The 72,089-nt window shown below is 38.7% G+C and overlaps 1 protein-coding gene across 2 annotated transcripts; it reads right to left on the bottom strand.

The window, feature by feature from the left end:
- Positions 1–13,673: 13,673 nt before the first annotated feature.
- CXADR (CXADR Ig-like cell adhesion molecule) lies at positions 13,674–46,403 on the bottom strand. Of its 2 annotated transcripts, XM_063305475.1 has the most exons (8): positions 46,191–46,403; positions 32,536–32,693; positions 28,504–28,702; positions 26,358–26,513; positions 24,529–24,651; positions 24,273–24,411; positions 20,075–20,261; positions 13,674–14,236 (listed from the first exon to the last, which is right to left on the bottom strand). In XM_063305475.1, the coding sequence occupies exons 1-8, from the start codon at positions 46,237–46,239 to the stop codon at positions 14,195–14,197; spliced, it is 1,053 nt and encodes a 350-aa protein (XP_063161545.1). In that variant the 5' UTR covers positions 46,240–46,403; the 3' UTR covers positions 13,674–14,194. The 2 variants fall into 2 exon arrangements, with proteins under 2 accessions (XP_063161545.1, XP_063161544.1); XM_063305474.1 differs by lacking the exon at positions 13,674–14,236 and having other exon boundaries at positions 18,522–20,261; positions 46,191–46,402.
- Positions 46,404–72,089: the final 25,686 nt, after the last annotated feature.

The following is a 72,089-nucleotide window of genomic DNA, read 5'->3' on the forward strand; positions in this document are numbered from 1 at the left end:
TCTTACTGTTGCTACTTGGTCGTTATACAGATTTCTCAGGAGGCAGACAAGATGACTTGGTATCCCCATACCACTAAGAACTTGCCACAATTTGTTATGGTCCACACAGTCAAAGGCTTTAGAATAGTCAATAAAACAGAAATAGATGTTTTTCTGAAACTCCCTGGCTTTTTCCATTATCCAGCGGATATTGGCAATTTCGTCCCTAGTTCCTCTGCCTTTTCTAAAGCCAGCTTGCACATCTGGCAATTCTCGCTCCATGAATTGCTGAAGTCTACCTTGCAGGATCTTGAGCATTACCTTATTGGCATGTGAAATGAGTGCCACTGTTCGATAGTTTGAACATTCTTTAGTGTTTCCCTTTTTTTGGTATGGGGATATAAGTTGATTTTTTCCAATCTGATGGCCATTCTTGTGTTTTCCAAATTTGCTGGCATATAGCATGCATTACCTTGACAGCATCATCTTGCAAGATTTTGAACAGTTCAGCTGGGATGCCGTCGTCTCCTGCTGCCTTGTTATTAGCAATGCTTCTTAAGGCCCATTCAACCTCACTCTTCAGGATGTCTGGCTCTAGCTCACTGACCACACTGTCAAAGCTATCCCTGATATCGTTATCCTTCCTATACAGGTCTTCTGTATATTCTTGCCACCTTTTCTTGATCTCTTCTTCTTCTGTTAGGTCCTTGCCATCTTTGTTTTTGATCATACCCATTTTTGCCTGGAATTTACCTTCGATGTTTCTAATTTTCTGGAAGAGGTCTCTTGTCCTTCCTATTCTATTGTCTTCTTCCACTTCCACGTATTGCTTGTTTAAAAATAATTCCTTATCTCTTCTGGCTAACCTCTGGGATTTTGCATTTAATTGGGCATATCTCCCCCTATCACTGTTGCCTTTTGCTTTCCTTCTTTCTTGGGCTACTTCTAGTGTCTCAGCCATTTTGCCTTCTTGGTTTTCTCTTTCTTTGGGATGTATTTTGTTGCCGCCTCCTGAGCAATGTTGCGAACTTCTGTCCATAGTTCTTCCGGGACCCTATCTACTAAGTCCAGTCCCTTAAATCTATTCTTCACCTCCACTGCATATTCCTTAGGAATATTAGTGAGCTCTTATCTAGCTGATCTGTGGGTCCTCCCTAATCAATTTAGTCTGATCCTAAATTGTGCAATAAGAAGTTTGTGATTGGAACTACAGTCAACTCCAGGTCTTGTTTTTACCGACTGTATAGATGTCCGCCACCTTTGGCTGCAAAGGATGTAGTCAATCTGGTTTCGGTGTTGTCCATCTGGGGAAGTCCATGTATAAAGCCATCTCTTAGGTTGTTGGAAGAGGGTGTTTGTTATGCAGAGTGAGTTGTCTTGGCAAAATTCTATCAGCCTATGTCCTGCCTCGTTTTGTTCTCCCAGGCCATGCTTACCTGTAATTCCAGGTGTCATTTGACTGCCCACCTTAGCATTCCAGTCTCCTGTGATGAAAATAACATCTCTTTTAGGCGTGTTGTCCGGTAGGTGCTGCAGTTCCTCATAGAACTGCTGTACTTCAGCTTCTTCAGCATCAGTGGTTGGGGAGTGTATTTGGATCACTGTGATGCTAGATGGCTTGCCCTGAATTCAAATTGAGATCATTCTGTCATTTTTTGGATTGTATCCAAGCACTGCTTTAGCCACTTTACTATTAATTATGAAGGCTACTCCATTTGTTCTGTGGTCCTCTTGTCCACAATAGTAGATCTGGTGGTCATTTGATGTGAAGTGGCCCATTCCAGTCCATTTCAGTTCACTGATGCCAAAATTGTCAGGGATGTTATTTCCATGGCAAAGCAGTCTGGGAAATGTAATAATGCGAGGCAGAGAAAAAGTGCTGTCTAATGGTCTGATGCAATGTCCAGCAATGTCCAGTGCAAAGTCCAGCAATGTCTGCTGCAATGTCCAGCACAAGACAGTCACAAGACAATGACAGAGCAGGCTGATGCAAATTGACATTTGATTGGCTAGCAGCCACATAAATATGGAAGCAAAGCATAGGCATTCTCTCTCGCATTTGTGAAAAGTCTTCCTGTTACTCTGCCGGTTTGTTTGACAATTTAACTGCTGTATTTGGATATTGGATTTACTGTACACTGGACTATGTTTATTGGATTATGGACGTTGGTTTCTCTATGGAATTTGTATCCTTTATATACCAACAACTTCTAGAGTGCTATGCGTGTTATTGTTCTTTGCACATTTTTCTTTAAATAAATGGGTAAATAGTGCACCACAAAGACTGATATTTTTTTAACCCCAGGGACATGACGCTTAGTGAAATTCACTCCCCAACAGGTTATGGGCCCAGAACATGTATTTTGTCTGGGTTAATATAACTTATTCCGTGGCTAATATTTTTTTGTGGTGTACGATTTGTTTTTCTTTTTTGAGCATGTTGCACGGATTTGTGTGGTCACTGTCAACATGCAGTTTTTTTCTACCACATCCAGTTCTTTCCTGCTCACCTGTTTGAATCACACCAATTATCTTGTCTGGTGTGTTAAAACTGAGATGTTTCTCCACAAAGAAAATCTATGGCAAATAGTGTGCGCTTGTCATGAGTAAGGATGGCGAGCAGGGGGCTCCCATCCAGACTGTCAAGCGCATGCGTAGCACTGATGAATTGTTCAGCCATTCAAAGAGACACAGATCGTGACCGCGTTAACCCTTGGGGTTTATATGTCTGGGTTTTCCCCACGCTTCTTCAGTTTGTTAGGATTCCTGTTAAGTACTAGCAATAAATATTAGAGACCAGTTCCATGTCTCAGTGTGTTTCCTGGTTGTTAGGACAGCGCTCCCCCCAAGGACATGAACGATGAACAAATGCTGGCAGATGAAAAGGCGCTTTCCAACATCATACTCGCACTGGAAGATGATCAGTTAATGCATGTCCGGGGGTTACAGACATCGGCGGAATACTGGGACGCTTTATGCCGAGTGTATGTTCGAGATACAGTGGGCAGCAAAGTTATGCTGACGCGGCAACTATATTGTGTGCGGCTTCAGGCAGATGAGTCCGCGGAGGAGCACCTCCAGGTGATGGGCAAGCTATTTGTCGCCTTGGAGGAAAGAGGCATGTGGTTTCCCGAAGCACATAAGGTCTACATAATATTGTCTTCATTGGATGAATCCTGGGACATATTTGTGGCGAGTCTCAAGGCTTTAAACGAATGAGACCTTGCCATTTCATATTTGGCTGGCTGCTTATTCGAGGTGGAGCAGAAACGGGTGGAGAGAGCGCGTGAGCAGCAGCGTATCCCTGTGCAGATGGGCTAGAGGCAGCACAGCAGCGTTAGCAGCCGGTGACGGACAGTGCGAATACCGTAAAGCGCTGCTATATTTGTGGATCGGCACAGCATTTGCAGCAGGAGTGTCTGAGGAAGTGCCAGGACGGAAGCACCAGGACAGAGCTGGACGGCGTAGGGTGGGTCCAAGGCAGCGGACGGCAAGATATCGGTAGTAAAAGCTAGTCACACAGACGATGATGCTGTTTGGCTTGTAGACAGCGGGGCGAGTGAACACATTGTCAACGATGTAAAGCTGTTTACTTCAATGACCCCGGCCAACAGAAAATTTGTAAGTTTGGCAAATGGCCAACAGGCGTTAGTAGCAGGGCAAGGCTCTGTTGTAGTACCTGGCACTAAGTTCTCTTTCCATAATGTATTATGCATGCCAGAATTGGAGCAGAACCTAACTAGTGTGGCCTGTCTTGATGAAGAGGGCTATAATATCAATTTTAACCGTGGTATATGTAATATTGTAAAAGAGAGTAAGGTGTATGCAAAAGGTTGAAAGCACAACAATCTCTACATATTAGAAATGGAAAGGCAGGAGGACACAGCCCACAATTTACCAATAGACCAGAACATGAGTGCATACATATGCTCCATCAACGTCTAGGGGATGTACATTTCAAAGCACTCCAGAGGATGCCAGAGCTCGCGAAGGGGATAAAATTGAAAGCATGCAGCACATTTCTTGATTGTGCTATTTGTAAAGAAGCTAAGTCACACGTATTCCCTGCTTGTAAGAAAGGTGACAGAATATCCACTGAACCATTTCAGCTCGTACATGCAGACCTAATTGGACCTCTGGCGCCCTCTATGGGAGGGGCTCAGTATATCATGGTCATTATAGATGACTATTCTCAATTTAGCTTCTGCTATCTGTTAAAGAACAAATCTGAAGCATTCATGACATTTAAACAGTGGGTCACGTTCGTAGAGCGGAAGCATACACATAAAGTAAAGGCTGTACAGAAGGGCTCAGAATTTATGGCGAACTATTTTCAAAACTGGCTAAGGCATAAAGGCATTGCGCACAGGAGCACATCGCCATTCTCGCCAGCCGAAAATGGTGGGGCGGAGAGGAGGATGTTTACAGACCATTATGCGCTCCCTGTTGACTGATGCAGGCATGAGCAAAGCCTATTGGGGAGAAGCAATACTCACTGCCAATTATCTTATTAATAGAATCTGGAATTCAGCGATTAATGAGACACTTTATTTCATGTTATATCACAAGCAGCCAGCACTGGCACATTTGCGTGTCTTTGGCAGCTATGCTTGGGTTCACGTACCAAAAGCTATGAGGCGTAAGGGACAACCAAGGGCCAAGAAACTGAGATTCATTGGTTATGAGGCAGGGTCCAAGGCATACCGTTTTTCAGATGGCAGTAAACATGTAACTATATCACAATCTGCCACGTTCACAGAACATAGCAATTGGCATAGAGTGCATGCCAACTCAGAAGTATATTTGCCTGAAACAACTCCTTAGCAGCCTAGGGACATAAAACATGAAATAAAACAGGAGACAGAGGCACCTGAGTACAGCAGCGAAGGCATAGAGGAGGAAAGACCACAGCGCAGAAGGTCTGAGAGGACTAACAAGGGTATTCCTCCTGATCGGTATAAAGCTAGTAGACCAACAGCTTGCCACGTTTATATTGAGCCACAGTCCTATCAAGAGGTAATGCAATTGCCAGTGGTTGAACAGAAAAAATGGATACAGGCTATGGACAGAGAAATGTCCTCTTTAAATGAGCACAGAGTTTTCACGAAGGTACAAGTACCACACGATAAGAAAGTGATAGGATGCAGATGGGTATATAGGAGAAAGATCCTGAAAAATGGAGAATTATATAAAGCGAGGCTGGTAGCCCAGGACTTTACTCAGAGAAAACACGAACAATTTGAGGAAGTGTTTGCACCAACAGTAAAAAGCGAAACCATCCGATTGGCATTGACTCCAAGAACATGCATAATTTTAAGTGTGTGTGGTGGCGGGGGGGGGGGAGGGAGAAGGTCGCCTAATGTAGATATGAAATTTGAGGTGATAATGGTGAATACAGACCTGGTAAGAGAAGATTTACCTGCCCCAAACATCACATTCTCATTATACCATTTGTTTTTGATCTCTCTTTACTCTTTCTCCTTGTCATTTTTCTGTAGATCAAATGCACAAGGACAAGGTTTTAATCTTTTTTTTTTAATTGATATGAGCTGTTTTGGAAAAGAACAGTGATCAGAAAAGTAGGATAAACATGTTTTAGTGACTAATTTATTTAAAAGAACACTTCCTTAACAGCCATCTGTACTTCTTAAAGAATCTTTAGAAGATGCCTAAACAGGGAATAAATTATTAAATCAGGTAATCATTTCAATGCATTTTAAACATAGATTGAATGTAAAACTAGTGCATGAAAACTGCTTCATGTTCAGAACATGTTATCAGTTAAAATTATCCAACTATATTTTCTAATAACTTCAGTTATTCTTGTGATACCTTCTTGCTAGCTTCCTTGTCTTGTTCACCTATGTATGTGTTATATACAGTGATATATGGTTATATGTTATATTGTAATATATGGTTCATTACAGATAAATTATTCAGCCTCCAAATGATGTTGTAGCAGTGATATAGCTATAAAAATACATTCCACAGAGTCACTTGAACCCTTAATGACAAAAAAACATTCCCTTCCTAAGCTACATACTTGGTCCTTCAATGAAGATTTGCCTCCCTCTTGAATCCAACTGTTTGGTATTAATGAGCAAGGCTTTTACAGTTCCTTTTTCTAGTCTAGTCTAGCTTAAGCCTCAGTTTTTTAAATCATTATCTAGACCTTTATCAAAGCCATGCAGTAATTTAACACACCCATACCGGAGTTCAAAGAGAAGCAAAACAATTAAATGTTATCAGCAGTCACAATAAAGACTTCTGAGTAAACTCTCCCAGTGGTTTCTTGTAGGTTAAACAGCATGGGAGCTTTGATAGAACTATACAGAAGGAAAGGTGTCAGATGGTTGATCAAAGCTTCCCCACCATTACATTCTGGAAATAAAGTACATGGGGAACAACTGTAAACAGCTTCCTCTCACAGATTTCTAGAAGGTTCCCATGGCTTATCTACTGAAACATCAAAAAGGATCAACAGGATTACGTTGTCCTGTTGGATAATCTCTATCCAACAGGGTGATTAAGGATGCAGCTACATTCCAATTTAAATGAACTTTGAAATGAGTATCTAATATAATCTGCACCTAGTCATCTACCATTTGTTTCAGCACACAGCATTTTTCTCTTAGGTCCTACACATACATACAAACACACACACCTACTTATATTGCTGTATCTTTCAAGGAACCCAGCATTGTTTCCTCTTTTAAAGAGGAACTATGTCCTGGTCCCAGCCAACTGCCTGATGTTCTCCAGAACAATTCAGCCACAAAGCACAAGAATTAAGAAAATATCCAGTTACAAACACAATAGATAAAAGTTCACAAAAAATAGGAATAAAGTTTTTGTTTTGTGCCTTTGAGTCAGTTTTTGACTCCTGCTGACTGCCTGGACAAGTCCCTGCAGTTTTCTTGGCAAGATTTTGGAAGTGATTTGCCATTGCCCGATTCTTAGGGCTGAGGGAGAGTGACTGGCCCAAGGCCATCCAGCTGGCTTTGTGCCTAAGGCAGGACTAGAAGTCACAGTCTCCTGGTTTCTAGCCTGGTGCTTTAACCACTGTACCAAACTGGCTCTAGAAAAGTTACAAACCATCAAAAAGTTGCCAAAAAAGGCATATTATAAAGGAAATGTATTTTACACATGTTGGTGTTTGATTTTTTGTTTCAAACCATCTAGGTTGCTGATACCAATAGATTACTTGCTCTGGTCAGTAAAATAGAGCTCTAATTCCTTTGGTACATTTTTTAAAATATATTCCATAGCTTCTCTAGCAAACATCATACCACCTTGGATAACTAATATTTTCTTTTAAATATGATCCCTACACTTAAGTATTATATATTCATTTGTCTGTACTAACTTTCTACAGGATTTTAATTGGAAGTGGTGGTGGTATTGGAAGTGGTGGTGGTATTGGGAATCAGTATTATCCTTTAAAATAATAAATAATACATCACAAGATGTGTTGCATCACAAGAGAGAAGCATGGAGCAGGGTATTTACATATAATTCATACACCTGACTTCTGCCATCTGTCAATCTATTAAAGAATCAACTATGAATAATCCCACTGTTGTCATTGTTCCTATTAAATAACAGAATGTCACTATACACACACAAACACATATACCTACCTACCTACATTTCAAAATCTGAAATACAATTTTAAAGTTTTGTATAAATCAAAAATCAAAACTATCTTGAATTGTTTAAGTTTCATGAACATGTTAGTCAATTTTTTCAGCAAAAGTTTCATTTTTTGAAAAAAAATACTTTTTTGCTAAAGCATTTATACATTTATTGAAAGTTATTATCAACAAATACAATCAGTGTCACAATATGTACAATTCAAGCTAAAACACTATAAAAATGGAGATGGAATGTACAATGAGATGTTTTCATAATAGAGGAGGAAAAAGACAAGATCGTGCTCAAAAATGTTGTAAATAAGCCTTATTAATCTCAGTTAATCATTTTGAGTCACTTTGCTACTGGGGCTTTGACAGGGAAAGGGCCACGTCTAAGATATATCCAGTATTTACTGATATGGAAAAGTCTCACTGATTGAGTTATGACAATGCTGCATGGATGTGTGTTTTTCTTTCTCAAACCAGGATTGGAGTTCTATTTGGTCCTGATTGGAAGGAACTCACTCTTCTACTAAGGCTCTAGAAAATCCTAATTTTAATTTCCAATAAAAATTAAGGTTCCCCGAAGCAGATTCAGTGGTTTTACTATGAACTGATTGCCAAATTACGCTATCTTGGTGGGCACCTATTAAAATAAATGTTCTTTTTATATTAGCAGCTTACATCTCATTTAGTTTGGATAGCAAGTGGTTCAAAAGTTGTGATGCAGTGTTTTTAGAATCACATTTTACTTTCTGCCCACAGATATTTCTTCACATTCTGTGCTGGAGTAACAAAGCTGAATGACTAAAGGCTAACTTTGTAACTTTGTAATTAGTTTGAAATGAAGTGCACATTTTGATAAAACTTGTTTATTCTTGATACAGAATTATAGGTCTTCAAAGCAGCAATTTATATTTTCAGTAATGTTGCTTTTAATTACTCCAACTTAAAACACCACCTTGAAATTGATCTCTCTTGAATCAAATTGCTACAAGGAATGAGAAAACAAATGCAAGCTCTTCCCAAGGGTATATTAGAATGCATACACTCACTATTCCTACTTAATGGATGTCAAATAAAATATTCTATGCTCTATAAAATGCAAAAAAATAAGAATATTCTTGAGTCAAGCTCAATTCCTCATTAGTCCATTTATGCAGATTACAGTACTTGGCTCAATTCCTCATTATTGAATTTATAACTTCTCAGGCTGTAAAGGAGACAGCAGAAGATCTGTACTTTCAGACTTACAATATTCTGTTAATGTAGTTTTACAATAAAGTAGAATTAGCTCATCTGATCGTCTTTCCTGTCTGGTCTACCTGGGAAGGCTAATACAAAACTCATGACTCTTGGTTGCTAACAGTAGCTAAAAACTATACAAAAATAATAAAAAAATAAAAAAGACAAAAATAATCCACAGCTGAAACTTAAAAAAAACACCAGTAACAATTAATACAACAGCTATTCAGGTTCTTCCACATAGCCAGATCCCCAAGGCCGGGTGACAAATCCTGGGTCAGGGCCAATCTAATTGAAACCAATCTTACTAGGGCTCAGCTGAAGCCTGTTCCCCATTCACACTCCCACAGCCTCCACAGCATCACTTGGAGAGCCAGGGGTGGGGATATAAAGTTGGGTATCAACATCATACTCATTGGTACTTCAACCCATCCCATCAGATGACTTCACCCTGCAGCTTCATGTACATATTAAACACAAGCAGCGTGGGGAAGGAAAGCCTTGCAGTTGTACCCTCAAGAGTCATTTTCAGATAAGAAATTTAATTACTGCATATATTAAATTCTGCTGATTCCTCTTGTAAGAAAACCCATTCTTTAACAAGTATCTATAGTTGATGTTAAAACAATAGGACAAAGTAGGAAGCAGGTGATTGTACCAAGACCTACAATTAAAAAAAAGGGCTGAAGGATGCAAAACAGGTAGGCCATACACTGCATGCACAATTATTAGGCAAGTTGTATTTTTGAGGACAAATTTCATTATTGAACAACTACAGTGCTCTCGGTCAATCCAAAATGTTAATAAACCTCAAACCTGAATATTTAAGAAAGTAAAAGTGAGGTTTTGGCTTTCTTAGGAGCATATCTATGTTTGCACAATTATTGGGCAACTATTAGCGTGCAGAATTATTATGCAACTAAATGAAAAACAAAAATTTCCCCATCTCACTCATTTATTTTCATCTGTTAAAGTGAGAATAAACAACTCAAAATTTACAAATAAATATTTCTGACATTTCAAACAAAAAATCAGTGACCAATATAGCCACCCTTCTTTGCAGTAACAGTCATAAGCCTTCCATTCATGGAGTCTGTCAGTTTCTTGATCTGTTGACGACCAACGTTTTGTGCAGCATCAACCACAGCCTCCCAGACACTGTTCAGAGAGGTGTACTGTTTTCCTTCACTGTACATCTCCCGTTTGAGAAGGGCCCACAAGTTCTCAATAGGCTTAGGTCAGGTGAGGAAAGGGGCCATGTCATTATTCTTTCATCTTTGAGGCCTTTACTGGCTAGCCACGCAGTGGAGTACTTCGATGCACGCAATGGAGCATTGTCCTGCATAAACATCATGATCTTCTTGAAAGATGCAGACTCTTTCCTGTACCACTGCTTGAAGAAAGTGTCTTCTAAAAACTGGCAGTAGGTTTGGGAGTTGATTTTGAGTCCATCTTCAACCCGAAAAGGTCCAACTATTTCATCTTTAATAATACCAGTACCCCACCTCCACCTTGCTGGTGTCTGAGTTGAAGTGGAGCTCTGTGCCCGTTACTGATCCAGCCACGGGCCCATCCATCTGGTCCGTCAAGAGTCACTCTCATGTCATCAGTCCATAAAACCTTTGAAAAATCTGTCTTCAGATATTTCTTGGCCCAGTCTTGCCGTTTCAATTTGTGTGTCTTGTTCAGTGTTGGTTGAGTTTCAGCCTTCCTTACCTTGGCCATGTCTCTGAGCACTGAACACCTTGTACTTCTGGGCACTCCAGGTAGGTTGCAGTTCTGGAATATGACAGCACTGGAGGATAATGGGTTCCTGGTACCTTCATGTTTGATTCTTCTCAAATCTTTGGCAGTTAATTTATGTCTTTTTTTCTCAACACATTTCTTGCGACCCTGTTGACTATTAGCAACAAAAGGTTTCATGGTTCTGTGGTCACGCCCCAATATCTTAGCAATTTCAAGAGTGCTGCATCCCTCTAAGACTTTTTTATAATTTTTGACTTTTCAGAGTCAGTTAAATCTTTTTGGCCCATTCTGCCTGAGGAAAAGCTGCTGCCTAATAATTTTGCACACCTTGATATAAGGTGTTGATCTCCTTAGGCCACATCCTCCCTCATTAAACAAATTTATTTATCTAAATTATCCCCGCCCATCTCCTCCCATCGGAGGACTCTCGGCGGTTTACAACGATTAAAACCATCACGATAAATACAAAGAGTAAAATACAGTAAAAAATAATATAAATAGAAGTAAAAATAAAGAATCCAAGTGGTGAAGAATCTAAAACAGTCCAAGTGTGGGAGGAGTGGTCTATAGCAACCATCCCCATGTAGATCTATTCCCCTCTCCACCCCAAGCAAGGCAGCAGAACCAGGTCTTCAGACTCCACCAAAAGGCCAGGAGCGATGGGGCCAATCTCACCTCCAGGGGCAGCATGTTCCACAGGGCGGGAGCTACTGCAGAGAAGGCCCACTTCCTGGACCCCACCACATGAAATTCTTTTACAGATGGGGTCTGTAGCATGCACCTTCACATCATATGCTTATATCCAATAAGCATTCAGGTTTATACAGCTTGGAGGTGGAAAATATGCATAAAAATGATATGGTCAAAATACTCACTTGCCTGATAATTGTGCACACTGTGTATAATACACATGTTGATGGGGGAGGGCTTTTTTTTTTTTTTTATTAAGATTCTTAAACATTGGAAAATAAAGAAATGACCCAAGATGCCATCCTGAAAATTTGGAATAGATACAAACTTAGACTGTGTCCAAACATACCTCTATGGTTATCACCACAGGAAATATTTTACATAAGAGAAATAACTAAGAAAAAATAGTTAACTTACGGTGATAGATTACTCACAGCCAGAATTAAAAATTAAGAGAAGATTTGACATCAGAAGGATATATCTGCCAATGATTTTCACATGTACAATTAACAGAAAGATTTAAAATTTATAATTTTTGGTTTTGAACATAAAACTGAATTTGAAATTGAGTTATGTACTAATGATGAACATCTTATTGCTAAAATGTATAAGCTTTTGCTGAGACTTGAAACTGGGCATGAACAAGTTAAAGATTTTATGATAAAGTGGGCTAAAAAGGTTGGGTACAATATATAAATGGAACAATGGGAAAACATGCGGACGAAAGGGCTGAGATTGACATTACACTATAACCTTAAAGAGAATCTGTATAAAATAATGCATTGATGGCATTTATCACTGGAAAGATTGTCAAAAATGTATAAAGGGACTTGAAATATTTGCTGGAAATGTGAACAAGAAAGGACTTTGTATCATCTTAAATATATGTATTAATCCAGATTTTAAGGATTAATATACAATCAATCGAAACCAGAGACATTTCTTTTGGGACTGTTAGGATGGAGGCTGAGTCAGAGGACGAAGAGGACAGCCCATTAGAACCGCTGACCCAAACCATGGGAAACAAAGAGGAAGGCACAAAGATTGGGAAGAGTCGTGCGCAGGAAGAACAGCTGACTGGCCAAGGGTGAGAGTCAGGTTCACCAACGCCAATCAGCATCCAAGATCGACGTGCTGAAAGGAGGGCCGTGCAATGGGAAGCCCGATTGGCTCCCAAACACCAACGGCATTAAGCAGTAGCTTATAAAAGGCACCAACAGAGTGGGTCGCTGGAGACAACTGCTCCTATTTGCAGCCTATGACTCTTAGCCCTGCCGAAGAAGCCTCACAGCCGGAATCTGACGTTAAGATGGGTGGAAGGATCGTAGGTGCCACAGGAAGATCGAAGTTGTCAAGATTGCAAGCCTTTTCCAATTCTAGACACAGCTCAGGAGGTACTGAGGCAGATTCAAATGGCTGTGAATAGGAGTAGTTCTCTCTGGCACCCTTCTGTGCCTTCCTATGCCTTTTATAGGCTGTATCCAGACCTTCCTTGGATACTTGCTGCCAATAATCCATTGTTTATTTTGTTGTAAATAAAGCTTTTAATTACAATTCTATGTTGGTCTCTCAAACAGGACAGGGACTGATGGATAAACAATTGGAAAAATCATATGGAACTATGTTTTTATATATGGTAACTGCAGTGAGACTTTTATATGCTCAAAGGTAGAAAAGACTTGACATTACCTACAATGGAAGAATGGATGGAAAACCTGATGGAATTGGCTGAGATGGCAAAATTGACGGCTTTGACTAGAGAAAATACATTGACTAATTTTATGACAAATTGGAAGCCCTTTTTGGACTTTTTGCGTGAAACAGGAAAGAATGGAATTATGATATTTGGATTTTATTATTAATAATATTGACAATAGGAAAATATGGATGTTATAACCTTAGAGTAAGAGTTACAAGTACAGTAAGAGTACCTATATCTGTTGAAAAGAAGTTGGGAGTTATTCCTTTTTCCATTTGTTCTTTTCTGCATTTCTGTTCTCTCTTTATTAGTTTGATTTTATCTCATTTTAAAATTTAATAAATTAAAAAAAAATATGACCTCAACTCAATTTGCAGAACAGATTTTATTAGCAACATATTACTTATCAATGTAGACTAGCTATGGATGCTTATAATGAAATAGAACCATTTATTGAATGGTTTATATAGAATTTTCACATGTGTATGTTTTTGTTTCTGGTTTTTTTTTTATAATTTTGTGTATTATATATTGTAGTTTTTTCTTTTATACTGTATTCAAATAATAAATATTTACAGAAGACATTTTTTTTTAAAAAAAATCAGGTCCATACGATTTAAAAAAGCATAAACATATAATCTAAACAGCAGTGTGAAATCATACAAATTGCCTGCAAAGTACAATTTTAAAAATATACCTTTTATTCAACTGAACTGAGTACTTGAGCATCAATAGCCAAACCTGTATTACTTATTATCTCCATTACATGTTAAGTCAGCTAACTGTAAGAACAGTTCAACAGTGAAACCAATCATACAGAGAGGTAGTGGGATTCCACTCATTGGCTGTGTTCAAGAAAATGTTAGGCAGCCATCTGTCAGGGATGCTTTAATCTGGATTACTGCACTGAGCTGGAAGTTGGGTTTGATAGCCTAAATGGCTTCATCTGAGCATGATGATTCCATGATCTTCAATCAACTTCAATTCTCTTTTCATATTTTCACATTTGCATGTTTACTACTCTTATAAAAAAAAATACATTCTCAAGCAGTGTATTTTTAAATATTTGGTAGGCAAAACACTACCTAGATTTATTTTACTTTAAGATCATTGTCTGCAGACCTTAAAACAGGATAAAACACACAGTACTTCATTTCCTTCATAATGTGAAATTCATGATATATATGATGTTTCTTCAACTTTATACCACTGTTATGTCACCCATCCTGCATGCGTTTTCAAGCTACAACAGAGAAAACATTAATAATAAATGAGTTTTAAAATTAAAGGATAAACAATTATCCTAAACTTTCAAGCTGTAAATTGTTGTGGCTGGATATTTTAAATCAGATTGTTAAATGAGCCAACTCTCCAATTAATCTAGTTCAATTTCTTAAAAAGATTAATTATATTAGTATAGGATTTACTGCTTCTATATAGATTAAATTCATAACTACAAATGCTCTTTTTTAATCTTAGCATAGGTATATTATAGAATATTGTACATTTAATTTAAGTCAAATTCATTGATCCAATTCATATTCTACCCAAACTTGCAGAATTGTTTACAACTTTAACTTCCATGTCTGGAAGGCTGAAGGCACTGGAAATTGCTTAGATAAAATACAATTTATACTTTTTGCCCTGGACAAGACACTTTATCTGTGCATATTCTAACTCACATTTAAAAATATTCAAACACAAAACTACAGAAACACTAAAGATTGAATTTTTAAGGAAAAAAGTGAAAGAAATGCCATGTTGCAGTAGAAAAGCAATCAAATAGAAAGCATTCCTGTTTACTTGATATGGAAGGAGGATGGCACTGGGCATAAAACATTTCCAGAAATCATTGCAAAGGTGTTAATACAAGTAGTCTCTTTCACCACAAAAAGCAGAGTATTTAAAATAAATGAGGCAGAATGCTCAAATTAGCCTGATCTGGCTTTGTAACAAATTACCTCATATGACCCCTGAAAACATGGTATATTTGTGTATTACATTTTTAGATTTGTGTGATTTAGAAAGCCAATTCTGCACAAAGATGAGCATTTCCTTTGCCCTTTTCCTACTTTGGAAGAGCTTTAAATCTGCTTTAGGAATCTACGTCTTCCTAGAGTAGCAGTGAATGAAAAAGCATTTCCAAGCATATTCAATAAATGTGGACTTTTTAGAAAGAAATGATCTAACATATCAGCCGTTTCTTGATGTGCTACTTTTAAATGTAAAAATGGGGCTACGATCTTCAGTGGTTAATGATGCTTTAGGGAAGGAATACAATTGATCAACTTTTACATAATGTATTTCTCTAGTTTATTCACACAGTGTAATTTTAGGTTTGGGGGGAATATGAGGATTTCAAGAAAACTGGTCATCAGGATAGCAATATAATATTTCTCTTAAATATCATTGTGTTCTGCTTCTATTTGACCCTAAGAATTATATGCCCAAACTATTTCATAATCCAACATTTATAAAACATGAATAGTAATTATTTCCAAATAATCTAAGTTTTTCCAGAGTAATTGACTATACCTTACTATGTTTTTTCCATTGTTAAATTATCAAGTAATTTCCACTGCTGATCCATTATTAACTTAGCTGTTCAAAGTAAAAATAAGGTAAGTTCCTTGCTATGTAATTTAGCAATAACTTCCTCAAAAATATTTAATAATCTCAATTTTAGAGCACTTTCTACACTTTATTTATAATTCTTCAAATATTTTCTTCCAGAAAGATGCAACTTTCCCATCAAATATGAAAAAAAAGTTTCCCATTTCATGCCTCCAACATTTTAATACTTATGAGATATTGGTGCTATTCTCATTGGATGTAAATGCAAATGATGTACTATCTTCCCCTGCAATTCTTCTATAGAAGCTGATAAAGTCACCTGATTTCTCAAGTTTTTTTTAGATTTATAGTAATCTAATTCGTGTAACTAAAACAACATAGAATGTAAAGTTAGTTATTTGAATAAAAAACAATAAAACTCAAAGTATATTATTGTATCTACTAAGACTTGACTTCATTCAGGTACTCAACGTAAAGTAACATAAATCATACTCTGAGTGAGCAGACAGAAAAGAAAACGAACAGAACAAATTTAAAAAATGATTCTCTTTTCTGCTTATTTGGGTCCTTAATACAGAGGACAGTAGGAGAAAAATCTGCATTAGTGCTCATTATAATATATTATGCCCACCCAACTACTCTTTATTTTCTGCTTTAAAAATTATTGTTAGAACATTTTTGCAATGGACCAGTATTTTGACCATACAACATGTCTATTATATTCATACAAATTTTAAAAAATGATGACAATTTTCTATTTTCAGATCTATTAATATGAATAATGAAAATGAAGCCCAGTATCTTTGGTAATTTTGCCAGTTTGTTTTTTTTGGGGGGTGGGGTGGGGGGGCTTAATTATATTTTTCAAGAGACAAGATTAAAAAATAACACACTAAGATGAACTAATTACCTTTTAAAAAATGTTTACAAACCAAAGCTGCAATATTTAAGATCACAATATCTGAATAACTAATATCTTTATTTCAAACAGTACACCAGTAATAAAAACACAGCAATTTTTATTTCCTTCTACACATTTCAGCGCTTACATTTAAAAAAAATCTAGAAAAAAAAATAAACCCCATATAACTGGGTTCATCACAAAACTTAAAACTTGTAACGGTGACTCATAAATGCTCTGAACCATTTGTCCCAATTACTATGTTCCAGGGATGTGACAGTGTTTCGATTCCATCTTTAAAGAAGCAATACTTTTTCTCATAGGGTTACACCAGCACCACACAATTCCAGGAAAAGGTGCATCTGGTTTTAAAAGTTGCTAGATATGTATGTTAAAAATACATGCTCACTTAATCACACTGACATCTACTTATTAAAAACCATAAAGCAAAATGTATTATTTAAAAGATGCACTGTATTAATATTGACTATATATAAAGCTAATAGCCATGCAACACAATGTAACTTAACTTCTTTCTATATTAAGATTTGTCATGTAATATTAACATAAGACTCTCAGGTTTAACAAGGAACCTTAAATTCAGGATTCCATTAACATAAACCAATAATCTATTACAATAAACCAATTAATCTATTCATTCAAAAACTACTTTTAAAAAGGCAAAATAAATTTTAACATCATAATTAGTTATTACAACATCTTCATAATTAAAAGCATCTTCACACTTCTTTCCTCCTCCAAATAACTGATTGGCAACAGTTGCACAACCTCTCTGTGAACAATACCATTACTATGAATGTAGCCACTGGAAGGGCTCATAAGGGCAGAGTGATGTAATAATCAACTGATCTCTCTCCCTATCGTTAACTTGTGGGAAATAAGGGTTGAATAGCCTTAGTATACACGATCCCAGGTTATACGACTTTTTCTCAGTGCAAAACAGACCCCTTTTTCTTGGGCCTTGGTACATCAGAACAATGGGAACACAGTCTCAAGAAAAGCTAACTATTTACAAAAGATTGAGATTTTATTAAACATAGTATCATTTTTTACTCATTCAATACATTCTAGAGGTTCAATGATCAGAACAGTCTAATCCAAATCAGTTCTTACTATATATACATGTACATGTGTTATGTTAGTTCCTATTTGCATCCATGAACATTCAAAAGCAGCCAGACTATCTACGTTTAAATACGTAAAAGCCACAATTTGCTGACAAACCACTGTATCTTTTTACCATTCATTTATTATTTTCATGAGAATGACAAACTTAAATGTGACAGAATTCTTCCAACTGCTGAATTAGTATTTTACTTTGTCTTGATTTCTACCATTAAGTAATTAAGTACCACACTGAAGCAATGCTGCTAGGACAACAGAATGAGATTGTTCAGTGAGAACCTAACTACTTTTTAAACAATGTGGTCAAATTCTTGATGTAGTACTTCAGAATACAGTATGCCACACAGTATGTTTATTATGCATTTCCAATCCTTTGAAGGATTTCCTTTGGAAAGCATGGGAACATGTGCAAAGAACCCCTTCTTGTATTATTACAATAGTCACATCTTTCTCAAAGCATCAATATGCAAACATAGTTTTAAAAAAGCAAGAACTCTCTCATGAGTTTGACTAAGATACTGAGTAGGGTTGCTGATTTCAGCAAACCAGCTTTAAATATTGTATTTATATTTAATGCAATATCAATATAAAAGGAAAGTTGCCTTCTTAGTGCACATTTGATTTTTATTATCTTATTATTCTGTTTTCAGAAGCAAGAAGACACAGGTTATAGTCCCAATTATCTGCTTGTCTCGTGCACTGGGAGAAGAAGTTGTACATGTAATAGGACCAAACCCTATGAACAAATTATAGAAACAGTAAAGGCAGACATTCTGAAATACAAAATTATGTAGTCACTTAACCAACTTTGGCGGAAAATATTAAGCAAGAATAAAGGAAGTCAGTGCTGTGTCAAAAACTGCTTTTCTTAATGCTGTAGAAAGATGAAGATACAAAGCACCAGACATTTTGTAGTAGAAATCTGACATACAATCAGGTGTAAAGTTTATTGAACACACATAATGTTTAAGGCACACATAAAAAATAATATCTAACTTTATCAAATAACCTAAAAGACCTCAATATGTGAAGACTAATATGTCACTCCAGTACTGTATCTAACCTTAGCAATAAGGGTGTGTGTACTTCAAAAATAGTTTTATTACCTAATTTAATATATCATATTATCAGATCAGGTCAATTTAAGAAATATCAAATATTTATACTATGTCGCATTACTAAATGTAGAAATAAAAATCCTTCAAATCAAAATTAGGTAACACAGACACACTTTACTACAGTTAGAGCAACATATATATAGTAATATGGGTTACTGCAAGAGAACTCAAATATTTCCACTTCCTATCTTAAATTTTTGAAATTATTCATGTGTATGAGAAGCATACTTAACAATTTATTGGGAGCAATTTCCTAATAAGAATTTATCACTTGTCATAAATACATATAAACTACCAGCTTATGTTGATATTTACATTATGGCATTCCAAATTTTTCTTTATTTGTAATAAAAGCAGTGGAGGAACATAAATAGGACGAATTAATAATAATAAAAGTACTGAAAGATGACACTGAGGATATTAATATAGCAAGAAAGCCCTTACTACATTCACCAGCTCTTGGTTTATAGAAAATTATATCACAAGAATATATTTGTGCTAGTTTATTTTATAAATTAAAACCTAAATATTCTGGTCCCTGTACAAAATCTAATTGCACAAATCTTTATTAAAAAAACAGGGAATCTGATAGTTAACAATTTCAAAATGGCAAATACAGCTTGCAAAATGCCAAATATTAATTAAGGAATGGATTCAGGTTTCATTTCTCTGTCAGATACGTAGTTAATATACTGAGCAAACACATTCAATATTACAGACCTAGAAAGGAAAAGTTTATGCTCATAGAACAAGCAATACACTATAACACTGGAGAGAGGGAGGGAGAGAGAGAATACGAGAGAACATAAATTGGTAAATATGGTAAAACTGTGCCTTACTATAACTGACAATGCATTTTAAAAATTCAAAGCTCTTGAGAATAGTACTCCAGTATCTATATTACAAGAATTCAAGCCCCTATTTTCAGATTTATGAACAAAGAACTATCATTGTAACAGCTGTCATATATAGTCAGGTATCTCTAACAATGTAAAGAAAAAATACTTCATGTTATACAGTCCACTATGGCTAATATATCAAGAATTCATATTGCAGTATTTATTCAGGAACCCCTAAAAATTGTGGATAGCAATGTTTCCTTCACTGCCTGCTTTCTTCAATGTAAGTGGTCAAACGCAATAAAAATCTTGTGAGCTAAGTATATATCTTGATGCTCAATAGTGTATTTAAAAGTGTAGAACTGTAATAAACTAATCATCAGTGTAGTAATGAGGTGGTGAAACTTCAAATTAATGTCATGCTATACTATGGAACCATCTTTGCTTTGTGCTGGTATCATCACAGGAATAGCTCCCATTCTACTTAGATTAGGTGCAGCTACCTTTGGTGGATCAAAGTACTGGTTCTGAGGAGGTGTACGTTCAAAGTCTTCACTTGGCACTTTATTGTACTGAGTTTTGGTAAAACCATCCATATTAGATGGAGACATTGAGCCCAAAGAAGATCGATTACTCCCTATATAACTGCGGGCTGTTGAGGCACGACTCTTTGGAGGAGGGACATCCTCTCTGAAAAATGAAGCATATTCAAGAGTTTATTTAAGAGTCTTTAAAAACACTTAGAACACATCAATATTATTCATTTAATGAAGTTTGTGTCATTTCTTTCAAACAAGCATCTCCCAAAATACAATTCTTAAAATCTTTCACTTAAAAATCTCTTGAATTTATTCCAAATTTTAGACCATGGTAACATCCAGCCACCACCAGTGTTATCATATACAGTAAAAGCAAATGGATCTAGCTGAAGAAGACAAAAGTTAGTGTCTTCCCTGCAACCCTGAACTGGGAAGGGGGAAAATGCACAGTCTTTAGAGTAGCTATAAGAAAGAACAAGAAGCAACAAAGATGTCAACAGAAGTAAGCTAGCATTCTTCTTCTTCACCTGTCAGGATTTATTAAACATTATTACTTTTGACCACACAAGACAACCAAATGATCATCTTCGAGGCTAATACCTACAGTAGCACAACAAACTTTAGGCATTGAACATATAAAAATGCCTAAGGAGCTGACATAATCTCCACATGGTAAAAATGTAAAATGGCATCTTTCTACAAATTTCTGTGATGTATTTACAGATTCAAAGAAAGAAAAGTGAATATGGCTCAAAATGGCTTGTTTCAAAAATGAAACAGCCATTTTAAGCTCAAAATGAGGTGTTTTTATTTTAGCAAAAATGTTCCAACAGTATTCCAATCGTTCTGGAAATTATACTGAACTCAAGATCATCTTGTGAAACAGCTGTTTTAACCTTAGAATTATTAATTTATTATATTCATTTATATAGCTGTCCAACTTGCAAACTGCAAATCTGGGTGGTAAACGTAAGATTAAAACCAACAACGAAACATAAAATTAATTATAACAACAGGAACACAATAATAGCACAAAGGCATCCAAGGATACTCTAATACAATTCATTCAACCATAGCCACAATGATGGACACAGCAATCTTTTCTAATTTGACAGCACTGCATAATTTTACATAATGCATAGGGCATAAAAATTATTTTGTCTATGCATTCATTTCCCATTTAAAATCTCAACATTTGACAACAGTAAAAATGATTAAACTGTAATTTTTTAAAAAAAAGTGATATAAAGCATGTATAAAATATACAAGGTGAAATGAACAATAAGAATCAATAAATGTAATAGAGGATAAAACTAACAGTAAAAAAAGTTTCACAGCAGACTATAAATTAACCCATGCAAATATTTTGGTGCCAAAAATGAAATAAAAATATTAATTTTAAAAAGTAAATAATTTATTACAATAATAAAATGCCTAGAATTTCATTAAATTTCATCAGAGACCAGAGATCTTGGTTATTTGAGTGTTAGCTAAATGCTTAAATGCTGTCACCCACCTCTTTAATAATTCTTGAATCTGTTTCTTTTAAACAATTCAGAACAAATGATATTCATTTCCCACTACGGCCACACCAGCAGGAATGCAGGGGACCTGCAGCTTTAGGACTCCAAAAGGCTGAAAGGAGTTATCATAGCTCTCCAAGAAGCTGCCTAGGCTCCAGCTCACCACTTACTCTGATCCAATTACGGTGAACAGAGTTAGTATATGGAAATAAATTATGACTGTCATTCTCTATCTGTACCTGGATTTTTTGTGATTTTGTATTCTATTTTTCTCCTTCATTGATTTGCAAATAAATTAATTCACTCAGGTCAGCAGCATTTTTTCCTCACTTCCTGGTTGGCCTTTTCCTGTACACTTTTCACATTCTCACTTCTGTCCCAGCCCCCCTTTCTCTGATTTGTTTCATCCCAATTTTAGGGACTCTCATAAAATGACAGAATAGTGGGAATGATGATGGACAGGTCTTATATGGATGAGGTGGGAATAGATGCATCTGCAAACTAACCTATATATTCAGAAGTAAATCTTATTGAACCTTCCTTTCACTAGCTCTCACAATTTCCATTTCTGATATTGTTTCCTTTGCTTCAGCTCATGCCCACTCCACTGCTCAACTTTTTGAAAGGGTATATATTTCAATATAATTCACAAAAGTATGTTTTTCAGTTTTTGTTTCCAATTAATCCAAACAGCAGTGATTTTATAGGATAGTTAACACCAATATAAGACTCTTGGTTTTCTCTGTCTATCAAGTTTTTCTCAACTTTGGCAACTTTAAGATGTGTGGACTTTAACCCCCAGAATTCCTTAGCCACTGATCTATCCTATTCCTTAATTTTTTAGATTTTATTTGCCAAATAAGCCTATGTAAAATGAATGAATTTTATTCTCATTTATTCTAAGGTACATTTCTTGAGCCTAAATAGATGTATGGCAATTTAAGATGCATACTTTTTTTTTAGACAATTAGACAATTTACATCAATAAAAAAGATACAAAACCTAATTCAGTTTCACAATCAAAAGGAAAAAAAACCCAGAAAGGCAGGGAATGAGGAAAAAAAGGAAAAGATAATTTCTTCAAGAATGGAAGTGATGAGCGGTATACTAATATTTATATACAAATTTATACATTGATAATTTCCTTTCCTTGTTGTTGTATGATTGAGGATTTATGACTCTTGTTCCTTTGGCCAACAGAAAGGCTATGAAACACTGCTCTTCAATGCTAAGGTAAACGTCAGTATCTATTGAGTGTTCTGTTGGTCCTCTGGTTTATGAATGAGGCCAGAGCATGCTTATTAGGTTTTCTGGCTGACACCATTTCACCAGAACTAATGCAAACCATCTTCTAAGAAACAAACCAATAATGTTATTATTTAGGACTGAGTACAAGTAGTCCTTGCTTAACGACCGTTCAAAGTTGCAACCACCTTGGAAAGGGAGCTTTGTGGCCCATAAAGCACTTCTGGACATCATGAAATGTTGTGCCACCCCCGTGGTCGTGTGACCACATTTTAGATGCTCAGCAACCCGCTCAGATCTACAATTGGTTGCTGAGCGTCCCTCGATCATGTGATTGCCATTTGCAATCTTCTCTGCTGGCTTGCTTCCCAGAAGGTCAGTGAGGAAGCTGGCAGAGAAGGCTGCAAATGGAGGGGATAGAGGGGAGGGGAAACCCTTTGTGGGGCTTCAGGAACAGAGTTCAAATCTTGAAGATTTCTGTTTTGTTCCTGTAGCCCCACAAAGGATTTCCCCTCTCTACATGGAGGGGAGGGAAAACTGTTCACCAGGCAGCTCTTTCTCTCTGTCTGCTTAATGACCGCAACCAGGAGTGCTGGGATTGTGGTTGTTGAACAAAGTAATCATGTGGGCATCTTGCTTAAAGATCAATTCTCTGAACCACCAAGATTCTGGTCCCAATTGTGGTCATTAATCAAGGACTGCCTGTAATGTAATGTTATATTTATTTTATCATTTTCCTACTCACTCTTCTTCTGCATCATTGCATTCAGACAAATAGATTTAAGGGAGTCAGAACGGTAAGACTGTATTTCCTTCTGGATGCCACTGAAGAGGACTTAAGTGTTGTGCTTCCCTCTCTAATCAATATGTGGGCAGAGAGATGATCTGGTGCCTCCTGAAGGTATATTGCCTTGGCTACCCTAAACCCAGCAACACCACTGTCTATGACTATTTGCTCCAACCATTTTAGATGTTTATGTTTTTTAGATGTTTTTTTTAGTTTTAGAATAATTCTGTTCTAAATATTTATTCTATTATTATTGCTACTAAGTTTCTTTATACTGAATTACTCTCAACAGTTTCTACATTCTTATATCTGGTGAAATAAATGTACATTTTTCATACATCTGTCATTTATAACACAAATAAAATCTTGCTACTCCCATTATAATATTTTCCCACTTTGCTTTTTAAACACGTGAATTTTGTTTAACTAGGGCAATAAACCAAATCTTATGAAACCATTTTTCAAGCAAGATTATCCAGATATTTCCACTGGTAGGCAACAACTGACTTTGCTGCTAAAAAGCAAGTCAATCAAAACTTTTTTAAAAATTAACATTTTTAGAAATGAAATTTTGAAATCACATTCACAGTTAATCAGAATGACGCACCTGATATCATGATGTACTTCTTTTTCATATTTTTTTTCTCTTCGTTTCTTATAACAACAGAAAATTAAAAAAGCCAATAAACTGAGTGCCAGAAGAGTCCCTATAACTGCTCCAGCAATTGTACCAGCTCTATCTATAGCTAAAATACAGAAAACAAATTATGTGAGGTAGCAGAAATTAATTTTGCAGCTTAATGCCAATATTTAGCTAATGTCTATTTTTATTACTTCACTGTTCCCTGTTAGCTAATACTTACGAGGTGTAACAGTCAGTAGAACAGAACATTCTTCTATGCCAACTTTATTTCTGGACAAACATGTATATGTACCAGAGTAAGCCTGAGAAGCGTTTTTGACCAAAAGGTCACCTGTAACTGCATCTGTAAATATCCAAAATATTTGTTATAATTTTGCAACTATCTATAGAATAAAACACAGTATCTTAATATGTTATTTCATGTAATGTCACTCTATATATTACTTATACACAGCACACTTTATTGATGTAAATGTTCTGCAAATATCACCGAGTATTAGAATTATTTTGGGAATGAGGATAGATAGCTCTTCTCCCACTGTCTCTGCATACCAGCACTTCTACAGAGAACATTGCACTGGAGCACTAAGGTCCCACACATAAGTTACCACTTAGGTGTGCTAGCTGCATACCAGAAGAAAATTAATTACTGAATGAGATAAAGTTGGAAGGAAATCAGCTTTTCAAATGTGTATAAAACAAAAGGAAATTCAAGTACTGATCTCGGCCAATTCATTTTTTCTACTGCTATCAGAGTAGTTACTAATTAATCTACCACAGTCATAGACATTCTGGGGGGAGGGATAGAATTAATCTAATTTCTGCTGAAGAAACTGAAAGGCTGTTATCTCAGAAAATTACTACTGTGGTGTGAATTCTTCAAACAATATAATTCATAATATATGAGAAGTGCAATGCACTTTTCTTCAGAACGTTAGAGCAATCACGTCTTTTGCAAGTCTATGCAGCTGCTTCAAAAAGTATTCCATGTCTCAATTAGAATCAACAAGCTACTTCACATACAAACTAAGAGCTCTGCACACACCAAAGTTGCAAAGTATCCCTTTTGAAGGTTTTGCATGAATCTAAGTTATTATATTCAATTATCACAAATGTTTTGCTAAAACAAAGAACACTGTTTAAAACACTTTTTTGTTTTTTAACGTTCCAATCTAGCCTATTGTCCTGGATTCTCTTTCCATGCAAGTACTAACCAGTCCAAACCTGCTTAGCTTTCAGTGGTAAGCCTAGATTGGCTAAGTACTATCACCTACCGAGAAGACATCATGAAATAATACCATAATTACCTCTAGGGTCTTAGAGAATTATCTCTGCTTAAGGTTAAACAAGATATCTGAAAGACTCTCAGGCAAGGGTGTGCAAATTCACTGAACCAATGTGCAAAAGCAAAGCAACTTGTCAAAACTGGCAGATTCCAAAAGAGTTTTTTTCCCCGCTGGCTTCCAAACTTGTCCACATATTCCTTACTATTTTTTACACCTTTTCTGTGCTTACCCCAAAAGGGAATAGCCTAAGTGGTATGTATATGTGGGATTGAAATATGTACATTTGCCTCTAATTCTCATGCTCCCTTTCTACTACCAAGTGTTTTATTCATGCATCTTATCTTACTTTTCTTTTAATTAACCATTTGCCATTTAGGAACAAAACAAATATTCTATCCTAAACCTTTCTGTACAAATTCTTCCAAAAGAACATGAAAAACGGTAGGCAGTGGAGAGCAAGGCCATAGCTCTTTTTCCTTGAACTAAAGTTTACTATTATTTCCCCTTTTCAACTAGCTTCAAGAACTTAAATGTCTGACAATATACCACTGAAAAATATTTTGGACAATCACATGGTAAAAAGACTACCTTTATAATAACACTATGAATTAGACAAGATTTTTTTCCCTATGTATAATAACACTATGAATTAGACAAGATATGTTTCAAAGTTGTGTCTAAAATTAATTTAGCATCTGAAGACAAAAATGTTAGACACAATAATACTATCTGTGAAAAATGTATTAATAACTTGAAAGCATACTCAGTAATGCTGTTGCTGGAAGTTCTTGTGAACCCGTGGTTCTTGTCCAGGAGTAACTTATGACGGGAGAGCCTTCTTGGGATTTACATTTCAGAGTAAGATCAGTTCCAATCTCCTGTGATCCCTCAATATGGCATATAGTCTTCGCGGGCTTTTCTAATAAATAAAGATTCCAATATAAGTGAAAAGTTTTACCTATGAATCCATTAATTGGCATTTGCATCTATACACAGGAGTCTACTATTTGTACTGATTTCAGCAGGCTACTGAACAATAGCAATTTACCCTGATAACAATATAGGACCAAATCCAGAGTTACACCACATATCTGAACTACCTTAACCCTAAAACCATACCTTTTTCTCAGCTCATGATAACCCTTGTCCGATCCTTAGGAGGCACTAAGGAGTGCCTCCGCAGCTCAAGCATGAATTTTCTTGGACTGTGAGGCTAATCTGCAAGCCAAAGGCTTCACCTTTTAGGAGGCAATAACCTATATCCTGCTGAAACAGCTGTTCCACTCCAGATCAGAACAGCTGACCATTCCTAACTACCACTAATCTATTTATCACAGTAAATATAATTATATGTATTATGGCAATATAATTTGTAATTATACATATTACCATTATGATGGTATGTCAGAACCAGTGGGGTATACCACTTAAAGTGCTGGTTTAGGATAAAGGAGATCAAGATTTAATTCCCCTTAGCCATGGAAGCCAATTGGCTGACTTTGGACCAGTCATTCTCTTAGGCTATTCTACCCCAACAGGGCTCTTGTGGGATAAAACTAAAGAGTGTGCTTTGTATGACAATTTGAACTTCTGAAGTAAATGCATGGCATAATGAATATATTAGAATAATGAATGACAAAAATGCAAGCCAGTGTATACTCTTAACATGTATTATCCTATCAGTCAAAAGACCTATGCCAAAGTCAGCCTAACCATCTAACGAGGAAAAGCTTAAGTGTAGTGTTTAATTTTTTTGTAATAAAAAGCCTTGTGAGCTTTTCTTTCATGCTCTGATCAACCAACTTCCTCTACCCTCCAACCTATGCACCCATCCAAAGGTATATTGTCTGCTTGAAGCCACTGTGTCCTGTAACATGCTTGAGACTTCAGCCTACATTAACCTGACAAAAAAAACCAAGACATAAATTCTTTTATGTTTGCTTCTTTTATCAGTCAGAGTTTTACACAAATGACACAGGAGTAAAAAAATCAGTGGTAACTGATTAACTTCAATATGACACGGAAAAGTCAACTGATGCACTCAGGCACATTCAGGACCAGAGGGGGATGGGATGCATACCTAACTGTAGGGTTAAAAAGCACTTTGCTAGTGTTCAGAGATAATTTACTTTACTCTTATTGGTGGGAGACCAACAAGCCAAATGAAATATATTACTCCTTGAATCTCTTTTTAATTCTCTGTGCTGGTTCTCTTCTGTGGGCTTATTTTTAATTGTCTCAACCTAGTGCTTTTCTTCTGAGGCATATATGTTCTCTTTTATAAACTGCCTAGCTACAAAATTAAGTTTAGCTGCAATATGAAGAGAAATCATGAGTCTCATAAGGGAGAATCTGAAAGTTAAGTATGTTTTCATCCTAGTAGATCCAACCATATTTCCACTAAAAATAAAAAGCAGCAGTTTCAAGTAGCATTACTTCAATAACAGAACTTCTTGCTGGGAAAGGCTGGAATACGCACAATACTAACTTTGTTCCACTGTCAGATGTAAACGTAACGCAGAGAATCTTATTAGAAAGTCAGGTACTGTACCGCAGTGTAAGCAGTATTGTAGATGCGCTTTCACAGTCATAAATTTATACTGCATGACACAACAAAAGTGGAATTCATGTAGTGTTATTTGCATTGTATATTTATCATGGTGCCTCATTTATCCTGTTTTTAATTTCCCAAGCTCATGAGAACATAATTCAAAAGACTTGAACTTAAAAAGGTAATACATTGAAATTTATGAGCATAAATTTAAAAACTGAAGATGCTCATTTTTAAAGAAAAATAACCAAACCAAATCAGTATCCAACAGTGCATTATTTTTACATTACATTGCACTTCCTACTAAATATTCACATTTACCACCTCTGTACAAAAAGGCAAACGATAAATACTTTACCAAGTACTGTCAACTGGATTCTTTGAGTCTGAACACCAGGAAGCTTCTTCACTTTACACTGGTATGTGCCAGTATCTTCTAGTTTTAAATTTAGGACATCAATACTTGCATCTCCAGAAGCTGGATTTTGATCAACAAACTGTACTCGTCCCATCATACGATACTGATCATAAACTCTGTCTGTATTGTATATGATGACCTGAATGGGAAAAAAGTAAAGGTGGTGTTTAAAAGTTTCTAAACCCTTTTGAATTTCCAATATTTCTGCATAAATATGACCTAAAAAAAGATCTGTTCTCCACACAATTCCTAAAACTAGATAAAAGGTTTACAATTAAACACGTGTCAAAAATATTGTAATTATTTATTGAAGAAAATGATCCAAAGATACATATTTCTGTGTGGCAAAAGTACGTGAACCTCTCGTCGTGTTTCGTGTCAGAAGTGCAGGAAATAGAAAGGGGGAGAGTATTAATTAAAATTTAAAAAGTTAAAAACATTTATTAAAATATAAAATGTATATAACTCTAGCCCAGTGCCAGGCCACATTGATGGCAGAGGTGTTTCTGATCAGTAAGTCACTCTGTGTGCATGTTGGTTCCAAAGGGCACTGTAAGAGATGGGTAGTTGTTTGAATATCGACGCATTCACAGCAAATATCCTTGCCCTCAGGGAGAAACCCCCATTTTTCCATATAATCTTTAGTTCTGGCCAAACCAGTGCGCAATCTGTTTAAACATCTCCAAATTGTCCACTCCTCCTCCAAACCTCCAGGCAACTCCTCAAGTAGTTCTATCCAATTATTAAGATATTTTACTTGAGATTTCCATCTGTTTAATTGTTCTCTTTGAGGTGTAGTAGAAATCTCAGCACAGTCTAAGAAACTCCTTCTTGACTTCAATCTTTTTGTAGGAGGTACTTGGCCAAATAATGGATGTGCCAGATCGTGTTAACACCTTTCCACATTCCACACCTTTTGCCACACTCCTTCTAATGCCTGGTGGGGCTATTTCTGCCAAGATATATCTTATCAAGTGGAGCAGGGCATAAACATCCAGCAACAATGCGGCATCATCACTAAGCATCCTATCCACCTGCATAAAGTGCGCAGAGCGGCCCCAAACAGGGCAAACATACTCTCCTACTGAGTAGCACAATGCAGGGGCGGCCGTGCATAGAGTAGTAGGGTGAGCACCCCAAGAAGTACCAGACAGTTTCCTGAGAAGATGATGGGTGGAAATCTTTTGCTTTAAGTTGCAACAATGTCTTTTAAAGGTTAATGTTCAGTCCAGTGTTACACCAAGGTAACATGGCGTCTCACAATGTGCCAGACTCACTCCATCTCAGATAATAGCAAGCCTACATCTGGCCTGCCTATTGTTGAGTATGTTTTCATCCTAGTAGATCCAACCATACTGAAATGCACAGACATTAGTTTTCGATGGGTTAGGTTTTAGTCCATTTTCGTTATAATATTCAGACATATTCTTAAGAGCCAAAGCTAGTCTTCCACTTCCTCGAAGTTAATTCCCTGAGTGATAAGTGCCAAATCATCAGCATAGATAAAGGACAATGTATCAGGACTGACAGATTGATCATTAGTATATATATTGAGTAATAGGGGGGCAAGGACACTCCCCTATGGGAGACCATGCCGCTGAACTCTCCACCAACTCTTTTTTCCCTGAAATTCAACGAATCGTCAATTCTCAAGTATTTCCTCAATACATTTAGTTAAAGCAAGATCATGTGTAATATTATATAATTTCAAGAGAAGCTTCCTATGATTAACTGTGTCATAAGCCGCAGATAAATCGACAAAAGCAGCTCCTGTGATAAACCTAACTGAAAGCCATCCTCTATATGCTGGATGAGATTAAGTATCTGGCCTGTGCAGGACATTCCGGGCCAAAAACCAGCTTGCTAGGGGATAAGAATCGGTCCAATAGCAGGAAGCATTCTATTTAGAAGAACTCTCTCATAGGGTTTAAAAAGAGGGCAAAGGAGGGAAATTGGACAAAAATTCTTTGGGTCGTTCGGTTCTTTTCCAGCTTTCAAAAGTGCAATAACCTGGGCTTTCCTCCAGATCTTCAGAATCAATTTGAGGCCACACATATATTAAAAAGTGACAGCAACCATTGCTTAGCGAAATCTAGGATTTCTAGATAATCCTAGAACTTCTAGGATTATCAGTTCATTTGAAGGGGGAAATTAGAGTCAGCTGTTTCAATCAATGGAAAGATTATCAGGGCTGAGTATGGGAAATCCTGGCTTATTTAAAGAACAAACTCCTGGGTATTCACTATCAAAGTCTGATCTGCACAGCACTGTAAGTGTATCATGGCTTGAACAAAGGAGATTTCTGAGGACCTCTGAAAAACAGCTGTTGATGCTCAACCAGGCTGAAAAGGTTACAAAACTACTTCCAAACAGTTTGGTCTCCACCAGTCCACTGTAAGGTATACTGTATACACATGGAGGCAATTCAACACTTTTGTTACCCTCTCCAGGAGGGGCTGACCAGCCAAGCTCATACTAAGAGCAAGGCATGTACAGGTAGTCCTTGCTTAACTACCATAATTGGGATTGGAATTTCAGTTGCTAAACAAAGCAGCCATTAAGTGAATCTGACCCAATTTTAGACCTTTCTGCGGCAGTCCACTGCAGTTGTTAAGCGAACCATGTGATCAATAAGCAAATCATGCAGTTCCCCATAGATTTTGCTTGCCAGAAGCCAGCTGGGAAATTCAAAAATGGCAATCATGTGACCATGGGATGCTGTAGCAGTCATAAATGCGAACTGGTTGGCAAGTGCCCAAATCATGATCACCTGACTGTGGGGAAGCTGTGACAGTCATAAGTGTGAGAACCGGTCATCTTTTTTTCAACACTTTTGTAAGTCTGAATCATCACTAAACAAGTGGTTGTTACAGGTAGTACAGTATTACTACCTGTAATACTCAGGAGATCTCAAAGAACCCCAGGGTAATGTCTAAGAAACCAAAGGCCTCTCTGGAGAATGTCAAAAGTTCATGAGACTACCATCAGAAAAACAGTGAACAACAATGGTGTGCATGACAGGGTTACAAGGAAAAAACCACTACTTTCCAAAAAGAACATTGCTGCCCAGCTAAAGTTTGCGAAAGACCACATGGATAAGCCAGAAGGCTACTGGAAGAATGTTCTGTGGATGATAAAACCAAAATAGAACTTTTTGACTTGAATGAAAAGCATTATGTTTGGCAAAAGGCAAACCCTACATTCTAGTATAAGAACCTTATCCCATCTATGGAACATGGTAGTACCATGGTTTCAGCCAGCTTTGCTGCCTCTGGACAAGGATGGCTTGCCATCATTGATGGAACTACGAATTCTGAATTGTACCAGCAAATTCTGCAGGAAAATGTCAGGGTATCTTTCCATGAACTTAAGCTCAAGAGACAGTGGGTCAGCAGCAAGACAAGACACAAAACACAGAAGTTAATTAATGTTTTCAAATGCCCAAGTTAAAGTCCTGACCTTAATCCTATAGAAATGTTGTGGAAGGACCTGAAGCAGGCAGTTCATGTGAGGAAGTCCACCAACATCCCTGAGTTAATGCTGTTCTGTAAGGAGGAATGGGCTAAAATGCCTCCAAGCCAAAGTGCAGGACTGATCAAAAGATATTGGAAACATTTAGTTGCAGTTACTGCTGTCCAAGGGGGGCACACCAGTTTTACTGAAACGAAGATTCACATACTTTTGCCACACACAAATGTGTAGCTTTGGATCATTTTCCTAAATAAATCAATGAACAAGTATGATGTTTTTGACTCATTTAAATGGGTTCTCTTTGTTCACTCTTAGGACTTGTGTGGAGAACATACCACATTTTAGGCCACTGTGTGTCTTACGCTATAAATAATCTATTCAATATACTTCTCGAAAAGTGTCCTAGAGAAGAATACAGTATTTTCATTAAGAATTTAACTTAACATGCACACAGCCTGAATTCAAAATGAGTATTAAATCTCTGTAATGACTTCTACTCACTTCTCCCTCCTTTGGTTCCAAAATATTCCATTCAATTTCAAATGTGCCTTCATCTGCTGGAGCGAGAGTAAATGTGCACGGCAGTCTAACTTTCTCTCCTTGAGCTCTTGTAACCGTGGTCTGGTCAGTTGAAGTTATTGTTACACCTTCAGTTAGATCTAGGAAAAGTATTGTGAAATCAGGAATGTTAGATTCAGTATCTTAATAGTTAAAATAAAACACAAATGTGTAATTGAAAAACATCTCATTTAAAGTGACTATTTGGGGTAAAATTAATAATTTATACCATATGTGGTTTATCTCAATGTTTTTACAAAATGTTTTTTCAGAAACTTTATGATGCACTGTTTCAGGTTTATATTCACATACTACTCAAAATTTTGAACAGAACATATTAGTTTTGATGTTTTATTTCCCCCTTTTCTTATTAAGTAAACTGACTTAAATATTAATAATTGTACAATAACATGAACATACTGGTAATGATTAGTATACATGTAGAAAAATTGTAATTGTTTGTGCTTTCTTCCTCTTTACCAATCAAACAAAACATTACTCCTTGCCTCTGTTTTAGCTGCATTCAAGGCAGCTAACAAAATTTAAAAACAAAATCAGGCAATAAAAAGTTAAAAATACAAACTGAAATTAGTGATAAATACTAAAATTACCTTAAAAAGCCTAGCAAGAGAAATGTTTCTTTTCAGATTTCCTAAAACCTGAGACAGTGAAGACCAAACAACTTGTGAAGGAATTATGACCTATAATTTGGGAGCAAAGGCAAAGGCCCTCTCTCACATGACATGCAGATGAGCTTCTACCAGTGGGGTGCATTCAAAAGGGCTTTCACTGCAGATCTGTATAGGTTCATAGAGAGGTAGTCCCCTAGGCATTCAGGTCCCAAGCTGTTTAAGGTTTTTGATGTCAATTCCAACACCATAAATTTTATCTGGTAAACAACTGGCAATTCAGTAAAGGCATCATATGATCTCTTTAGCTACACTGTTCGGTAGCTAGCTGCTTTATTTGGATCAATAGCAAATTTCCATTTCAAGTATAGACCTACACAGAGCACACTGCAGCAGCCAAAACAGAATCCAAGCACAACTGCCTGTCTTCAAACCTGACTAGCCCGGGAAAGGGTACAGCTGACACAGTAGACATATTATGCAAACCTGTTCATAGAGAAAAGTGAAACCCTATCCAAAAAAATGCTAAACCTCAATCCCTAAGTCACATTTCCGGTACAGCAATGGCACCTCAGACCTCTCTGAATTTACTTTCACACTATTCTGAGACATAAGCCAACAAATTAGTGTTCAAACGGTAGTTTCCCAACATTGCTTTCTTGATATGGCCCAACAGGAAGGGCAGGGCAGATAAAAGCCATGGATAGGAGGACAGTTTTGGAGTGGGAGGAACAGTGACTCATGCACTAGTTAAACTCTACATGAGGTCACCACTGAAGTCTACAGTTCATACTAAGTACAGCTGCTCTAAAATACAGCAGTTCAGTTGTTGATGTTTGTCCTCAAAAGCGTATTACCCCAGAGCTCTGTACTAGTTACCTCCTGGCATCTGAATATAATTCAAGTGCTAGTTTTTACCTGTAAAGCCATATATAGTTTATCACCCATGGTATCATTAGAATTGCCTTTCCCAACAGAATTGACTGTCTTGATTGGCACTACCTGGGAGAAACTGTTAGTTCCTAATTTCCACTAAATGAGTGAAATTGGAACTGTTTTTCTGTGGGAACACTTATGTTCTAAAATAGCTTCCCTCCTTAGGCAAGACTTATTTGTTTGAAGGACTTACATGGCCACCTATCTCACACAGTGAGCCTAGGCAGTTCACAGACTTGCCTTCAAGTTGTTAGCTTTCTGAAAATTTCTGAGAATACTTTTGGGGAGCTTATGAAGATTGGAAAAGACACCACTGATTATTATTGTTACTGTTACTGTTATTCTTTGATACACTGTTTTGTAATACTCTTATGAGTGGTTAGTTTTAATATTAATTTATCATGGATGTTTTAGCCATACTGTTGATTGCTTTATCTTTTGTGAGCCAGGAGAATCTGATTATAGTATATAAACTGAATAACTATAAAATAATGTCCCAATGCCCAAAATAACGCCCCAATGCCCAATCCAACAATCCCAAAGCTGTGAGACTAGGCTGAAGCTGCCATAACCTAAAGATGTACCAAGCAGGTAAGCAGGCGAGGACAAAAGCCAGGAATCTTGTCTAAAAGATCTCTTCAGGGAGGTAGGAAAGAAAGAAACAAGGTGTTGAGGAAACAAAGGAAAAATGTCACCAGAAGCAGACAAAGGAAGCTCACCTGAGCACACAGGAAAAAATCCCAATCCCATCCACAGTTAACAGTAAATTAACAAGGCAAAGTAACTGCCAGTCTTCTGAACCAACAAAGCAAGGATGTCAATGAAGATTCTCAAGTCATCCAGGTGGAATTGTCTGCAGGTAGAGTCATGGCAACTGGATTTCTTTCTTTTTGGTTGAAACATTTTGCTGCTTGTCCAAGCAGCTTCTTTAGTCTGGGCAAAGGTTGGTAAGGGGACCCCATATATGTCTTCCAGGGTGGCTGCATTGTCCCTACACCTGAATGGCTTGTTAATTGTGCAATGGAGGTGTGGATTGTCTTTGGGATGTCTTACTCCTATCCCTCACTCACCCCCAAGTGGATCGTTAAGTGTGGCCTTCCTGGTGAACTTATGGTCTTAATCCTCCTGGGGACTAATGAAAAAGCAGCATGAAAAATGGAGGACAAGTTGTGTCTGAGGACAGACACAAGTTGTGTCTGAGGCCAAAAAGAAAGAAATCCAGTTGCCATGACTCAACCTATGAACAAAGCAAGGACTTTGGGGGATAAAAGGGGTCCTGAAGCCCACCCACTGGGTCATCTTGGATCCACACTTGGCAGCTTCTGTCCCTCTACCTAGTGCCTGGCAGTCTAGTTGAGGATGACGGGTAAGTGGGGATAGGGATGAAAGGCTTGCATCAAAATATTAATCCAGAAAGACACTGAAGAAATTAAAATTACATTTAAACTCGTGTCTATAGCCTTAGAAAAACTTAAAGTGAAATAATAATTTAATCCTAATGTCAACCCTAAAATAATAATTTATAGTAATGTAAAGTAAAACATAAGACTGGATAACAGTTGAGGATATTTCAGTTGTTAAAATGAAGATGGGGGGAAATGTTTGCAATTTTAATCTAAGAGTACCCAGTTCACATTTTTAAAACTATATACAAACCAGAACATAAATCCTTCGGAATCCTGGCTGGTACCTATCTTACCAGTAGGGGTCCTTGGGCAAAGACCCCCTAATGCTTCACCTGCCTACCTTGGATATGAGTGTGACATCAACTAAGAGAGTAATGCTGGCTTGGATGTCACCCATATTAACAAGGTCTGTGCCAGACATTGGGGAGTTAGAACAATCTGATAAGTGGGCTACTGGAACAAACCATACATGGATGAAACAAGACAACCCAGAATTGATTGAATGCTACTACAAGAGTAGACCTAATGAGAGGGGATATATGAAACGTATGAGGGAACTACGGATGGACAGAAGACCTACATCCACAGTAACTAAGAAACAGCTGGTTACTCAATGCTTCAACGTAGTAAAGAGGAAGCTGCTCTCACAACACGAAATAGACCATCTACACATTACATCCCTGACTCAAGAAACCTGGAAGAACAACTAGAGGTACAGCCAACACCTGACACTGGAACTTCATTGCCATGCCCTCCATTACAAAGCACAGCAGCTGATATGAGGCATAAGATTATGGATGCACTAGCTACAGTCAACCCTCAGGACTGATTACCAAGGCTTAGTGGAGAACTATCATCAGATAGTATGCTAGAAGATGCCAATAGAGCCCTCACGACAATCCTTACTACCACCAATAAACTGGTGTATGCTACAGCTGCTGTAAGCTTGGCTACGCAATCAAGAAGACAGCAGTATATATCCCCCCTGCCCCCAAAATGAGGTTGGAGGCTAAGATCAAGGTAACTCAAAGAGAAGTTAGTCAGCTGGTAGAACTACAGAAGGGTGTAGTGATTATGGTAAGACTCAGCTACTGAAAAAATACGAGGGTCTCACAGCCCTAGAGACTGATAAACAAAGGCTCACAGCACTGGCTACCAGGCTAAGGAGATACACTACAGAAGCAGAGACCAAACAGATAAATGCCCTGTTCTCCAAAGAACCATTCAAGGTGTACTCCCAACTGCAGTGCAACAACACCGTAACAGCAGAACCACCAACAGCAGAAACTAAACCGTACTGGAAGAACACATGAAAGAAAGAGAAAACACATAACACCAGTGCAAAGTGGCTGCAGGACCTGAGAGAAAACCACAGCAATCTCCCAGAACAGGAACCAATCACCATCACAGTAGCAGACATCCAAAAGTGGGTCAAGAACATGAAGATCTAAAAGCACCTGGCCCAGACATGATCCACAACTACTGGCTAAAGAAACTACCAGCAGTGCATGAACAACTAGTAGCACAGATGAACCAGCTGCTAGCGGCAGGCTCCCACTCAGATTGGGTAACACAAGGAAGGACAGTGCTGATCGTGAGAGATCCCCACAAGGGAACAGCATTGTCCAATTAGCAGCCAATAACCTGCCTCCTCACAACACAGAAAGTCCTATCAGGCATCACAGCTGCCAAGCTACAGGACCATATGGGCCAGTACATGAGCACAGCTCAGAAAGGCATTGGGAACAACACCAAAGGCTCAAAACACCAGTTGCTTATAGATAGAGCAGTCTCTCGAAACTCAAGGTCTAGATACATCAATCTGATGACAGCCTGGATTGACCACAGGAAAGCCTATGACTCAATGCCACACACGTGGATCTGTGAATGTTTGGTGCTATACAAAGTCAACAGGATACTAAGGACCTTCCTCAAGAACTCAATGGGACTGTGGAAGACAACACTGGAGGTCAACTCAAGGCAGTTCACACAAGTGGTCATCAAGTGCAACATATACCAAGGTGATGCACTGTCCCTGTTGCTGTTCTGAATAGGCTCAGCCAGATAATCACAAGGACTGAATACAGATACAAGTTCAAGCATGGAACTATCATCAGCCACCTCCTCTACATCGATGACATCAAGGTGTATTCTAAGAATGAACAAGACATTGACTTGCTGATCCACCTGACACAGATCTACAGTGAGGACACTGGGATGTCATTCAGATTGGAGAAGTATGTCTGGATTGTAGGAAAGAGAGGGAAGATAGTTAAGACTGATGCGGCCTGCTGGTGGAACTACCAGCAGGCCGCACTGCAGACATTCAGACCAGCTACAAGTGCGTTGGTATCCCACAGACACATGGGAACCACGATGAGGAGGCAAGGAAGACAGCAACATCCAAATACCCCCAAAGGAGAAGACAGGTCCTGAAGAGCCAGCTCAATGGGAAGAACAAGATCCACACCATCAACACATATGCCCTGCCAGTCATCAGATACCCTGGCTGTACAGTGAGCGGGCCAAAGGAGGACATGGAGGCTGCTGATGTGAAGACCTAGAAGTTCCTCACAATGCACAATCCATCCCAAGTCCAACACCCAGAGACTATACACCAGCCAGAAAGAGGGTGGGCAGGATCTGGTGAGTGGCAAAGCTACTGTCCTGAACAAAACCCAGAGCATCCAGGAATACATCAGTAATATGGCACCCAAAGATGACTTGCTGAGAGAATGCTGAGGCAGCAGCAGACATGGCAGCAGCAGACATGGGTGGAAGATCAAGCAGAGGAAGTGCCATGGTAAGACAGGACCCTGCATGGGATGTACCACTGACAGATAGTTGAGGTGGCTGACACTGGGAAATCCTACCAGTGGCTGGAAAGGGCTGGACTAAAAGACAGCACTGAGGCACTGATCAAAGCAGCACATGAACAGGCACTAAGCACCAGATCCATAAAAGCGGGGGGCAACCACACTAGGCAGGACTCAAGGTGCAGACTGTGCAGAGGCCTCAGAGACACTCCAACACATAGTGGCAGTGTGTAAGATGCAGGCAGGAACAGCATACACTGAATGGCACAACCAAGTAGCTGGCACTGTATACAGGAACATCAGCACAGTGTATGGGCTAGACCCACCCAAGTCCAGATGGGAGATTCCACAGAAGGTCAGGGAGACAGAGCTAAAATCCTGTGAGACTTCCAGTTCCAGACAGATAGGCAGGCACTGGCCAGACATTGTGGTAGTGAACAAGGACCAGAAGACAACGGTGGTGATAGTTGTAGCGGTTCCAAGCAACAGGAACATAAGGAAGAAGGAGTATGAGAAGCTGGAGAAATACCAGGGCCTGAAAGAGGAACTAGAGAAGATGTGGAGCCAAAGTGGCCCCAATGTTGGTGGTAGCACTCGGAGCTGTGACTCCTAAGCGGGGAGAATGGCTCCAACAGATTCCAGGAGCAACATCAGAGCATTCTGTCCAGAAGAGTGCAGTGCTAGGAACAGCCAAAATACTGCGCAGAATCCTCAAACTCCCAGGCCTCTGGTAGAGGACCTGAAGTTGAAGAAGACACACACCACCCACAGGGTTGAGAAGGGAATTTTTAAAAAAGAAAATTACAAACAGATGGAAAAACAGAAAAGTGTAGATTTAAAAATAAAAGGTGGTGAAAATAATGAGTAACTATGCAACTCTTAAACCTTTTCTTGCTATAAAGGTAACAACAATATACCTTCAGGGAACAACAGTATACCTTTTTTCATACAAGTATTATATGGCTTCAAAGAGTATTTTCCAGCAAATGTCTTCTGGTTTTTTTTGTTTTTTTTTTTGAGTAACAGGATTGACTGTTTTGTTCAATATAGTGGTATGTTCAGTCTTATGTTAAGGCAGTAACTATAATTTAAAGTGCAACATTTAAGTGCAGTCCTATATGGTATACATCTAGATGGACCCTGAATATAATTGCATATTATGCTGGTATCTACTCTGACATTTATGTAATGACAATTATACTCTAGCAAACAGTATTTACTGTATTCAATACACATTCATTTGTAGCTTTAAAATAACTTTTTCACATAAGAATTTTGGAGTTTAAAGAAGGCATTTTAACTGTGTATAATTGTAAGGGTTAGGGTTATTCAAGAAAAAAATGTATTTTACAAACTTTAAAGCTTTAAAAGCCAAACATTGTACAATAATCTTTTTTTTTTAAAAGAAGAAAAGTATTCACCATATTTGCTAAACAAATGGAACTCCTCAAACAAACAAAAAAATTACTGAATAGGTATCCTAGCAACAGCTCTGATGACTCTGGTCTACAGAGACACTGTTATCAAGTTCATGGAACATTTGTAATTGTACTGCTGGAAGGAAAGAAACTATTTTAGAAAGTTGCATGGTCAAAGAGCTTGGTAATAGCAACAAATAAATTGTAATAACTAGTAGCTTCTGTACTATGAAAAATCTATATTTAACATGGACTTTGAAGCAGCAGGATAGGAAGAGTATTGATGCTTTTGAACGCTGATGTTGGAGAAGATTTCTGAGAATACCATGGACAGCCAAGAAAACAAACAAATGGATCATCAAACAAATCAACTCAGACTTTTCACTCAGGGCACAAATGACCAGGCTCAAATTATCCTACTTTGGACACATTATGGGAAGACCTAGCTCTCTAGAGAAGGCTCTAATGCTGGGAAAGGTGGAAGGAACAAGAGGACAACTAGCAACAACATGGAGGGACTCAGTTACAGTGATAAGTGCACCACTGGAAGACCTGAAATACCTGGTTAGGCATAGATTGTCATGGAGAAATCTATCTATGTGGTTGCTAGGAGTCGACAATGACTTGATGGCACATAATTAATATTTAACAAGTTTGGATTCAATAAATATCTTACAAAATCCATTGATTTAAAATTAATGTTGCATACTGAAATAGAAACAAGATAATTATATCCTTTAAAAGCTATAATATTACTATGGACATCTAGGTCTGTAAAGTGAATCTCCAATTAGCATTATCTCAGTCTGTCAGGGAACTAGTTCGTACAGATTATGTTGAAAAACCCATAAAACAACAAATATGGCCATTAAGGAGATCAGTGAAGAGCAGTACAACTGAACAAACCAAATGTATGTTTGACAGCATCACTGTTGTGGCATTACCTGGAGATAGGATATTGTAATACATATATTCCCTTCCTGATGCTTCTGCGAAAGCAATACTGTAAAACAAATATTAAATAAACTTCAGGAAGTAACAATTGGATTGAAAACAAAACTCTTCTGCATGATACAAAATGGTTCAAATTTTAGTGAGGAGAGTAAAAAGAAAGAAAAATTAGTTACAATGATATATGAAGGAAAAGTGAAAAGGAGTAAAATTGTTATATGAAATCATAAAAATCTTAATCTATAAAAAAGACCAGCCAGAGGGCGATGTGTGTATGTGTATTATTGCAAGACAGTGTATGCTACCAAATCTTTCTTTTTTTCACTGATTTCTGCAAAATACAAATAGATAGGAATTTCCTAAAGACAAATTATCTTCATTTGCAAATGCTTCTTTCATTCTTTCCTAACTGGAAATATACTGAAGTTAAAAAGGAGGTGTGGATGAACAATTGGGGTAAGCAGAAATGATGCTCAAAGTTAACATTAAAACACAAAAAAAAATTTAAGATGCAAGAAGCTCTGTTTCAGAGTCCATGTCCCTAACTAAAGATTTATACACTCTGTTGCAAACTCAGTAATTGGTTTTGATTCTGGATACCAGTTTTCTTTCTTTTCACTGCAGGAAGATTAAAAATCTCTATTTCAATTGAGTAGAAAGAAGAGAGTAATTTTAAGAAAGCCAGCTATAACAAGCCCTGAATATTAGATGGATTCAGCTTATGAGATAAACTTAAACCTAATCCTAGGTACTCTAAAAAATGGCCATGGAAAACAGCTGTTCTATTTTACTGTGAATCACATAACCTAAAGCTATCATTTAGATTAAAATTAAGAAACAGAGCAATTAGGTCTTTAATGCATCTCTTTAAGCTTTACCAGCACACTTTTTTTTTCCTTTTATCAGCCATGTGCCATTTATTATGTGTTTTTTAATCCTCCCTTGCCCTGTTTGTTTGATCTCAACATCTTCAGAGTATGATCGCTGTGTGCAATTTGAAGCATTCCAGGCTCTGTCATCTTTCTAAATCCTGACTTTTTCTCAATTCTGGAACATCATTATTTTCTGTTGTTAGATTTTTATGATGCTCCATAAAATAAAGAGTTCTGGACAATAAATAAATATTAAAAGGATTCAAAGAGGAGTGAAGAAGTATATTCAAACGAATGACCATAAAATACTATCTGTTGACTGAATTTCATCAACCCTATGATAACTATAATTTACATTTTATTCAAAACATTATAATCAAGTGTGATGGCTGTAGCAGGACAACTATAACATAATAAAATTAGATTTTTAGAATGCTTATTTGTATGTGGATGTACATTATGCCCTATATATGATGGTATATAGGGCATAATGAAGAACATACCCTCTCATTTAGCAACTGGATTATGTTCCAACAACTTGGTCATAAAGCAAAATGGTCGCTAAGTGAACTCATGACTGAGAGAGATGATGCAAAGATCTGTTGCTGCTGTCTCATCCAGATAAAGTTCTCTCATAGAGTGTCCTGCACCTGACCCCTTTCCCCCTTATTTTTGCCCTCTTGTAGGGCAGAGAGATTGCTTACACAAGCTATCTCTTCCTGAGCTGCTCTTCTCCCAAGCATAGCACTTCTCTAAAAAGTGCTAACTGCAAGTTAACAAGTTCAGCTCTGTAACCTCAATTACTAGATTAGAACCCTCCTGGCCAGCTTCCACTTCTACCTGAAACTGACCAGACCTTCAGTTTCACACTGAAGGCTTTTGTTCTCAGGCCCATGAAATTTGGTTGTAAATGCACCCATTGGTCAGAAAATGATTTTTTATTACTGTTTAGTACCATTGTATTTGCAAATGGTCACTAACTGAGGTAGTCGCTAAATGAGGAGTGGTCGTATTAAGATAGCATTAACTCATGGAAGATGCATGACTCTTTCATGGGTAGGTAACACTGTTGTTTGCTATCTCCTTTATGTTAGAACCAGAAATTGCATTGAAATAGCAACATGAAATCTTTCTACACTTTGTTTATTCATTCAGTCACTTCCGACTCTTCGTGACTTCATGGACCAGCCCACGCCAGAGCTTCCTGTTGGTCGCCAACACCCCCAGCTCCCCCAGGGACGAGTCCATCACCTCTAGAATGTCATCCATCCATTTTGCCCTTGGTCGGCCCCTCTTCCTTTTGCCTTTCACTTTCCCTAGCATCAGCATCTTCTCCAGGGTGTCCTGTCTTCTCATTGTGTGGCCAAAGTATTTCAGTTTTGCCTTTAATATCATTCCCTCAAGTGAGCAGTCTGGCTTATTTCCTGGAGTATGGACTGGTTTGATCTTCTTGCAGTCCAAGGCACTCTCAGAATTTTCCTCCAACACCACAGAGAAAATCAGAGCCAAACTTTCCGATTTCCTCTCCTGCCTTTATGCAGTAGCTATAACAGGGGGACGAGATTGTTCTTACATGTGATTCAACTGTTGTCGGTAAAGGGCTTCTGAAATTACAATGGAGGCATAGGGATTTTGGCAAATACTATGTAGTTCTGATGCCAATATCTCCCCGCCCACATGCAATCCTATCTTCGTCTTAGTCATTTTTCCCCCCTACCTTCTGAATAGGTCTGTGACAAATAAGAAGAATCTTTGTTCTCCTTAAATCTCTCTGTGCCTGCCACAGGACAGGAGAGGAAGTCACTCTCTTCTCTGGCATTTTTGTTTTGGCATATATGATCTCACTGTTCTATTCTAGCCATGGAATTAGCTATTAAATCAGTATGGAAGGAGAAAAATAATCTGCTTACTGTCAACCTATGCTTAAGGTAATTATTTGCACCATTAAACTTCAAGATACAGAACAGATACCACTGCTTCTATATTGTGGTTATTATAGTGTCACAATTATTTCTAACCATCAATTCATTCATCTCTTCTTCCCTCCTGCACATAATTCCTTCTTATTTATGTAATTATGTATCTCATTTACATTTTCTTCACCTGACCCTATTATATCTATGATTTTGCTTATTTTTACATGTTTTCTCTTACTCCATTTATTCCTCATTATACCACATTTACAGATTTTTCAGTTTTCAAATTAGTGACTGGGTGGAAAGCAAAAGGAAGATTGTGAGGATGATTTCTACAGGATCCACCTATAGATATGAGGTTCTGCCACAAAATTATGCTGCAGAAGTTGCCTGCCCATGTTCTACAGGGTGTTCAGAATTATTTTATAATCCTGTTACAAGGCAAATTCTTGTGCTTTAATATTCTCTATGCTTAGCATACCTTTTGTGAATCATATTTCATTAACATCTGAGAGAAAAGCTTTACTTGAATTCCCTATTTTAGTAGAATGCATTTGAAGTGAACATGATATACAGACATACTGACAAAAAATTAAAGCCAAACTAAACCATTTTTATTATCCTCATTATGCCTACCACTGTTTGTTTTCAATTTCTGATTTGTTTTTTGGATTTTTTTTTAGTTCTGTGCATTTTAGACAAAATAGTGCTTGATGACCAAAAAGCATTTTTATCCTATGAGTAATGTTGCAAAACTATGATATCAACAGTGGCATAAGATATCTGGACAGGAAACAAAGAACTGAAAAGTGCTGAAAAGCTTTTATTTTCCCTAACTTTTAACCTCACAGGTGTTGGATAAATTGAATTCTAACTGTATGCAGTTTAATAGCTACATTTTAAGAAGAGGAAATACTTATAAGGCAAGGGCAGCAGTTTCCCAGCATTAAATGATTTAAATCCTATTATCGCTCAACTTTATGAAGAGAATCCTTCATAAACAAGGTACATATATATCTAATTTTTTTTAAAAACTTTTTGTAGACCATCCATAGTTGCTGGGAGTTGGGCTGCATATAAATTTAATAAAAAAATAAACATGTGTTGGAGAACACCTAAAGATATTATAACCAAAATGTCTGCATATCCTAAGCTTAACACTTGCTAGGAAAATTTTAGGATAGAGCATAATATATAAGTGACTGTCATCGTCTTTGTTTTACCTGTATTTACAGTCATTACAAGCCAACATATTAGAATAAGGCTACATAATAATTTTGATTTATGGCATCACTTTAATTTTATTCCTCCCAACTATGCTCTAAAATGGCAGGCAAAGGTAAATTGGTCAAACCATAAAGATCTGAGTATAGATTTTTTTCTAAAATAACTATACCCATTTAGAACACACAACACAGGAAAAATACTTCCAGACTGAGTTAAAAAGCATTATACAGTTATTTGGATTCTTCCTCCTAACAGGTTTTTCTGGAAGGCATTTACAAAGATATTTGTAAAATCATACATTATAAAAGCTTTGTGCAGATGCATCTTTAGTGACCAGGGTTAAAGATATAAAACAGACTCAAGTTTAGACAAAGATTGAACTCATTGTAACCCACCAGTCCTGTACCTGTCAATCTCAAGTCCTAGAAAGGAGTGAGGTTAATCTAGTTCTAATAACTCCTCCATTTTCATTTAAAGAATCTAAAAAATTATTTATTTTTAAAAGAAGCTAAGAATGAGTCCTAAATTGGACAGCTATTGGTACCCTTAAATGTTCCTTCTACTTTTGTATTTCTGCAAAGATAGTGAAGCCTTGTTGGGTTGAAGCAAGTAAGGCCACGTTCTGATCAGAAACTTTGGAAAAGTTTCTGCTTCCTCCATCTAGTTTTGGAAGCCTTTCCAGCACCACTAACAAAAATCCGTAAGGGCAGCATCCTGTTTGGAATCATTCTGCCAGCACCTGCCCCATATTATACGGATTTATTGAGTAGCGACATTTGGGTTGTTAAAGCTTGTGAAACGTTTTAAAATGGTTCTTTTTAATTAAGTGTAAAATTATGCCCCTCTTAAAAATGTGTTTTATTTACATCTTTGTTTAAATTAAGTTCTTCGCCTGGCTCACTACTTTAGAGAGTGAAGGACTTTGCTACTGGGTGGGGAAGGGTAGTAGCTACGCGAGTCCAGCGCTCGCAACAATGCCTCCGGGAATCATCAGAGAGTGAAATCCTGATACCTCCTGCTCGCCCCACCCCCAACAGGGAAGAATCTCTCCAAAAGAAAGAGGCCGACATACTGTTTTGTGCGTGTGTGTTTTAAACGAACCTACGGGGAGTACCACCAAGGGGCAAAAAGACGCTCTCGCTCTCTTCCCCCAAGCCCCTCTTCGGAGCCCTTTGACAACTGAGTGATTGCCCCTGAAAAGCCCCAACAATAAAGGATCTACAGAGTCATTTCCCACCGCGACCCATCCAAGCTCCCGTCCCTTAACTCGGATCCTTTGTTCTCCCATCTCCCCGGGAGGCTTCGGCGAAAGAAGCCCCTGGGCAGCTGGGCGACCGGGGGTTGCGGGAGAAAGGGGCAAAGGCGGTTAGGGTGGGGAAAGGGGGAGGGAGGGTCTTATCCCGTATCTCGCTGAACTCCCCCCTTACCTGCACAGAGAAACGTTACCACCCACAAGAACGGCAGCAGCGATGCCATGGCGGGGAGAGCAGTCGCCGGCGGCCAGAGAAAAAGGAGCGACTCCCGAGCGAATTCCCAACGGACACTGGCTGCCGCGCGACGCCCTCCTCTGTCCCCTCGCAGCCCAGCAGGTGAAATGCCCGTCACTTCCGCCCTGCCACAGCCCCGCCGCGTGCTCCGCTGGAGCTGCCGACGCGGAAGGGCAGCCCAACTCCACGAGAAAGGTGCTGACCTCTCGCCTTCCGTTACTGTTTGCTCACACCACGGAAGAGAAAGTCCCAGGAAGAACATCTTGTCCCCGGAGTTGAGGCGGATTTTCTCACTTCTGGAAGAAACTTAAGACCTGGTTCTGCCGCCTTGTTTGGGAGGGGGAGAATGAAAGCTCCACATCCTACTTATTGTAAACCGCCCAGAGTCCCCCATTGGGGGAGATGGGCGGTGATATAAATTTAATTAATTAATTAAGGCTCCGGAAAATTGCAACAGGCAAAAGCGCCCTCCCTTGCCCTATACTTCCCACAAGCTGGTTTCTCTCCCTCGCACACGAACACCCCATAAACAATGGCTTAAAAGTGCAGAAGGTTTACGGAAAGTCTATGTGGATTTGGCCACTTCTTCCAGGACCCTTTTTAACTCACCACACAATCATGGAAAGGAAGAATTTTGTCTGTGTATTTGTATGAGAGTTTGCAGTTATGCTTTACAATACAAAGGGCACAAATACCTCCCTACCATAACCACCTTTGCACATAGCCCATTGCTAACACTAGTCACGTTCAGACGCTTAACCCTTTTCTCCCCCAACAACAGGTGATGTCCATGAAAATAAGTACTCTGGGTCTATAGCTATCCTCTGCACAAATTACATGCACTTAACTACACATCTCTGAAAAATCAAAGTCCTATCACAAAATACAGGCCCTTGGAATAAAAGAGGTCTAATGATAAAGAATGTACCCCTTGAAATATGCATTCATAAAACATGTAGAACTCCACTAACAACTTTCCAAGAAATTGATATTATACCTAGAGTTTAATTTCTAATGAGAACTCCAATCCAGAATTGGGACGATGTGCATGCAGCAGGTCCTGGAAGAACCTAAAAGGTAGTGAGAGGGACTTACCTATTTCCTGTCTGGGTCTTCGAAAATCTGTGAGTAGGTCAGCTACAGTTTGCCCAAAGACAGCTACTGGATGTAAGTGATGAATATGTTTACCAAGCTTCAAGTCCAGAATTTTTTATTTATTTATAGAAAAACGTTTGTTTGTTTGTTTATAAGGGTTATAGGCTGCTCTAATTGGAACCAATTTTGAGTGGCCTACAATTCCCTCTTCATATTGCATATCTTTTCCTGTATTTAGAACCCACAATATTCAGAAGAGACACTGAAGTTGGCTATTGAAATAATTTCATTAGAGTTGAGTATGCAGATAACTGCTTAAATATATTAATGAGAAGGAGAGTATCTTATTAGAAAACACCTATCATTACTACTGTGTTCCTTAACCACTTGGCAGGGGCAAAGACTTTCTCTTTAGCCCTGTCCCTGAATTACAAAGCCAAGTTTTTTTCTGACTTCTCTGGGTGTCAGTGTCACCTAAGAAGGTGTAGTGCCTTCTTGCTAAAAATCTGACAGTAATCTCTTGTTGTGTGTGATGATAACCAAGATGCCTCTTATTCTGCTGAAATGGATATGTTAATGTGATGTACAATCCTTTGAAATCATTGGTTACTGTAAATAAACCTGCATATTTTTTGCCCTGAAATCTGAGTAACCGTTTTCAGAATAAAATTACAGGGGAAGCAGTAGATGTATGTCATTTTTTTTTCTCCTGAAAATACAATTGAAAGTACTGTTTACTGCTTACAAAGGAATTCACTGTGTTTAACAGTTTGTTTACCTTTACTTCTAAAATAGACAAAACAAATGCTTAAGGATTTACTTATATAGATTTAATTTATATATTTAGCACTGATTTCAGAGATCTGTTCTTCAAAACAAAAGCCTTGTAAATTATAAAAAAGCATTTAAGGTTTGCAAAATTAGATATATGATCACTTCTAGTTACTAAACAACTCTTACTTCAGATGTATGTATTTAATTAGATAACTACTTAGATAATATAGTCCACATTAGTAACTTCCATAACTAGCAAATGCATAGTGGTATAAGTTTTAAGTATTCGTTTATTATTTAGATTAATTTCCTACCTCTCCTCCATGGTTCAAGATAGCATGCATCAACCTGCTCCAATTTGCCCCACAACTAGGTTGAACTGACTTAAAGTAATGCTGTGAGCTTCCACGATTAAGGATTAACTTGAATCTGCATTTCCTTGGTTGTAATATGTTAACCACTGCATGACCTGCTAATCTCTATTATGTTAAGATTACTATTACGATTTTGCTGCAGCAGACTAAATGGCTACTCTCCTGGACATGTTGACTAATTGTGTTTAAGCAGGCCATTCGTTTTTCTTTGTAGGAAGTTACCTTTTGTTCATATTGCAGATTTGGATAAGATAAGGAAACAATTTTTTTTAACCTTAATAATTGGTGTTGTCCTAAGAGTCAGGAATCACGCTGAGATGAGGAATAGGTCTCTAGTGTTTATTACTGCTACATAAGACAGAAAATCCTAACAAACTGAAGAAGCGTGGGAAAAACCCAGACAGATAAACCCCAAAAGTTAAGGCAGGTCTGATCTGTGTCTCTTTGAATGGCTGCTTAACTCCTCAGTACTATGCATGTGTTTCCCCCACTGGATAGAGGCCCCCTCCTGCTCACCATCAGTACTCATGACAGGTGTGCTATGCATTCAAGGACTGCTTGAACACTGGAATCTATAAAGACATTCTCATTATTCTGAACTAATTATAATAGGCATATAACTAGCAGGGCAATTTTCTCTGTTACATTTGAATTTAATCTGAACAATGTGATTTGAAATACACATGTGATCACCAGTTTCTGATATTTTAAATATCAATATATTTAATTTTTCTAGGTTAGATTTGAAAAGTTTGGTAGCCTCACTTCTTGTTGATATAAATTGTACATGATGAAATAGTTAATGAGATAATTATACTCAGTGCAAAAAAAATCTGTTACATTGGTGGTCATTATGCTTATTCACATTATTTTACCTAGTAATTTTATGAAATGCTGTTCAGCATTTTGAAGACTGGTATTTGTCTAGGTTCCATGGATTTGCTACTGTGAGTGAATGGCAATTTTTGCTTTCAGAAAATACATCATGTTCTCAGAAGGTTGAACACTGATCCCAACCATTCCCCAGATTCTAGCTTTTTCAGGATGACCACATATGACTAATAAAAAGATTCTGATAAATTGTGCATGGCAGAGTTGACTTACAGACCTTCTGGTATCAGAGGCAAGAAAAAAACATTAGTTTTCCTACTCTTCCATCCTCCCTCCTATTTTTCAGCTAACCCTGATGAAACCTCTGGAAGAAAATGCAATTAAAGTAATTTTGAAATATACTATTTTTCACAGGACTTGGATGAATCCATTACAGTATGTGTTTTTGGGTCTGATGTACTGATATAGCACTTAACTGGCACATTGCTCTTTCTTGCTCAGCCCAATCCATTTCACAGGGTTGTATGGAAAATTGGAGGCGGGAGCATTATGCACATCACCTTGAGTTGTACAAAATAAAGAGCAGAAGAAGAGGAGAAGAAGGACAAGGAGGACAGTGACAGGAGCTATGCATATAAGTGGTATCCATTACTTCAAAGTATACAAATATCCTGCTAAATTAGGCAGATGAGTCCTGCAGGAATAAATTGATTAAAAAAAATAAGAGAAGGATTAAATGATAAGATTCAGACTTTGAACAGAAAATAATTTATCTTAATTTCCAGTGAAATGGAAAAATCAAATAGCATCCTAAAATTCAAGAAAATAGATACCTTTTGTAGAGGTGTGTATATACTAAATGTGTGTGTGTATTTGTGTATGTACTCACCCCAGGTGGTTGCTGAACCACTCACTAATGTTATTGGAACCTCCAGAGCTGATTGGGCCATTCAAGTAGCTGTTGACTGACTCACTAGTCCCAATAGGCTCTGCTTTCTAGGATGTCCTCTGGTGCACCAGTTGCAGCCCTATCTGGAGTAGGAAGTTCTTGCTCTAATGACTCATTCCCTTGACACCACCTGTTTAGACTTCTGCAACACATTCTACATAGGGCTGCTTTTGAAGACCCTTTGGAAACTGCAGTTTGGAAGCTGCAGGTTCAGAGTAGAGCAGGTCATGTGATTACCAGTGTTCACCACTGAAAACACATTATATCAATGGTGTGGGCCCTGCATTGGTTTCCAGCAGGCTTCCAGGTACAATTTAAAGTGTTGGTGCTAAACTAAAAAGCCCAACATGGTCTGATACCTACTTACCTTCAGGACTGCAGCCTCCCATTGGAATCAGTTCAGTCAGTTCAATCTCTCTGGGAGGAACTACTAGTGGTGCCCAACTTTAGAGAAGTGAGGAGGACCGAGGCTTAGCAGTGCTGCTTTTTGGTGGCAACATTCGTCCTTTGAACATCCAGTTCGCTTCCACCCTGGCTGCTTTCCAGAAACTGCTCTAATTAGATCTCTTCCAGATATCATGTGGACCTTGATTCCATCTTGGTTTGGTAATAGTGTGGTTAATTTTCTATGGTTTCATTAATTTTTGGTCCTTTCTTTAATACTTACTGTTTATGGAATATTGTTTTTTGTGTATTTTTCTTGTATATAAGGATCATTACGGATTCAGCAGTTTATAACTGTGATCAATAATAATATATTTATATTTTAGGGCTGTCATACTGTACAGCAAGACATCATGTTAATTAGTTTGGAATAATAATTTAACCTCACATGGTTCCTGTAATTAAATCATGGTTATTAAATATTGTAGAATAAATAAGCAATGATTATGTAATCAAGAAAAGGGATCATAGGTAAGAGTCGGATATATTTTATTCTGCTCCTGTCAAACTGAAAGAACTCTACTATCAATTGAAATTTCCTTTTCATAAAGTTTGGTTAATATTATAATTTAACATATTCCACTGGAATGTTAATAAAGACTAATGAGATGACATTAAATACCTTCAACTCATTAAAGCAATGAAGAAAGAGATATATAATTTAAGAAATAAGAGATTTTCCAGTTTCTCTGTACTTCCTGAGAGAAGCAGAAATAAACTAATGTTCGTGAACTACAGGATCATAGGTAAAAGCTATCATAACCTAAATTCGTTTTAACTTAAATTCACAATCTTGTTAATAAAAAGTTATTAAATATAACTTAGAGGTTAAAATTAGGGGGAAAAAGCTGAGATTGTTTCGTTTTATGATTTACGTATTTTTAAAAACTACCATCAAGTAATAAAAACAGTGAAAAGTACAACCACGTGAAATCCATTTTTTGAACATAGGTCTATTTTTCCCCCAAAAGAATCTATGCATATAAGAAACTCTTATAAAATGATGCCTCTGCAGAAGCCACGTATCTATCTATCTTGCAGCTCAGACCTCAGTGGTCATTGTAGCAGTATTCAACAAGAGAGAAAAAGGCATGCATACCCACAGCCCGAAATGGCCAATAAGGAGCAGGGAAATCACTACCTCTAACTGCACCATGAACTGCCCAGTCAAACATTGTCTCCACAGCAGAAAATATATAAGGAAAAGAGGGGAAATACTACACTAAAACTGGAACAATTACCACATTGTTCAATTTATCATGGGTGCAGATAAGACAAAAATAATATGGCACTTAAAAATTCTTTATGGTATATGTTTGTGCCATAGAGCCCTATAACTTACTGCTTCCTTCATTTGATTAATTTATATGGCCACCAATTCAGCACATGACTCAGGGTGGTATACATTAGTAAATAAAAATAAGTCAGTAAAATTCACATAATAAAACAGTATAATTTAGAACAAAAACATACAAATGCATAAAGTGCTGAAGAAAAAGAAAACTCATTCAACATGTCATACTACTCCCTCAATGCCTGTAAAAAAAAATATCAGGTCTTTAATGCCTTTCAAAAGGCAGGTACTGGGGATCTGTTATAAAGAGTGGGAGCTGCAACAAAGAAGTCAAGTCTCCTGGGTCCTGCCAGATGGACAATGTGACAGGACCCTGAGAATGCCAACCCTGTCAGATCTTACGAGATGGGCAGAAATAGATGGTTCTGCAAGTAACCTGGCCCTGCACCATGAAAGAATTGAATTGCAGCACCTTGAATTGCACAGTGATAATGAATATAACCTTATAGAGGTTTACTCACAAGAAATCTTCATGAGGTACAGTAACTCTCATTTTTCTAAGCCTAAGATACTATTTACAGTACTTTTATAACATTAAAGATAGGATATGCAAACTGTTTCCAAAACACAAGAAAACAGGTTGGACAGGTTTTAATGTAATTATCCTATCTCTGAGGTATACTGAAAGTTTAAACAGTATTTTATTCTCAGAGAGGGTTAAGATTTCTTAATCCTTAAAAAAGAGTTGGATAATCATTTAGTGTACAGTTTTAATCAATTATCTTTCCAAACAATGGGAAAAGAAATGGCTTGGTTATATGCTTACTTAAACAAAACACTGTTTTACCAACTGTTAAAATAGCAAGTTACTTGATTGTTTATATATTCCTTGTTTTTACATGAAGAACATTGTGAAGAATCCAATTCACGGAACTGCTAATAAATAAATTAAACCACTCTTCAATTTAAGACAAATATTAAATAGGTATGTCATCAGTTTTGAAAAGGTGTTATTTTCTTTTCCCTCTTAGTTTTTAGGGTAGTGTTTACAAGTAATCAAGGACCCAAACTTAAAAGAAGCCACCACAGTTGAAGCAGATTTGCTGGAAAGGAGTTATCCTTTGATACTATTTGTATAAACTAGATTATTTGCTAATTGCTATTTATTAAAGTATACACCTAAAGCAACTCAAAACCAAACTGGAAATTTTCTAAAGCAAGAATCCTAACAGAACCTTTTGGAAAAGACTAATTATACAATAACTCTTTAGAAGACCAATGGGTCATCAGCTTTTTCAAGTGTTTACTATCAACCTAGTCATTCTGCCAGGTAGAATTGAATAGGAAAGCCAAGATACATCACTTAGAATACACACAACTACAACGACCTTTTCCATGTCAGGCTGTAGTACACCATGTAACTGATCCAAACATTAATGACAAGCATAGACTTGGAGTGCATCAGATTTACACACTGTCAGAGGCACCATAATCAAAATTAATGGTTGTGTTTGCATGACAGGCATAACTGTGTCATGGGCAGACTTTGAGTGTTATGCAATATTTTAGTCAGTCACTTGTAAGAATTGAGAGGGACACCTATAAACCCAGACAAACGGGGTTTATTTGTGGTTGAAGCGGTTCCCTGGTCAGATGTGTAACTTGTACACAACAAACAGCCAAAAGTAGGGTATTTTATCTACCTACTTAGTTATCCAAGAAGAGTTGGGCTGGTAGTGCAGCTGAAGAACCCAAACTAGCCTGTATAGATCTCACTGCTAGAATTCAAAGAGTCAGTGAAGAGATCTCCCTAACTTAGCTTGACTTCTGGGGCCAACCAAGCTACATATTCCTACAGACTGCTTGTAGATACTCTTCCTGCAAGCTCTTAGAACAGCAGTTACTCCATATTAAAATATCCTCAGGGGAGCCTCTCATACCTACATTTTGAAAATACCATCAAACATGCAACACATTTCTCTATATTCTCAGTCTAAACAAGCTACAACATTTCAAAAATGCTATCTGAGAGCACTGTCCATATGCCTGACTTCGATGATAAATAAGCTATGCAAAAACCCAGTCCAGAGCTAACAACTCTAAGCTGTAAATATACAGATAACCAGTGACAGTAAATATTTTCTATACCTCTATGCTATATCTCTATTCTACTATGTAGTGGTCACAAATATTTTTGCAGCCCAGATCTGATAGCCTTAACCACAGAAATTCATTGGGTGATTTTGGACCAGTCACTCTGTCTCATCCCAACCTCACAAGGTTGTTGTGATGGTGAAAAAAGTACTGTATATATCACCATGAACTCTTGTATGAAAGGCAGGATATAAATTTAATCAACAAAAACTTGACATTTATAAGAGACACTGAGAGCCATTTCCTCTAGGTTTTTCTTCTAATACTTGATATATATTGCCCCCACCACCTGGCATACATGTGCCCAGTGCAGGAATTCTCAGATCATTCCAGACAAATGGCTGTCCAATCTTTTCTTGAAAACCTCCAGTGAGGAGGATCTATGACTTCAGAAGATAGGCTGTTCCACTGCTTAATTAATGTATGCCATTTGAAAATAAATAGAAGCATATTCAGAGCCCCTAGGTCTGTTGGAAACTCTATTATTTAGCTAAGGGAAATAGGACAGAAAGTCATATTCACAGATTTCACATATGCCAAGGAATATGGTAAGGGGAGTACTCACCTACTGTACCTGCAGATGTTAAGGTAAGATGTGTCTGGCATACCATTGAGAGTTAATAAATACTAAGCAGTAGTAAAAAAAAAATTAAATTGCACTGGGGAATTGGCTTACAAGTAAGAGTAATTTATCATGAGGAAAACTATTCACACAAACTATAGCATACAGTATTCCTCTCAATTCTTTGAGCAGAATTATCCTGTCTCAATATAGGACATTGCTCCAATGGCTAGGTTCCTCCAAACTCTTTTGGATCATCCAAGATTAAAAAAAGTGTATTCTTGACCATTGGAACTAGAAACAAGGAAGATTTGCCTTGACATAGTTTCTCTGAAAATGAAAAAGGAGAAAGTATTGATACTATATGCCAGTGGAACTCCTGAAGTGACATACAGATACAAAGCTCTTCATTTTTTGCCAACTAAGTACTCTCCCACACATTTCTCACAGATATAATCGACTGTAGTGGTTTCTCAATTATTTGCCAGAATGCCTCAGAATGACAAGTCATGTACAGTATACTTTTCAGTGTACTTCAAATCAGAAGTTATCACACAATGTAGTTAATGGATCTTTCCTGAATATTGTGGACACTTTCCAACATGATGATATCATGGGGCAGTTCTTAAGTACATCTTCTAGCAATCATCGTTGACTTGTGCAAAATATACGCAAATTTAAACTGCTTACTGCTTTGTATCAATTGTGCAGGCAGTTTTTTCCCCCCAAAATTGTGCGAACTTGTATTTAGATAACTCTTTATCTCCAGAATGTCTAAAGGCAAGGGAAGGGGGGGGGAGTAGGGAAGGAAGAAAACGATAGCATATTGCTATTTGCAATGACTTATATCAGAATATCCTTGTAGTATATTCCAATGCTGTGATTTTACCAGTGTATTATGAGAAACTGATTCAATAAAAATAGCTGTATTTTCCAGATTTGTATGTTTATGCTGTAATATATGGTTTTTCAAGGCAGGGCCCATGGCACCAAAGAAAAGTATCAAAAATATGTATATAAATTTCTCAATTCTACCTATATAAATGAAGTTTATAGAAGATTACTCTCAACACCGTAACTATCTCCTGGTAGATCTCTGGATCACTGAGTCAAGCTCAACTCCTAATGACTCCATGGACATTTCCACTCACCATGTTGTAATGGTCTTGGAAATCTAGATGTTTAGTGTTTAAACATAACGATGTGTTAGATGTATTTATTGCACATCTAATGTAAATCCCATTCTCAACACCATAACTATCTCCTGGTAGATCTCTGGATCACTGAGTCAAGCTCAACTCCTAATGACTCCATGGACACAACTATGGAGTTTTCTCAGCAACAGCACAGACATGGTTTGCCATTTCATTCTTCTAAGATGTTTTCTATCTTCCTAATCTACCCTACAACTTGGCATTACTTGGTGGTTTCTCCTCCAAGTACTAACCAAACCCAACCTTTCTCAGCTTCCAAGCCCAGGCAAGTTAGTTCATGTGTGTGGGTCTTAAAGGTAAAGGTAAAGGTTTCCCTTGACATTAAGTCCAGTCGTGTCTGACTCTAGGGGGCGGTGCTCATCTCCGTTTCAAAGCCGAAGGGCCGGCGTTTGTCCATAGACACTTCTGTGGTCATGTGGCCAGCATGACTAAACGGAACACCGTTACCTGCCCGCCGAAGCGGTACCTATTAATCTACTCACATTTGCATGTTTTCGAACTGCTAGGTTGTCAGGAGCTGGGACTAGCAACGGGAACTCACCCCATCACGCGGATTTGAACTGCCGACCTTCCGATCAGCAAGCTCAGCAGCTCAGCGGTTTAACCCGCAGCGCCACTGCGTCCCGTGGGTCTTAGGTGTGGGTTAATAAATGTTGCCTAGAGTTGGGCTTCACATTCATATTTCAGATAAACACTTTGGCAAATTTACTTTAATACAACCAAACAAAACTAAAGACACCTTTTTCATGATGGAACAGAAATACTTGGTAACTGTATCAAGTCACCCCAGGAAAAAATAGGTATATTCTAGGGCCACTGCCATTTGTCTTTTTCCTATGGGAAAATGAGGTATACAGTAGCAACGTTGGCTTTTGTGGTTTTTGTTAGGGGATTAGCTTACTTCCCATGGGGATTTTTAGTGCAAAGCACTGTTGTATGGGGCCACATTATATGTCATACAAATACATTGATTCATTTGAAATTTAGTACTGAACATATTAGAGTTAAATTCTGAAGTATGTTCTCTCACCAAAAGTAATGTTGAATATTTTAAAAAGTATTTTTTTTAAAAAATTGCATCAGTGGGATTAGTTCAGATACTGAGATAGGAGAACTCTTCCTATATAAGAGTATTTCTTTCTCTACTGTGAAATAAAACTCCAATGAAAACATACCTTAGAAACGGAAAATTTCATACCGAAACCTGGTATCACCAAAGGATTGGCAGTCTTACCTGGGTGTGGGTGAGTTGTTTGGTCAAAGGGCAAACAGAACAAAATGAACTCTGACATACTGTTATCACATGCTTGTCACATACCACATAACTTGAATGAAAGTACTGAAAACAAGGAGGAGTAAAGGCATAATATTGGAGAAACAAGACCTCAAAGATAATTCTTTTGAAAGATACTGCAAGAACAGGGCATTGTTTGTCTGCTGTCCCTGAATCATTTCTCAATGAACTCTGGGTGGGAGGCCTTAGAACACACTGTTAGATAAAATCCTTCAGAGACAATCCATGATATCTCTGAATGTGGCATTTTTCAATTAAGCTGGCCAGACCAAGAATGAGAGAAAACACACACACACATACATACATGATGGACGCACACCACTTCTCTGAAAAGTAGTTTTCTACGAAACTCAAAGTTAAAACTGCAAACAAATTGAACACATCAAATCATCCACCACAAGGAATTTTTCTGATATAAACCACTTATCATGACCCAATCAGAACTGGATGTTTAATATAGTTCATGTTGCTGTGTTCTAACTGCAAATAGGTTTCAGATAGTGCCTAAACTGTTCTTTTTTTTTTTTAAGCCTTTATTCTGCTGTTATTGGTACTTTTCAGGTTAATCAAGAAATCTTACTGTGGGAAGGATCAAAGCTCAACTAAATAATGCTTGCTTCCTGATTAGGCATTCATGCACTGTTTACCCACAACAGCTGGGGAGTTCTTGGCTTTACTGAGTGGCACTGAGTGCTTAAAGCAAACCTGCAATCAGTGATTGTACCTCTTCTTCAGTATTTCCCCTTCTTCCCATGTTCTAGAGAACGGTTTCTCCAACAGTTAGAAGCCTGAGGGGTGGCCTCATCAGGCAGTGCCTGCCCAGGGAAATAAGAGCAATCCTTTCATCTTTAGAGAAGGCTGCAGCTGATCCTTTCCTGATGGTTTGTTCTCAGGCTGTGACCTGCTTGCTTTTTCTCTGGGCCATGTTCACGCCCCTACCTATGAGACATACTAGTTTCACTGTAACTGTGTGAGAGAAAACAGGCCTGACAGCAAGCAGGGAAGGCGGTAGAGGGAGGGATGGTGCAGTGATAAAACCAGATAGTAAATGGGAACAACAGCAGAGGACGAATGTTCCCGAAACAAGAGCTGATGTTACTTTTATTCTTATTTTCATTTCATTTTTCATTTCTAACCAACACAAATATACTATTTTGAAAAATAAGGAATGAGAAAGGAACAGTAATTTTTAAAAGTACTTTTAGATAACATGGTAGGAAATTTCCCATTAGATATCTGTGAAACAGTAAGTATTCAGCCTTGCTCACATGATGTCATGTTCATCCTTCCAATGGTCTGGATACATTGTAACGTTTTGCATGTCAGTTTCCTGATCCGTGTCTGTCATTTGCTGGGAGGAGAATTTCAGCCGTGCCGGGCTGTAATCTCCTTACTGTTACTGAGGAATGTATGTTTGGGTTATTGCATGTGTTCAAGGTTACTTTCCCAGGCTGATGTGTAACGGTTACTAACACCTGGGAGGGGGTGGTTGCTATGGTGGGGCGAGGGGCGGGATCGGGTTTGAAGCGAGGGTTTTTAGTTTGTATTTGGCGTGCTTTTGGTCATTCTCAGCTTTCTTTGTATTTGCACACTATTCTTTCAATAAATCAGAACCTGCTTGTGAGGCTGAGTATGTTAGAATAAGGCAACCATTACATAAAGCTGAGAATCTTAAAACTCTTACCACTAACCTCCTTCCAGTGTTACTGTGAGGAAATAAAGTTAGTGATGACTGAACCTACTTCCCGCTCGGGAGAAAGTGAGGATTCCAGCGTGGGGGAAATGGATTCCATGGGGCAAAGAAGGGAAAGGACCCTCACTCCGGAATCGGAGGAGCTGTGGGAGACCTCAGACTCCAGCTCAGCTACTGTGAAAGCAGTAAAGTCCAAGGTGGTCAGAAAGGAGGAGGGAACCCTGTCCGGAACGCCCCAGGCACCTGTGAAGCCAAGGTATCCGCTGTCCCCAGATGTGGCCATAATGGAGAGGAGTGGGTCGGACATCTCCGAGGCCACTGAGAAATCACAGAGGTTGGAAGCCAGGGTAAAGTCTTTAGAAGACATGATGGCGAGGATGTCATTTGCGAGGGGCAGCCAGGACAGAGGAAGAAGGGAATATCACTACAGATGGTCGTCCCCATCTGTTTCTCCCTCCCCCCCCCGAGTGTGAGGAGGAAAGACCGGAGGAGGTACTGGGGGGGATCGCCACCGCGCAGTCCCCGGCGGGCGTCTCCATCGCCTCCGCGGCGGGCTGAGGACAGAGGGAGGGGACGAAGCAGAGATCGGAAGAGAAGTCCCAAAGTCGGGGTTGCGAATTCCCCCCCCCCTCGAGAAGAAAGGTCTCCAGAGCCCAGGAGGAGGGATGGGCGGAAGGAGAAGAAGAGAAGCCCACAAGGGACCAGGTATAGGGTTTTCACTGTCAAGTTTAACAGGGATCTCACGAAGCTGTCATTCTTCCTGACTAATGCAAAAAGCTATATGGAGGAGTTTGGGAGGCTGTTTTCTTCGGAAAGGGCAAAGATAAACGCTGTAGCCACTCAACTGGAGGGGAGGGCAGCTGATTGGTTTGTCCAATTAACCGAGATGGACGCCATGGAGTTGGATGATTTCAGAGACTTTCTGTGGGTGCTAAAATGCATTTTGCTGACCCGTTAGCAAAGGAGAAAGCTAAGGTGGCTCTGAGAGAACTGTTCCAAGGATCAAAGTCCGTGGCCGATTATGCCCTAGAATTCCAAGCCCTAGCGGCAAAGGTCGACGACTGGTCGCCAACTACTCTGATAGAAATGTTCAAAGACAGACTGAGACCCGACTTACTGAGATGGGCATTAGGAAGGGCAGATCCGATCACCCTATATGACTGGATTCAACTAGCGGGGAATGTCGAGCAAGCCCAGGCTAAGTTCGCTCAAACCAGGAGGGGCCCCAAGCAAATGGCCATGACGAGGACGGGCAAGCCACCGGGCATCACTGGCAGAGCGGGACGTACGGCCTGGCAGGAGGAGAAGGAGAGCCGGTTTGCGAAAGGGCAATGCCTCCGTTGTGGGAAGGAGAGGCACAGAGCAGCAGCATGCCCGCAGAGGAAGTCCGAGGAGCGTCCAGCAAAGCCGTCAGGGAAATCCCCCTCCGTGCCCAGGAAGATGAAGGCAGCGATGGCTGAAACCAAGGCTGAGAACGCCCCTTTCTATGGGGACGAAGGGGAGCTCGAGCTGGCTCAGCCGGCGGGAAATGCCAGCCACCTGCCCTAAGAGGCGCCGCGGGGCAGGTGGTAGAGGAAGGGTGCGACCACGCTTCGGTGAGTGGAAACTTCCCTACCCTGACAGTGAAGGTGAAATTGGGGTCCCGTACATGAACTGTTGAAGTATGGGCAATGGTTGATTCGGGGTGCTTGCGGTGTCTAATGCACCCTGACGTGGTGGCTGCGTTAGAGCTACCCACGTTCCCGTTGAAATGGCCCATGATCTTCACCCAATTGGATGGATCTACAGCGGGGGGGAAACAGGTGACTCATTCCACAGGGTTGGTGGCATTGCAAATGGGCAGCTACTGGGAGAAACTGCCTTTTGTGGTGGCACCTGTGGGGGGTCTGTTTGTCATTTGGGGGATGCCTTGGTTTGTCCAACAGAACCCACAGATAAATTGGGTGCACAGGACTGTGACTTTTGTGGATGGGTTCTACAAAGCCCCTGAGGGGGATGACGTGGACAATGGCTCTGTGGGGAGGGCGGCAGCAGCAACTCCGCATTTCCTCACCGGTCCGCTTGACAGGCTGCCGGAACAATATCAAGACTTTGCAGATGTGTTTGGCGAAAAGGAGGCGGATCAGCTGCCGCCGCATCGCAAAACTGACTGTGCCATAGAGTTTATCCCTAATGCACAATTGCCTAAGCCAAAAATTTATGCTATGACCCAGAAGGAACTGGCAACGCTATGAGAGTTTGTTGACAAATATCTGGCTAGGGGTTTTATTGAACCTGCCAATTCCCCAGTAGGTGCTCCTGTTCTCTTCAGACCAAAGAAAGATGGAACTTTGCGACTATGTACAGATTTCCGGGGATTAAATGCAGTCTCAATATTAAATAAATATCCCGTACCGTTAATCAAAGACATGTTAACACATCTGGTGAAGGGGAAAATATTCTCCAAGTTAGATCTGCAGGAGGCATATTTCCGCATTCGCATACGGGAGGGGGATGAATGGAAAATTGCTTTCAATTGCCCTCTGGGCTCTTTCCAGTATAAAGTGTTACCTTTTGGGTTGGCGGGAGTGCCTGGGGTCTTTATGCAATTGATCAATGAGGTCTTGCATGACCATTTATTCAAAGGGGTCTTGGTGTATTTGGATGATGTGTTGATTTATACTGAAACAATGGAGGAACATGATAAACTGGTGAGGCAAGTGCTCAGCAAACTGAGAAAGGCTGAACTGTATGCTAAACTGTCTAAATGTGCATTTCATAAATCTCAAATTGACTATCTGGGCTACAGAATTTCGGACAAGGGTATTGAGATGGATCCAGCTAAGATTCAAGCCATCCTGGAATGGCAGCGGCCACGTACGCGTAGGCAGCTCCAGAGTTTCTTGGGGTTCGCTAACTATTATCGGCAGTCATCCAGGGGTTCGCTGAGATAGTGTTGCCCCTCACTGAGTTACTCAAAACAAAAGGGTTGGGGCATACCTGAAGGGTAAAGAACCCTGGGGCGTTACTTAAATGGACACCGGCATGCCAGGTGGCTTTTGACAAACTTAAACAGCTATTCACTGCTGAACCCATTCTGCAACATCCCAATCCAACCAAACCTTTTGTGGTTCAAGTGGATGCCTCTGACTTTTCCATTGGAGCACTCCTGCTGCAGGCAGATGAGTCAGGGTGTCTGAAGCCCTGTGCTTACCCATCCCGTAAATTTTCTGAGACAGAAAGGCAGTGGCACGTTTGGGAAAAAGAGGCTTTTGCAGTTAAAGCTGCTTTAGACACTTGGCGGCACTTACTGGAGGGGGCTACCTACCCTTTCGAGGTTTGGACTGATCACAAGAACCTTGAAGCGCTCAGTGCGCCTCGGAAGCTCAGCCCAAAGCAAATCAGATGGGCTCAATTCTTCAGCCATTTTGATTTCAAGTTAAAGTTTATTCCGGGAAAGAAAAACTTTCTAGCAGATGCCCTTTCCCGCTTGCCCCAGGATTCAAGCTCTGTTCCTGACCTGGTGGGTACATTGTGGACTGAACCCCAATTGGGCATGGCAGCTGTGACTCGCAGCCAGACTTGTGCACAGCAGCCCGTTTCACTTTCACCCCGTGCAGGAAGGTTGCCAATTCCCTCTGACTTGCAACAACAGTTTCTCTCCAAATTGAAATCTGACACTTGGTTGCAAGCGAATATGAACAATGTTACTTGGGACCGGGGCTTTGCTTGGAAGCACGACCGTCTCTATGTCCCTGACGATTTGTGCAAAGACATTTTGCTCCGTTCCCATGATGATAAAGTGGCTGGTCACTTTGGCTTTGTAAAAACTCTCCACTTGGTTCGGCGCCAGTTCTGGTGGCCCACACTGAGGCGTGATGTCAAAAGCTACGTTGCCTCCTGCCCAGTGTGCGCAGGGTCCAAAAGGAAGGTTGGCAAGCCCCAAGGGTTATTGCAACCAGTGGCCAGTCCCTCTCAACCCTGGGAGGAAATTTCCATGGATTTTATTGTGGATTTACCTCCGAGCCAGAGGAAAACTGTGATTTGGGTTGTAAAAGACTATTTCTCGAAACAAGCCCATTTCATTCCGTGCACTTCTATTCCCTCTGCTCAACAGCTGGCCCGCCTCTTCCTTGTACACGTGTACAGGCTCCATGGGAGCCCCACCCATTTGGTGACTGACAGAGGCACACAATTTACTTCCCAGTTTTGGTGGGCTTTTATGAAATTGGTGGGCACTAAACAGGCGCTATCCACTGCGTCGCATCCTGAGACTGACGGATCTACAGAGGCACTTAATTCCACACTGGAGCAGTATCTGCGTGCTTTTGTGAATTATCAGCACGACAATTGGGTCGATCTCCTTCCCTTTGCTGAAGTCGCCTACAACAATGCAGTGCATCAAAGCACCGGGCAAGTCCCTTTCCGTACCGTCTTTGGCCGGGATTTTGTTCCCATTCCTGATCTGCCTCAACCAACATCTCCCCCCTTGTCCCCTACGGATTGGGCAACACATCTGGGGGACTGCTGGCCCAAAATCCAACAGGCTCTTGCAGATGCTAAGGCTGCTTACAAACGCCATGCTGACACCAAGCGGGCGCCACAGCCAGCTTTCAAAGTCGGGGATAAAGTTTATCTCTCCACCAAGTTTATCAAATCCCCTCAACCCTCTAAGAAGTTGGCACCCAAGTTCGTGGGCCCTTTTCTTATTGTGGGCCAAATTAATCCTGTTACATTTAAGTTGGATTTACCTCATAATCTTAAACGTTTGCACCCTGTTTTTCATTGCAGCCTGCTCAAGCCTTTCCACCAATCAGATCGCTGGCACCCACAGCCTTCACCCCCTGCACCCATTATGATTGATGGCCAGCAGCACTTTGAAGTGAAGGAGATTCTTGATTCTCGACGACTTCATTCTACCCTGCAATACCTTGTCTGTTGGAAACATTTCCCTCATCCTGAGTGGGTTGCTGCCCGCGATGTTCACTCCCCTGTTTTAATTACCCGTTTTCATACTGCCTATCCTGCTAAGCCTGCTTCTTAGTTTAGTTTCTTTAAGGGGGGCGGTATGTCATGTTCATCGTTCCAATGGTCTGGATACATCGTAACGTTTCGCATGTCAATTTCCTGATCCGTGTCTGTCATTTGCTGGGAGGAGAATTTCAGCCGTGCCGGGCTGTAATCTCCTTACTGTTACTGAGGAATGTATGTTTGGGTTATTGCATGTGTTCAAGGTTACTTTCCCAGGCCGATGTGTAACGGTTACTAACACCTGGGAGGGGGTGGTTGCTATAGTGGGGCGAGGGGCGGGATCGGGTTTGAAGCGAGGGTTTTTAGTTTGTATTTGGTGTGCTTTTGGTCATTCTCAGCTTTCTTTGTATTTGCACACTATTCTTTCAATAAATCAGTTTTCATTAAGAACCTGCTTGTGAGGCTGAGTATGTTAGAATAAGGCAACCATTACACATGAGGACTCAAAGGGTGGTGGGTAAGCAAACAATCATCATGTCCTGTTTGCAGAATCCTAATCTCTTATCACTTCATACTAACAATTGCTAGACCTTCATAATTTTCACCAGAATGGGAGCCCACCCTTTCATGTGTGTAAAGGATGACTTCTGAATATCCAGAGCCTATTTCTTCTGTTTAAGCCATGCAAGTAGAAGGACATTTCAGTATTGCCTGCTCCCTGAGGTGGTGGATTAATTGCATAAACAAACAAATGTATCCCACTGTGCCAAGCAATTGTTCTTACATAAGCAGTTGTTCTTACATATATGTTCATGGAATAAACTTTCATTGTCTTGGTTCATGCAAAATTCCAGGTCCAAACTATGATTTAAGAAGTGTAATCACTGAAATCACCCATTGCAGTACACTACAGTGTGGTGGTTCAACTGTGGCTTAGTTTAAAGATATACAATTTAAGCTTCAGGGTCACACACTCACAAAGATATATTTTGAAAAGTTTGGAAATACCATCACTCAGAGGGATATACAGTATATACAGAAACATATATACATGTACGTTTTCTACTGGAAATGCAGCACAATATTAAACTTAACAAATATTGGTATAGCTGCCCATTCTCTCCAGGAGCAGACAAGCTATACAAAGGTAGACTAAAGGACTATACCTTGTGATAAAAATGATTAATAATAAATAAGGTAATCCATAGAGATTTAATTACTGTTGCATATACTGTAGCTATACAGAAGGGAGACAAGGGTCAGTGAATCAGATATAAACTATGTTTATTTAAAAAGAGCGGAAAGGGTCCTGTATCTGGCATCACACTCAAGTGTAAAAATATCAACAGATCAACAGAATCCCAGATTCTCCTTTATCAGGGATCCACAGAAATGAACCATTTAGGTTATCCAAATCCTGTTCAATGCAGGAATCCTAAAGCACACCTAAAATTGCACTTGTTGCCTTTGCAGGAACATCACAGTGCTCTCTCATGCTAAGTTTACAATTAATTATCACTTACTCATTCTCAGGTAGTAGGTGGGTTCAGCCACTACTTAGTTTTCAGAGATGGACCACTTTGCTTGATTGAATAAAGCAACAGTAAGTTTCTCTAAATAAGCTGACTTTCACGTATCTTCCTTATTCTGTAAGGGAGAGGATACTCAAGAAAAAGAAGAAACAAGGAAAGCCAGACGAACAGTATCCAAGCAGTAACCCAATGTCTAACTAACTAATTAATTAATGGGTTTCTAGAGTTGCCCAACTCAAACAATGTGACTCTGGGAGACATATGAAAAAAACAAGCAATGACCAGGGGGGGAAAAGAACCCGGCACAACATTAAAACATTATACAGCAATGTAGTAAATAAACCGTTCAGTAAGATCAAATCAAATCAAATCAAATCAAATCAATTTTTTATTATGGTCATAGACCAGCATAAGGAATGTGGGGTACAGTCAATTAAAAAGCATAGAAGATGTATCAGAGTCTAAAAATAAAAATTATGAAAAGTTAGAAGATACAAAAATATATTAAAACAGAAAATTTATGTAAAAAACAAGAGTCTAAAAGAATCTAAAAGGAAGGGTAGGAGATTTAGATGGGTGTAGGGAAGCATAAAGGTTAGTATGTGGAAGACTATATCTATCAATTTACAGAGCACTCTAGTATGGAGCACTCTAGTATGGCATACTAGATGCTCATTAAGTCTAGTTTATGGCACAGGCCATCATCCAACAAATTTTAATCACTGCTGTGCAGAACCTGGCAACACTGTATGTTGTAGCAGGGTTGGCATCTGAAACCAGCAGGGAGGTGTAGAATTGTCCTGTGCGCCCTGGGTATTTATGCAGTCATAGTTAGATTAAGCTAGTATAAATGTCTCTGTAATACAGGCACTGGAGAAGCACATGCTATGTGTGTCGAGACTCACAGGGGCATTGTCTCTCCAGGTAAGGAATTCTCCTGTATTGGCCTTCAAGGACAGCTGAGGGGAGGGCATGCCATCGTACCAGAGTAAAGGCCCTCTGGGGTTTAGGTACTTCAAGTTTAAGTATGCCATAGGGGAGGCAGAATACCTGTTGGATTCACTGTCAATAAAGGTTGGGATCTTGGCTAGATCCAGTTGGTGCTCTGTCTGCCACACACTGTTTAATAAGTGCTTTGGCCTGATCATATCCCATGTTGAGTAGAAGACCTGGAGACAAGCCCAAGGATGAGATTTTAGTTGCTACTGCCTGTTTCCATGTGGACTGAAAATCATCACTCATAGTTAATGGGACAAGGCCAAGGGGGAAAAAAGGATAGTTTGAGCCAATAGTTGAGTATGGTCACCCACCCTCTACCCTCCACTTTCATGGGGCCTGTCTCTAGTCGTAGGGCGGCATTATAGACACATTTTGCAACTTGACGGGCTGATCTTAGAAATTTGGATTGTACTAGCTCTAATGGCGCAAAACTGCAGAAGGGGCCCAGTAAGATTGTATTGATTTTATTTGGAAAACTGTATATTTGATTATTGCTTCTCCTTCTTCTTATATTTCCAGATTTGGCTTCATTCTTTTTCCTTAAAACCTTCGTAACATGAAAGAGTTGCAGAGCTGCTCCTCACATTTCATGGTTACCATGAGATTTGTTAAATTCAGTTTTACTGCTTTTTGACCCAAAACCATTGTCCTTTCTATTTTAATTCTGCCTGGTCTGCAGGGAGAAGTCCTTGGTGAAAGGGCTAGGAACACAAAGAGCCAGACAGATTACAGTGGGTCAGGAGGTTTGGCTTGACTGACGTCTTTTACCAAGAGATCCTTGGGAAAAAAACATCTGCTAGTGAGGTTTTAAATTACACTTCCTCCCAGATTATGATGCCATGTTTTGTATGTCTGGTTTTTGTTTTTTTTTCCCAAAGAGATATGAGGACAAAACTCATATCAATACTGTAAAATAGGATTGACTGATCTGTAATCTCAGGACAATATGGATTCTGTAAATAGTTAGTTCTTGTCTGTCTCCCATCTTCTCACTAGTGAGAACTTAATCCTTTTTAAGTGGCATTGGCTTTTCACCCATTTCTTCAGTGAATGAGTAGAACAATGGCAGGGAAAGCACATGTTTAACTTAAAGCAGTGGCAACTTCCCTAGGATTGCACAACTACTTCTGCAGCTGCAGCCTGATTGTGAGAAAAGATGTGTTTGGTTTAAGGAGTTGCCAACAGATGCTACATGCCCACACATGCTCAGCTTTTATTTATTTATTTATTTATTTATTTATTTATTAATTATTCAAATTTAGTTACTGCCCATCTCCCCCGAAAGAGGGACTCTGAGCGGTTTACAATAAAATCAGGCTCTAAATATAAACATTAAAATCTCATAAAAACGGTTATTATAAAATACAGTAAATAAATATAGAATCCAAGAAGGTATAAAGTCCAGGCTGGTGGGAGGGACTCTAGGGTGCAAGCCACCCCCAAGAATGGTTATTCACTTTCCCGCCCCAGGCGAGACGGCAGAACCAAGTCTTCAGGGCCTTCCGGAAGGTCAGGAGTGAAGGGGTCTGCCTCACCTCCGGGGGCAAGATGTTCCAGAGGGCGGGGGCCACTGCAGATAAGGCCCGTGTCCTGGACCCCACCAGATGAAATTTTCTTATGGACGGGGTCCGCAACATGCCCACTGGATGAGAGCATTTCCCTCTGCCCTGCCCTAGTACATATGTGTATATGCAAACTATTTCAGTGTAAAGCCAGAGGGTGGGGTTTTTTTCTTTTCTTTTTTTTTTGTGCCTTCAGGTCAGTTTTTGACTCTTGACAACTGCCTGGACTAGTCCCTGCCCTTTTCTTGGCAAGATTTTTTGGAAATGGTTTGCCATTGCCTCCTTCCTAAGGCTGAGAGAGAGTGTCACCCAGCTGGCTTCATGCCCAGGGTGGGACTAGAACTCATGGTCTCCCAGTATCTAGCTTGATGCTTTAACCACTACACCAACTCTCAGAAGTAAATTAAATTAAGTAATTAAATAAATTAAATAAATTATTTTTATATGTATATTAAGATGTTTCAGTATATATGTTTTCTGTAAAATATTTATTGCTTCTAACAATATCAATAAAACATATTCTCATAACTAAATAAAATAAAGCTAAGCAAGAAGTAATGTCAGAAAAATATTTCAGTAAATATAGCAGTGTTGCACTTGCATTACAAATTCTATATTATAAAATTTGAAGACTGTATCCTATAACCACTTATCCATCTTGTTACAGAAAACAGATACTGTTGTTGGACTTTTCAGAGTTTTGGTGAACAAAAGCTTGTTAGAAGATACAAATGTTTTTTGTTTATAGCTTTCATACTTTATGCTTGATTTATCTAACAAAGGTGGCATTTTTTCTTATTATATCTTAAATACCAATAACTCACCTTATTCTTTACAATATTTTTATATTTACATTTCCACTATTTTTAATTTTTTAATCAGTCTCAGAGGAGATGAGAAGATATGATAGATGATAATGAGATTAGCTCAAGCAGATGGTTGGTTTTTCTGCAATTCATTGTTTACTCCTAACATTAAAGTTATCTAATTACTAAAACTAGGAAACAACTCTACTTGCCAAAACTTGCTGGAAGTGTTTAGGATTTACCAATGTTTTGGCAAAGGGGCAAGTGCAAATACAAAGGGAGTTCAACAATCAGCTGATAACAACTGATTATTGTACTTTTGGGGGCATGGGTTTAGTGCTTTGGACTAGAACTATCCTGGAAGAGCACTAAACTATGCAAAAAACAAAAACAAAAAACCATCAGTAGACATCAGAAATTGAATCATATACATTACAGCAGCTGCTTATTTAACATGGAAGACCAAAAAAAAAGGCATGCTATTCAAGGTCACCATTTTAGATTTTGGGCTAATTTCTTTCCTTGGAGATCCTGTCAGGAGAAAGAAGCAGATTTTGTCTTCTCATTCTCTTGCATGCTATCTGTCTTGCTATATTTCACTGTCAGGAATGTTTCCCCTCAACTGATCAGACAACATAATTGTGCATTGCTTCTGCGGAATGGTGCATGTCCCCAGTCTAGTGCATTTAGTCAATCCAATTAATGTTATTTTTATAAAAAACTTAGGCTCTTATTCCTTTTTTGCCCACTAAGTTTTTGCCTGCCACTGAATTTTGCACACTGATCAATTATGTCCACTTATTTTGGCTGTCTTACACTTTTTTTCCTGTCATGTGGCTTAGGTTTAAGATTAGAGTTATCAGTCGATGGTTGACAGTTACCTTTGCAAATTTATGTACAGCCATAATCACAGGATATGTTTGCAGGGGACAAAAACTCTTTGGACATGAGATTTTAACACTAGTAGTGAGTAAAAAAGGATCAAAAGCCCGCATATACCTCTTCTTTCTGTGTGTAGAAGATGTGCTTCCAATGTGGGAATCACATTGGAGATTCGATTTCTTGCCTTCTGTACTGTATTAGAAACCTTCAAAAATATTTCCTTTCCTTTCCACAATCTCTAAAAAGCATTTTGTTATTTTGAATAGAAAACAAGCCAGCCTCAACCATCTGGGAGTTACAGATACAGAAGACAAGGTAAAATATTAGATCATAACATTTAAACACTGTCTGAGGTGTAAAGTACGTTTATAAGGGGACACTGCTACTCTAGGGTAAAATTCCTAAATTCACTCCCTAGAGTAAGGTTTGAGGGCATAGTGAAATGTCAAGTAAAATACAGAAGATTCCTCCTTGAAGCAGTTAAATTTGGTGCCATCCACAGCTGTCTAAAAGCTGGCTTGACTTGACAGAAGAATCTTTTGAAACACGTTCTTATAATAAAGTAGCTATACTTGCAGTATAGAAAAGCTCTTCTAAACTCTCCCTCTCCCTGTTTTTTTTTAAGCTTTTGTATTGCTTGGTGTCTCTTTTACTCACTGACAGGAATGGGAGGAGACCCCTTGCAGTCAATGCCCCTTGCCTATCACCTGTTTTCCAAACTTTTTTTTTTTTAATTTGGGTCTAATTTTTTTTCCAGAACTTCAGAGAACTCATCTTTAAAAGCAGCCTGAGAAAGGGCTTGACCGACATCAAGTATGTTATGTAATGATCTTTCCAATTTCACCATGCTTCCCATACCACGGTGAATGTCAGTTGTTTTATGGGCTCTCCAACAAGTGCTGTTTGTAGGGAGCTGGCCCACCAAGCCTCTAGTCACACAGATCACCTCTATGGAATCAGAGGCCTGGCAAATGAAATATCTTCTCTCTCCTATTTCTCTTGTGACCCTATATCCAGGCTGTCCAGAGAAATGGAGTGATATACTTACTCTCCATGATTTTGGAGATTTGATGGGTACAAGAGGAGAAGTTGGATGTTCCCACTGCCCAAAACAATGCCCATGAATTTGAAGGGAGGGGGCATTCTGGCAAAAGCCTAAATTTGCCAGTAAGTGCTAGAAAATTCTAACCCCTGACTACATCTTTATAGACTTGTCATGAAAACATCCTAAATCATTCCCATGATCAAAACTGTGTTTGAAATAGATGGAAGACACTACTTTAAAATGTGACAGCTAAAGATGACAGCTGGGGATGAGATGAAAGCAATATCATCAATATATATCATTTAAAACAGAAGGTTATTTTTATACCATGCTTATCAAGACAAGAGAAAATAGAGCAGGTGATGAAACCATAAGTTATATAGTTGTGTCTGATACTGAAACATCAGTAAGGCAGGACTTGCATCATGATGTCACAATGCACATACAGTATTAGCACTTTGACATAATCTGTTGTGCAGACACCTTTGAATACACATTAACTTGGCCACAAGGAGGAGACCTGTAACAATATCATATGTCATGATATATCATTCTCTGACCATTGTCAGATTTATGTTTATTTTTAGTAAATAGCATTAAAGCATTTTAAACAGCCTCGTGTGGTGCAGAGTGGTAGGCAGCAGTATTGCAGCCAAAACTCTCCCCATGACCTGAGTTTGATCCCAGCGGAAGCTGGATTCTCGGGTAGCCGGCTCAGGTTGACTCAGCCTTCCAGCCTTCCAAGGTCGGTAAAATGAGTACCCAGCTTGCTGGGGAAGGTGACGACTGGGGAAGGTAATGGCAAACCACCCCGCTATAGTCTGCCAAGAAAACGTCACAAAAGTGGCATCCCTCCAAAGGGTCAGACATGACTCGGTGCTGGCACAGGGGACCTTTCACATTAAAGCGTATAAAATTTAAGCATACACAAAATCAGGGGATAATGTTAAACTCGCTTCATTAGTGATGCAAGACCTACAGATTGCAAAAGTACAAAAAGTATATTAGCTCATAAAGAAGTGTTTATTTACACAGATATAATTAGCATACTGGAGTAAATTGTAGGAATTATAGCTGTATTACAGACAATCTACTCTTGAATTTTGGTGGATTAGACATACATAATGGGAGCTACCTGGATATATATAGAAGAAGAGGCAAGGTATCTCAAACCAAAAGTAAGCCTTTCCACATTTTGCCCATGTCAAACCAAATTATAAATTGTTCTCAGAAGTAAATTAAAAGTTGGACTCAGAAGACAATACAAGCCAGGGAACATACAGAGGTACACCGAGTCTTAAAAGGCTGTTCCTGAAATCTAGGAAGAAGCTGCTGCTAGCCAGTCCAGTCAAGGACATCCTATATTCAGATGACCAGTTTACCGT

The sequence above is a fragment of the Candoia aspera genome, chromosome 5, assembly GCF_035149785.1.
Source record: "Candoia aspera isolate rCanAsp1 chromosome 5, rCanAsp1.hap2, whole genome shotgun sequence".
Classification (NCBI taxonomy): Eukaryota; Metazoa; Chordata; class Lepidosauria; order Squamata; family Boidae; genus Candoia; species Candoia aspera.

Excerpts from the sequence above, each read along its gene's own strand:
- CXADR (XM_063305474.1), bottom strand. The coding sequence starts at position 46,239 with ATGGCATCGCTGCTGCCGTTCTTGTGGGTGGTAACGTTTCTCTGTGCA. Across the intron at positions 32,694-46,190 it reads GGTAACGTTTCTCTGTGCAG|ATCTAACTGAAGGTGTAACA; the intron begins GTAAGGGGGGAG and ends TACTTTTCCTAG. Across the intron at positions 24,412-24,528 it reads TCTACTGACTGTTACACCTC|CTATAGATAGAGCTGGTACA; the intron begins GTAAGTATTAGC and ends TCTGTATTTTAG.